This window comes from Euprymna scolopes, chromosome 30 (assembly GCF_053919585.1).
Source record: "Euprymna scolopes isolate OS-2025 chromosome 30, ASM5391958v1, whole genome shotgun sequence".
Lineage (NCBI taxonomy): Eukaryota > Metazoa > Mollusca > Cephalopoda > Sepiida > Sepiolidae > Euprymna > Euprymna scolopes.
In genome coordinates, this window is record NC_136511.1 from 102,601,908 (window position 1) to 102,673,996 (window position 72,089).

Consider the following 72,089-nt stretch of genomic DNA (forward strand, 5'->3'; position numbering starts at 1 on the left):
GTTAAGACCTTGAATACAAATGTGTCTGCAAATCTACTACATTGCCTTTATCCAAAGAAGGATAAAATATGCTGAAATTACAACCATTTAATAAAGGATGACAGGAAAAACATACATGATGCATATCTTAGTTCTACCTTTTAAGGAAAATTTCCATTAAAGTCTTAAGCACAGGTCAAGGATTTGTATTAGGCCATCCATCCAACAGAAAGAACCTGGAAACAAAGCATTATAACTTCAAACATCTAACGACACTCACTGCTGATGCAATTCTCTATCTATATAAGAGCCAGATACGTCCAAGGATGGAATACTGTTGCCACATCTGGGCAGGAGCTGCTAGAAAAGACTTGTCCTGCCTTGATAGGGTTCAAAATAGACTTTGTGGCCTGGTGGGAGATGTCCTTTTCTCTTCCTTGAAACCTCTATCTCACAGAAGAGATGTTGCGAGTTTGTCTCTGCTTTATCGTTATTTTCATGGAAAGTGTTCGACTGAGCTTCAATCTATGGTCCGCCCTCGCCAAACTTTCACAAGAAACACTAGACTAGCTTGAAACATTATCAATAATTTTCCCCACTCTTTATCTGTGCCTAAACCTAAACAGATTCTATGATCAAAGCTTCTTTCTTAGAACTGCACGCCTGTGGAATTGTCTTCCGTTTTCCTGCTTTCCAGCTGTCTATAATATGGTTGTGTTCAAGTCCAACGTGAACAAGTTTCTGATGAGCCGTTCCACTTAAGTTAACAAATTTTACCAAACTTCCATTACTATCGATTACTATATTGTCCTTTTGACTACTCCACACTCTTTAACCCTTATCCTTGAATGGCCTATCGGCCTTGATAAGTGGTGACGCCTATGTAAAAAAAAAAAAAAAGACAAGACAATTGACTTGCTACAGTCAATTTGAGTCTCTAAAGTCATTCAAGAACATTTAAGCACCTCCACAAACTACTGTTCAGTATTATGTGCACAGTGTTTGAGTCAATGTCTAACATCCGACCTTCTTCAGATGTATGTGTAGAATTAAAAAGAAGAGTCTCATTCTAACATGTAATAACAATTTCATTGATTATCTTCATTAGCATGATTTGTATAGAGAAATGGTTGGTCATGGAAAGAGTTAATATGTATGGACGTAGATGAATGATTAGACAGGCCTGGTGGAAGAAAAAATTCATGGATGCGTATTGAAGTTAGGAGCATGCATCCATGTATGGACAGGAACAAAAGATTAGGGACAGTCCTGTAGGAGAAGGAGAGTTCATGTGTGGCGGCAGCCATGTATTCAGATCTTAGTTGACCCCTGGGCTTGGGTGGATTTTGTTGCATCCAAAAAGAGTAGTTTGGGATTAATTCATGCCACATGATGGTTGTTGTTTTATGACATGTCAACCTTTTTTGGGGTTATTTAATGTTGAATCCAGTTATTTTGGGAAAAGTTTTAATGCCTCAAATTCTTTATATCTTCAAATATTTATTCGTAAAGTTTGGTTTGGTTTGGTTTGGTTGTTTTATCATATGGCATATCAACCTTTTTCGGGTTATTTAATGCCGAATTCCGTATAGGGCATCAACCCCTTTGGGTTATTTATGTTGTATTCAGTTATTTTGTAGGTTTTCTATTCCTCAAGCTCTTTGTATCTTCAATCGCTAGTTTGTAATGTTTGGTTTGGTTGTCTTTGAGTGGAGTTTGTTGTTTTTTTTTTACATTGGCATCACCACTTATCAAGCTAGACGAGTGTTTCTTGTGAAAGTTTGGCGAGGGCGGACCATAGATTGAAGCTCAGTCGAACACTTTCCATGAAAATAACAATACATCAGAGACAAACTCGCAACATCTCTTCTGTGAGATAGAGGTTTCAAGGAAGAGAAAAGGACATCTCCTACGAGGCTACGAAGTCTATTTTGAACTTTATCAAGGCAGGACAAGTCCTTTCTAGCAGCTCCTGCCCAGATGTGGCAACAGTATTCCATCCTTGGACGTACCTGGCTCTTATATAGATAGAGAATAGCATCAGCAGTGAGATATCTACTGGATCGATAGAAAGATCCCACCATTTTTCCAGCGGCCTTGGCAACAGATTTGATGTACGTGTTCCATTTAAGATCAGGAGTAATGGTCAAGCCCAGAAGCTTGTCAAAACTTGAGGCCTCCTGAAGACGAGAGCCATTCATTTCAATTGATGCCAGATGTGGATCAGAATGTTGATGATGTAAAGAGAGAAGCTTGGTTTTAGATGCATTAAAAGTAACCAGCCACTCCTTTCCCCATTGTACTACATGCTCAAGATCAGAGGAGAGAGAATTGGAGAGAACTTGGTCATTTACTGTCTTAGATGTGCTACCATAAATGGTAGTGTCGTCAGCATAAATGTCTACGAATGATGTAAGGATGTGATTTGGAAGATCATTAATGTAGATCAGGAAAAGAGTTGGGCCCAGGATGGACCCCTGAGGGACACGGGCATTAATACTGTGAGCTTCTGATTTTTGCCCCTCAACTACTACTCTTATAAACCTATCAGAAAGAAATGATTTAATAATTGAGAAGACATTTCCAGCTATACCATAGCTAGAGATCTTATGAAGTAAACCTTTATGCCATACCCTATCAAAGGCCTTAGATATGTCAAGAGCAATTGCCCTAGAAAGGTTGCCTCCGTCGAGAGATTTGCTAATCCTATGAGATATAACTGTAAGCACATCTGCTGTAGATCTAGCAGAACGGAAACCATATTGAGTGTCACTAGAAGGTTATTTTTGTTGAGATGGTTGATTACTTCTGTATTTAACACAAATTCCAGCAACTTACTCATGACGCACAGGAGACTTATTGGCCTGTACTGAGAGGGGGATGAGCGATCACCTGAATTCTTAAATACAGGGCATACTGATGAAATTTTCCAGGGAGATGGGAAACTATTCTCCTTAAGACAACGTTTAAACAGTTTTGTAAGTATGGGCGCTAGTTCAGGTTGAAGTTTTTTGAGTACTATAATTGGAAAACCGTCAGGGCCAGTTGCTTTACTGGAATCAAGGTTTTTGATTAGCTTGGCAACATCACGTACAGATATACGTATATCAATAAGCGTGTTTTCTGATACAGGAGGAAATATTGGGGTTGGCGGCCTTGGTCGCAAAGGGTAGAATTAGCTGCAAAGTTCTTGACAAAGAGTTTGGCTTTGTCTGATGCTGACGAGATTACCTCAGGTCCATTGATAATAGTTGGGATGGAGCACATGCTTCTGTTCAGGATTCTGTTTGCTATTTGCCAAAACTGGTGGGAACCAAGCCGCTGCTCAGCTACTTTGGACTTAATAGATTGAGCATACAACTCTCTTGCGTTCTTTATTACTTTCTTACAATGGTTGCTGGCAGTCCTAAAAGCGGCTTTAGTTTCCATACATCTATTACGTTGGAAGCAGTGGAAAAAGAGAACCATAGCTAGCTGTTAGGTTTTTGCTGAAACTTTTTCGAGGGTATGAAACAGTCAATACCTACAATTAACCATTCCGTCAGGTCTAATACTATATATGTTTTGTTCTTTGCTCTGCAAAACATGACTGAGTTTTACAATGGGAGAGGGAAAAGTGTTATAGTATTAATGTTTGGCACATTTTAAGCCAGGAAACCAGTTGGGAAGTGGGGGAGGAAGAAAAAGAAAAAGGGGGAACAGTGGGGCTGTTGTTTTTGTAGAACATAATTAAGTTTTGCAAACGGGAATAAAAAAACAAAAAAAAAACAATAAAACATCAGCGTTTCTTGCATTTTATCTCAGGAAGCCAATATCTTCAGACATCCTGATCTGATAGCACCAGCCGTGCCACATGAAGTTGTTGTCGATCCAAGATCTGGGAAGAAAGAAAGGAAATCGTCATTGGTTTAACTTTTTGTCAACTCACCTGAATGACAGCCTTTGATTGGACAAGCCAGAAAGGAAGCTGACTGCTACAACCAATCAGCAATAATGTTATAAAACAAAACATTAAAAGTCTTAAAATGTGACTATATGCTGCTGCTGGTACATATTTTGTCAGACTCAGAAATCTTTATGTTGAACTCACAGAATTTTGAATGGAAACCTTTATTTAATGCATTCTCTCACTTCATCAATCATGACCGGGTAGAAGTCTTGAACAATTCAAAATCGTATTTTTAGTACCACCCACAATGAGGATTGAACCTCCAACCTCCAGAAGCGTGTGCATATGTATGTATGGTGTAATGGATAAAGTAATAAGTAAAAATAATCAGTTCTAAATGACACTCTTTATGATCGTTCATGTACTTTGCATCGATTCTGTCTTTTTAACATAAGTTGATCTAAACTTAGCTGTGACCATATGTAGACCTTGTCACGTCAGCATTTGCATGGGCTTCCCTGGTGAAGTCCCTGACTTTGGCCGTTCCTGAGTTTCAGTCCAAGAAAAAAAAAAAAAAAAAAAAAAAAAAAAAAAAAAGTTGCCTCTCTGATGAAGCTTACAGTTATTGTAGAGTTTCATTCCATCAAATTACAACACACCGCACGTTGTCAAGATCATGAGTACAATTGTCCGGCGTTGGTCATCAGAGTTGTACGGCTGAGGAAAAGAGGTCCATTTTTTAGTAAGAAAAATAAATAACAATTTGACGGTTGTTCTTAGTCATTTCTTTTTTTTGCATGGTGCAGAACTCAAATTTACATATGCATTGTTTGTTCATTTTCACCAGGATTTGACGTTCTCTGCGGACTTTTGCGGCTAGATGGGGGAGGGGGGGGGGAAACAAATGCTGAAATTAGTCATTTTTTTCTTTATGTCTCGTTCACGGTCCACTCACGGGGTATCATGCATGCTTCACTTGTTTATATAAAAATATCAATCCAGAATATCTAATTTTGGAGCGCTTGGGTTGTCAATAAATAATATAACTCGTTTTTGTTATTGTTTTTTTTACTGCTTGCACATGTGAAGCAAAAAAATCATATTTCACATAAAAAAAAAAAAAAACACGGTTTAATTCACCGTTAAAAACTAATGTAAAATCGATAAAAGTGCACACGTTACATGTTTATGTCTTTTCAACCATATTTTTAAAATTTGACCAAAAATAACACCAGACTGGTTGGGATTGCTTTAATTATATATTCTGATAACCGAATAGCTCTAATTAAGCTAATTATTAGTGGTGGGACGATTAATCGGAATCGGAAATCGTAAGAATCGTGTATTTTGGGAGGTATCGGAATCGGAATCGCATCGTTAAAAAATACCTTAATTTTCCGATTCCTTCATTACGATTCTTTTAGTCTGATGTTGAAAAAAAGAAAAAAATGTCCTGATATTTCTAACCACAAGAGACAAATGTAGCATGTTATAAAAAGAAACCAAAGAAATTCATTACTAACAGGGCAATGCTTAGTGCCCCCTCCCTTACAAGATTCATTCATTCAGATCTATTGTAACCAAAACTACAAAAGAGTTAACCTGAAAAGAAGTATGCAGGGCTCTTCATTGCGAGTAAAAATTAAAAAAAATACGCTTATCTTTTTGGCGACTGTTTTTTTTTTTTTACTAACAAATCTTCTAGTAGTGAATGAAAATGCTTTTTCAACTTATATTTTCTTAAAATAAAACGAGCAAAGTCAAATTATTTAAACAGTAAAAAGTTTAATAGAACAATATACTTTTTTTTCTTTTTTTCAAATAAGGCTTTTGAAAGAAATATCTCTAAAATGAAATTGATCACGTATTATTTCGCAAAATTTTGACAGTCGGCTTCTTTTGAAGTTTCAAAAAGAATATCATTGGAATAACATTAGAACTACACATGCTAAGTGGTGGTTTGCGGTTAAGGTCTTCAGAAAATGAAAAAACAAAAACAATTATTTTGCTATCTCTTAAATACAGCTTTATATTTAATTTAAGCTACTACTGGTTAAGTCAATTTTCAAATATTTTTTTTTTTAAATTTACATTCTATTAAAATATTCAGCTCATGAAGCAATTAGATATATTTTTTGGAACTTCTTTTCAGACCCCCCCCCCAAAAAAAATAAAATAAAATATGGCTGAATCCAAGTTGAGCGTTACAAATTTCAGAGAAATATTGGTTTTAATTTAGATTAAATAACATTTTTGGTATGATTTTACTTTAGGGCTCGTCTCACGTTCGTATAGAAAAAAATATTTTTGAAAGTAGATTTAGGTGTGCTGAAAACGCCACTCCATTCTCGAGTAACTCTTTATAAAATACCTATTTCGAATTTTGTTTTTATCCCAAAAAAATAAAACTTATTCTAAAAAAGACATCGGGCTTATGTTTTTTTGTACCCCCCCCCCCAAAAAAAACACCATGAACTTTATAAACAATCAAAAACACGTGTTAGATGCTTCCTTCGATATTTTAAAAACTATTGCCGGCCCCAATTTTGAATGCAATATTTGTTTATAACACACCCGAAATTATATGAAAATTAAGATTTTAAAGGCAAGTCGTGGTAGTGTATTATCGACATTTACAAAAAAAAAAAAAGAATTGCCTTTCCAAAATTATCCGCAATTTTTAAAAATTAATTTCCATCTAATTTTAAATTGTCCGCGAAAGATTTACTACGCTTATGTCACTTTAATACGAGCGTGGGTGCACATATGGCACACGAATAGCCTTAGTGTGCACGCGAGCGTACCGTAACAAAAGCTGTAAAATGCCCGAAAATAGTCTGAGGGTTCAGAGGCTCATACCCACTAGCGTAGCTAGGGGGGGGGGGGCGGTCAGCCCCGGGTGACAGCCATAGATAAAATATTTTTATAGATAAAATTTTTTTCAGCCAAGCTTAGGTGCGAAAATAGAATTTATTTATTATATATTATGGAATTTTTACGTTTTAATTTAAAATCTTTTTTTAGAATATTATAAACTCTTAAGAAAATTGGTCATTGCAAAACCTTTTGTCGATTTTTATTGAAAAATTTTGTACTTATGAAATCAGTTGATGACATTTCATTTTTTTTAACTGGAAAAATGAGAAAGAAACCATATATATATGGTGCTCGGTAAAAATGGCACTGGTAAAAATGGCACAAGTGAATAACTAGGTAAAAATGGCACCAAAAGGTGCTACTGAAGCTATGGGGTCCCAAATTCTAACCTCATTTTGGGTTTTGTAAAAGTTCCTATTTTCTTGCCGTCAACGAGGGCAGAGTTAGACACAAGGCTGATTTTTAATATCCAGCCCCCCCCCCCCAAAAAAAGGGTCAGTTTTCATCGGAACAAAAGATTACAATTACCTCAGTTTAGAAGCATTGTTTGTCTAAAGGTTCTTATTTAATTGCACCCCCACTAGGGCAAAGTTAGACACAAGGTTGGTTTTAAATCTGGGGAATATCCAGCTCCCCAAAAAGGGGCATTTTCGATCTGAACAAAAAATTACAATTGCCTCAGTTTAGAAGCATTGTTTATCTAAAGGTTCTTATTTAATTGCACCCCGCGAGGGCAAAGTTAGACACAAAGTTAGACACAATGTCGGTTTTTAATCTGCAAATTAGCAAAATTACCAACTAGTCACTCAGAGCAGTTTTATTAGTGAGGGTCGAAATCGCAGTGTCTTTTTTTTTTTTTTTTTTGCCTAAGTCACCATCTAGGTGTCACCAATTTTTTTTAACCCTCCTTAACTTCAAAGAGTAAATACAATATATACAACTAAAAAAATAATTGTTAAAAATGCTGATTCTATTCATGAAAAATTCTTTTAACTAGAAATTAAAACTTAGGTAAAGATAGCTGACTGACAGCAACAGGAGCACTGGTTAACTACTGAACCACGTGGAAAGGTGTGAGGGGGAGGAAAAAAGGAAATTAAATGATGATAATAAATTATGATAACCGTCTTTGAAAGGCACTAAACTCCTAAAATTTACTTCTTTAAAATTTTAGGCGGCATTCCCCGGCGATTTTAAAGAACTCTCTCTCAAAAAAAAAAAAAAAAAAAAAAAAAAAAAATTAATTTTTAAGGTTTGGGAAAGATATATTTATTATAACCGAATTCCTGTATGAAGACTGGATCTACTTTATTGGACGTTAATTTGTGAGATAAGTAATTTTTCAATGTTTAATATGTTGTTAAAGTTTCAATTATCAATTAAATTTTTTTAATTGCGTTTTATTTTCAATTTATTTTAAAAAAACAGGGTTTAAAATGTATTTTCAAGGTAACAAGCTTCGAAAGAAGTCTAATTAAAAAAAAAAATCACTTAATTTTTCATTTCGACAACGAGAATTTAATTATTAAAAAAATATTGAAATGTGACATTTTTTTTAACATTTCTATTAGTTCAATTAATTTTCTTTCAATAATTCATTTCACTCAACAAACTTCACCATTTTTTGTTTTGTTTTACTTTTATCTTTTTCTGTAATTTTGGTAATTATTTTTGCTCAATTTTATCTAGTATTTCATTTGTTTTTATAGTGGTATCGTTTTTATATGTGTTCCTTTGATATACCCTATTTCAAAATTAGTTTGGCTAAACTTATTCTTTACGTAAGAACCAACGTGTAAAAGCAATGAAAAAGTAAGAAAAAAACAATAGGTGTTAACTACACTTTGTGAATTATGCACGTTCATTTATAAATTATTAAATTAAATATTTATCTTTTTTTATATTTAATTAGTATATATTTTCTTTCTCTTCCGCAATATTTTTTTTTTTTATTTAATTCATTAAATCTGTTAATTATGAGGACCAAAATAATGAATTGTGTTAATTTATTCTCTAATTTTCTTGTTTTTGTTCTGTTATATAAATTCTATTTTATTTGTTTTTGCTCTGAAGGATTAATTCTATTTTCTTTGTTTTTTTTCTTCTGTATTCCAATTAAGTAAAATAAATTTTCTCTAAAATAAATTTTGCAAATTTTTCCGTTTAGTTTACTATATAATAATTTTATTTAAACCAAAACACGACTGTGTAGGCATAAAATATCTCTTCCAAAGTTAGAGAACATATTTGGGAACTACCCGACCATAAGTATAAAACTACCTGGTATATTTCAAAACAATAATTCCCTAGGAATCGGAATCGTACTTGGTATCGGAATCGTTAATCAATGTTTTCCTGGAATCGGAATCGTATAAAAATTAGGAATCGTCCCAACACTACTAATTATGTTTTGATAATATGAGCACCAGCTAAATATGTAAGAACATTTTTTTTTTTAATATTCATATTTTCATTTTTTAAATTTTTAATTCGTTCTGGAATAAAAACAAGAAAAAAAAAAAAAAAAAAAAAAAATTTGTTTACACAATACTATCGCTGATATTAATGCTGCAGCTGCTTCCACAGAATGTTTTTAGATACTTTTTTTTTTTTAAATAGAAATTTTTTTTTTTTCAGGTATCATGATTTTAAATTGCTCAGTACCACCAGAGAAACGTTACAATTTTATTTTTAACGGATAAATATAGTAAAAAGATTTATTTATTTAACAGTGGGTATCCGAAGAAATTTTTTTTCAAAATTTTCCATACTCGTCATGTTGAATTGTTTTTTTGTTTTTTTTTTTAACACAACAAAATGAGTTATCAAAAGAATTTCGGACACCCGAATCTATTAAAAGGGATATCTTTTAGTTAATTTACAAATTTCATGGCAAAATTCTTAAGAGAAATGCGGTACGACCAGGTGTGTGTGTGTGGGGGGGGGGGGTCATTACAAAAGTGGTAAATATTACCTTACGCTACAACAGAACACCGACCACTCTACTTTGTTTTTTTTATTCGTATTCGAGGTCGCTGATAACGAATCTGATAATCAAACCCATTGCAAATTTACCGTTTGTATGGTATGAACCTCTGGACCTTGGGACTATTTTGCGCCATTTCACCGACTTCAGTAGTGTTTTTCTTACATGATACGTTCGCGTGCGAACGGGCATAGTGAAATGACTTCTCACATCGCGCAGGAATCTTTTTCCATTTGAAATAAGTTTAAATAAAAAAAAAAAAAATGTTTTCCGTTCTTTTTTTGGGGGGTCAATAAGAACTTGTGTAGCTTAATGCAATCTGGACGTGAAGAACGATATGCAATAAAATTTTGTTTTAAAAATGCCACAGAAACATATGGAATGCTTCAGACTGCTTTTGGACCATCTTGCATGAATTGAGTATCAGGTTTTCAGTGGCATAAGAGATTCAAGGAAGGCAGGGTGTCTCTGAGGGATGATGAGCTGTGGAAGGAGTAAGAAAGTCAGAACACCAGAGTTGATTGGTCAAATAAAGAATTTCATGGACATGCCTATAGATACAATGTGCACAGTTTGATGTCAGTGTGGGAACTGTACACAATTATTTGCGAGGAACTGGAGATGCATAAGATTTGTACAAACTTTGTCCAAGGGTGCTCAGAGAAGATCAGAAAGAAAGACATTTTCATGGGCTTCAAAACAGCTCCTCACCCTCCCGATAGTCCAGACTTTGCTTCCTGTGACTTTTGGTTAATCTCCAAGTTCAAGGAAAACCTTAGAGGTTGTCATTATAAGACAATTATATGAAATTGAAAGAGGCTGTGATAAGGGTCATTGACATGCTCACATAAGAGGATTTCCATAAGGCCTTCTAGAAGTTGTTGGAACTATTAAAACAAGTGCATTGCAGCCAAAGGAGATTACTTTGAAGGGGACAAGAATTTCATGTGTGTACTATCAATAAAAGTGCCCATACGAAAAAAGTCTGGAAACTTATTGAAGGCACCTCATAACATACTTCATACCAAATAATACAGAAATGCAATCAGCTTAATTATTGTGAGAATTTACACTCTCAAGGAAAGAACAAACAGATTTTAAAAATTTTTTTCAATAACATAGTTTATTATCTAAAAAGGTGCAAGCCTATTGCTTTTGGAGTTTTTTTCTTTACAAACGGTGAAAGGGCAAATGGAACGAAAGACAAAAGAGAGAAGACCTTCGGATATTTGACCATGTCACCCACAAATCATTGCTTGCTTTGTCCACTTGAAAACAACCTTCCACTGACACAAATTCCACTAGGTGATGTGTGAGGGTGGCAGCTTGCATTACCCAAATGTCCTGGGAAAGAAAAAAAAGTTACAACAGGTTAACAGAATAACAAACTATGAAATCAGCGTACATATATAAATTACATATGTGTATATGTTTATATATTTCTAAGTACAGGATTCATTGCTAAAAATAACCAAACGCTCCATTGTGATACTATCAATGCTTCTCTCCCAAACGTTAGGAAGTAGAAGAGAAAAAAAAAAGGAAATATAACAGAAAATAAGAAATATGATTTATCAGTAGACAATGGATCAGAATTTGTTCCTGAACGCAGACAAAAGAGAGCTAGGTAGGGTCCTAACTAAGGTGTAACTGGCTGTAACAAAAGAACTGAACAATAGATGTAGATATATTTAGAGTTGGTTCGCGGACGCATTGGCGAGTAGCTATGGGTTTGCGAGTCAATGAGCTTTTATGACAGTGGGGGAGTGATTTGCAGACTCTAGCGTTTTGTGACGGTTTTATGACAGTCCAGTTGATGACTGCCTGCTCGACGATGGTTAGGAGAGCAGTTGTGACTGACACAGTTGAAGGTAGATTGTAGCTTGGAATAGATGGAGAAACTTTGAAGAGACCAAGATGAGCTATTGGCAACTGACAAGTATGGCTTGATAGAACATACATATGGATTTTAACATTTAGAAGGTTGGGGAGGTCATACATGCACCCACAGTCCAACCAATATATATGTAAAGTGTCAGAGTTTGTGTTTTCTCTTATTTTTACAATATTTTCTTTTTACACTTGTAAACTCGTGCGTACCCTCTTGCCAACCGCCATTGCGTAAGAGAGGACAAAATCAGAACTAGAATGATAGAAGATGAAGGAAAAATCTATAGCACACAACGTTGACCTCTCTTGAATCGCCACTGCTTGAGTACAATGACAAGGAGAAGTCCAGGACGACCGGAAACAATGCCGAGATAAGTGGAAAGCACCGGGAAGTTCCAAAAAGTCACCGATTTGGTACTTGCCAGGCTTATCATTGCTTAATTTTGGTGATCTGACGGGAACCGGTGTGTTAAACATGATTATGTCATATATGTAGATACATGAAATAAAGTTTATTATATATATATATATATATATATATATATATATATATACACACACACACACACTTCAACCTTACTAGATAATACAATAAGCCTATCATAAAATCCATCTTTTGCATCAAGTCACATTGTAGTGCATAAACTAATATAGCTGTGAAAAAAATTCTCATCAACTTTGCAGTAAGGATTTTAAACAAAGTTAAATATCATTATATATTGATTTTAATCTTTCTAAGAGAATATAGAAGTGGGACAAAACTGTTCTGGGGGATTCACTTTACCAACCCTCTGACAAGTATTCTAATCCGTACACATTAGAAAAGTAACCTTGTCTGCCTGTGGAACAGTTTCTACCAAACTATTGTCAATTTTTTGTCTACAGACTTTAAATTGGATATATGGGCTAGAGCAATTCGGACCTGTGGAAAAAAAATCGATTTGGTTTTTAGCTGGAAAACCCACTGCTAAAGGGTCAAATTGTAAAATTGAAATTTGGTAGGTATAGTTTGACATAATATGCATGTGCAAATATACATTTATTTTTAATTGTGTTAATTTAAGTTCTGATATGCACGTGTCGTTAGCTCAGATGGTAGCAAATACTGCTTGAGAACTAAATGTTTTGGTTTCAATTCTAGCTGATAACACCCAAGTCATTTTTTAAAAAAACTTGAAATCACAACTATATATTGGATACAATATAATAATCAACAGAGAATTGGGTGTATAATAATAAATATTATATTTGCACAAATTAAAATATCATATTTAAGTATATTTTACAACCGGGCAATGCTGGAGGCTTGCTAGCCATTATACATATGCATATATATCATTATATGATTCATCAACATAAAACTATCACCCCAGAGTCTGGTTTTGAATATCACTGGGTTTAGCCACACTGAAAAATCATATGTCAAAACATGCCAGTGGATAATTATATTTTAAAAAATATGTTACTCCCAATCTCGAGGTATCATATTGGTGAGGGAAAAATTATTTCCAATTAGCATTTAGGCAGTGCTTTCCATTCAACTATATCATAGGCAAAATTAACAAATGAAATAGACATGTTTGAATTTTTTCGAGCAAAATATATATTTTATGTAGAGTATGTTTTTTTTTTTTGCTTTTTTTTATAATTTACAAAACTTTTTAGTAAAACTATTTAAACCAAAGAGTATGTTTTTTTTATATATATTTACAAAACTTTAATGAAACTATTTAAATCGAATAAAAGTTAAGCTTTTAATGTAAGAAAAAAAAACATTTAAACCAAAAACATTTAAATACATGGATTTTTTTTTTTTCAAATAAAAATATCAATCCAGGCTGCCTCATTTTGAGGAGCTTGTTCCTTTCAAAAGGGGACACCGTGGATTATAATAGTGGGTTTTTTCTTTATTTAAAAAATAAAATGCCGGTCGTTTAAAAGTTTGGTTCAAATAGTTTTGGATCAAAGTGTGATAGAGTACCCACCAAAGATTTTCCTTTACACAATTGATTCAACTATGTTTTCAATGATAGTTTTATGATATTAAAACCGTTATTATCCAATGTATTCCCTATTGTTTTCACTGGTTGCCATGTTAGTTTTCGTGCATGCATCCAACTTTTTAAAACAAACAGCGACCAGTGAAAACAAACTGCCCTAAAATGAGGCACTCTGGACTCATATTTTTTATTATAAAAAAACCCCCCAAAAAACAAAACATTTATTGAAATGTATTTTGTTTACATGTTTTGTCTTCACTTACTTTGTATTTGCTTTAAATAGTTTTATTTAAATTTCAAAAATAAAAAGAAAAAATGCACTCTACATATTAAGGTTGCAAAAATTCAACATCTTATTTTTTATTTGTTTACAGAGGCCATGTGTGGATATTGTGAATAGTTATAGAGTTATATATTCTGGAATACTTCATGAGCTAATAAAACGGAGAAATGGAATAAAGGCAGCAGCAAAAAGTGCCATTTTGACTCGCTTAATGTACTTTACGAGATGTTCGTCAATATATTGCACTAATCTAGATTGTGTAAAAAAAAAAAAAAAATAAATAAATCAAATCAAATAAAAATAAAAGTTCACTGTTGGGATAATCAGGAAATGGGTTGGTTGGTTGTTTTACGGCATATCGACCCTTTTCGGGTTATTTAATGCCGAATACAAAGATTCTGAAGAAAAAATTTTTAATAGAATATATTTGTTGTTTTCAAGTCAGTTTCTATTTAACCCATAGTTGGAACCCTAACAGGTACTACCACTCTGGGTCAGAGTGGACCTGGGAGCAATGGTAATTAAAGGGTGGCTCCACACTTCCCAAAGCCCGCAAGCTGGGGCCTCACCATATCCAGGACCTCAGGAAATGGGAGATCATCTTACTTTAAATTTATATGTGAAGCTGATCAACCATGCACCAATTGTTTTCTTTTCTTCTTTCTGTCATGTTTTTCAGGGAATTCACACAATTCCAAGAATATGGTATAAAAACTCCACAAACAGAATTTTGATCTAACCCCCCCCCCCTCCTCCTCCATTCATGGTGGCAGATTGTTCTTGTTCTATCAGAGTAGAAGTCTTAGATAATTTTTTTTTTATAAAATATTTTTAGTTAATATCACCTGTAGATTGAACTTCTAACTTCCAGAAGACAATTCAATTATTACTTTATTCTTTATCCGTTGCACCTATGAAGATGCCAGAGTTTGATAGGATGCACATAAAGATGGTCGGAACAACATCCAAGATGCAAATAGTTTTTAAAAATTTTTTTGATGAAATCACTAAAGTATAAAAGGGATTTTACAACTAACCATTCCAAATCACTTACCTACAGATGGTCTAAAATGTCAAAGGTCATTCATAAATGTCATCCTTATCTGCAATATATTGTACAATATCACGAGGCCGCAATAGCCGGTCAGCATCTGCATCAGGAATTTCAAAACCTGAAGGAAATTTTTAAAAAAAATGGAAAAATTAAAGTCAAAATGGCATAAGGCATAAGAAAAAAATAAGGGCAAACAAAATCATAAGTCAGTCATGAGATTGACTACCTCCGTTTGATAATATAAGGATGGGTAGGACCTTATTTTTCCATATTGTATCAAGTACTTTTAAAGTTATGCCATGGAAACGTTGATGAGTAAAAAAAAAATATTTTTCTGATTAGGTTGAAATTGTACATAGTTTTTAAAGAGCATCAGATGAAATTTTGTCAAAATTTTGGCTGACTGAACTTGTCAAGATTATATAAAATACGGAACTTCATTGGCCACATTAAGATTCTTTACAATTAACAGAACCAAAATAATTGCCAAAAGTGCAACTTATGTTTTTTATTACATTGGCATCGCCAAATTAAATCACATGACCAATATTTTGACCAATTAGTTAGCCAATGTAAATGTTAGGTCGTACAAAAAGCAAACAGTGACGATAAATGAAAATGATAATTTCCAAAAATATTTTTACTGATATGAAATTGGTGATCATGTGACAATTTACTTGGTATCTGGAAAAAATTGACAAAAAATACAATTTTATATCAATTGAAAAAATAATTTTTTTAACTATATTTTTGCAAAATTAGTACATCTATAACAAAAATCAATGATTTGTGATACGATAATCTATGTTGAAATTATAAAATAACTTCAAAGATTTAATTAAATAAAATATTAAAAAAATTTTTTTTTTTACATTTTTGAAAAAGATGTAACTGAAGTTCAAATTATTATTTAAAAGTCTGATAATTACCATCTTTGCATCTTAATTTTTTTCATCTTTTGTTCTAGTTGGTGAATTATTTTAGTTGTATTTGTGAAGGTTTTTTGATCTTCAAGTCTTCTGCTTTCTCTGGCTTTTTTGTGTCTTTCAATTTGAAGCATGTAAATAAGTTCTTATTGAGCTGCCCCTCTAAATAATCAATTTCTACCCCGTTTTCCACTACCATTAACTTTTTGCACATGGGAGTCACCACAGTGACTAAGTGATGACTTGACTCCCATATGAAAAGAAAAAAACCCCTTGCATATGCTAAAATCTGAAAACCTGGAACACGATAAGTGCTTTTTTCATATAGGCACTTTTATTGATAGTACACACATGAAACTTTAGTCCCCTTTAAGTAATCTCCTATGGTTGCAATGCATTTGTTCTACCGTTCCAACAACTTCTGGAAGGCTCCATGGAAGTGCTCTTGTGTGAATATGTCAATGACCCTCGTCATAGCCTCTTTCATCTCAAGTGTCTCATAACAACAGCCTCTAAAGTTTTCCTTGAGCTTAGGGAATAACTAAGTTAAAGGGAACAAGGTCTGGACTATAGGGTTAGGGTGAAGAACTGTTTGATGCCCATTTTGGTTAAATAGTCGATGGCAAGAATGGAGCACTCTTGGGACAAACTTTGCGCAAATTTTCCACATTTCAGTTCCCACACTGACATCAAACTGTGCACTTATTGTCTCTATAAACACATGACAGTCCTTATTCATGAAATTCTTTATTTGGCCAATCAACTCTGGTATTCTGACATCCTTACTCCTTCCACACTGCTCATCATTCCTCACACTCTCCCTACTTTATTTGAATCTCCTATGCTACTCAAAACCTGATGCTTGATTCATCATGAAAAATAGTCCAAAAGCAGTCTGAAGCATTCCATACATTTATGTGGCATTTGTTTTTAAGTTCACAACATAATTTTATTGCATATCATTTTTCTAAAGAGTCCTCATGTCCAGATTGCATTTTAAAAATTCACCAGCTTTAGTAGAGTGTATTCCAATTCTTGCTGTAGCTGTTCATTTGAACTTGAAATCATAAAGATTGGTCAGTCATCTCATAAGATGTATAGCAATAACATACTGAATTTTCAAGAGTCTATGACAATTTTAAATGCCTGTACAAAAAAGTCTGGCAGCTTATTGAAGACACCTCATATTTCACAACTAGGATTAATGGCAACCTATCCAGGAAAAAGAAATTTAAGGCTAAAATGATTATCTGTAATCTTGCCTTAGCATGTAAATGGATACACAAGTGCAATTACTAGTTGGTTGAGGGAGGATAACCAGTTTAGATGCAAGAAGTGTAAAACGAAGATGGTTGAGAACAAGATATATTTGGAAGCTTCCCATCAGTAACAATCAGATTAATAAAATATTAACGAAAACGCCTGTGAAAATTTTATAACTTGCTTCAAATTTTGAAAAATTCAGAACCCCAAAATCTGTGGTGTGAAAATGAAAAATTTTGCATAAACTTCATTGATATTGTTAAAAAGTTTAGTTACCTGGAGTACCTTGGAGTACAAGGTGAAACAGTCATGAGTGCGAAAAATGGAAAGAGTAAGTTCAAGGAACTTCTGCCTTAATGAACTAGCAGAGCTTATCACCGGCAACCAAGGGAAAAATCAATCAGGCATGTGCATATAGTGTGATGTATGGATGGAAATGAAACTTAACCAGTGGAGGTTGAGGACATGCATCGCATGATGGAAAAAAATATGAGAATGATATGACTGATGTGTAAAACAAAAAAAAACCACACCTCTGAAGTCACTAATGAGGAAGAGATGATAGTGGAGTAATGCAATAAACATCAAGGTTCTCAGTCAGAATGTTATTCTCACGTTAAACGTTCTGACAGATTTGGAATTAAGATTGTTGATCAACAACTACTTTAATAGACTTAGCAGAGGAAAAATTTTATGGTTGGGAAGAAATTGACAAATATTCAATAATTATGAAGTTTGTGAAGCAAACCTTTGTGCCAGACCCTAATCAAAGGCTTTTTTTTTGCCTATGTTTATTCTGCCATCTTGCATGGCAGTGAGATATGGACCTCAAACACTTCTGACTTGCAATGATTTTAGCGCAATGACCATGTTATAAGGTGAACTTACAACAGTGAATGAATCCCTTCAAACACGCTCTATCAGATGCTTGGTATTGGTGGGATTTAAGATGCCTTACACGTATGGCATATCCGGTGATTTTGGTCATATACAGTATGCAGCACTGGGAAGATCTGGTCCGAATGCATATGAAGCAACTGTTTATAACATGACTGATATCAATCCTATGGATCTGATCGCATGAAGCGCAAGCATGAGAAGTTGCCTACTCTGAAGTCCGGAACATTTGCAGCATCTTAAATACCAAAATCTGATGATGACAATGACATCCACTTTACCATAAAAAGCATAAATAGGGGTACCAGTTTATTTTCCCATAGTCTGACCACGGAACAGGTAGAACTAGTTTACATGGTGCGAATAGTAACTGATCTGAAAGTTTAAAACAGGTGGTGGTGGACAAACTTACCGAATTCATCTTCCATTGCCATGATAACTTCGACTGTATCAAGACTGTCCAATCCAAGGTCATTCATAAAATGAGCATCCAGGCTTAACTGAAAATAGTAAAAGAAACGAGTTAAAAATAATTAAACAAAGACAAAATAGACATTTTTAAATATATATTGCTAACATATTTTCTTCCCTTTAAATATTTTCCATGATGCAACAAGATCCGACAATTCTTATTTGAGATGCATCCATCAGCATCAGTCAAAAGTCCTTACTCCCCTCCTTGCTCCTGTATAATAGCTTGCTTTACTTTCTTCTGTTTTAATTGGGTCATCTTCCTCTGGATTCTCATTAGGGCAAGCTTGTCTTTTCTGTAGAGCCACTCAAGAAATTTAATTCTGCTTATACTTTCCTTTGTCAACATAACCATAATGCTGTTAGTATACAAATCAAAGGGATGTAATCCATTCTAACCAGAGTCAGTATTAATATAGTACAGATTTTTTTTCTTTTTTAACCAAACTAATTACAAAGGTTTTGGCTAAAAAATATATTAAACAAAAGAAAAATGTGTCAAGTTAAACGCTAAGTAACTAACTATAGTCATAGGTAACTCAAAGGCTCCCTTTTCATTAACTGCTACATAGAGGTTTAAGGGAGGGTGTCACTCCATTTTGAGGATTACTCCACTTGACCTTGACCCTTCTCTCATAATACTAAGTGTTTTAATAAGTGGATATCAAGTAGGATTTTTTTAAAGTCTTTGGTATGACTCTACCAAGGATTGAACCCTGGTCTTCCAGCCCATTAGCAAACGTGCCATTATGCCAAATGGGCCAGTCAAATGTCAAAATAAAACTAAAAATGAATATTCTATTTATACTTTTACTAGAAAAGTAGACTATTCTTTTAAATTCTTACGTTTCATGAATTTTTATCTCAATGAAGAAAATGTGAAATTTCAAAAGATTCCCATCAGTAACAATCAGATTAATAAAATATTAACGAAAACGCCTGTGAAAATTTTATAACTTGCTTCAAATTTTGAAAAATTCAGAACCCCAAAATCTGTGGTGTGAAAATGAAAAATTTTGCATAAACTTCATTGAAATTGACTAGAAACATTGAACAACTTTAGATGGAAAAAGAACCGTATCGCATAAGTTCAGTTGATCAATTGGGAAAACTAATCTAGGGCTTTTGAAGTTGTTTTATTTGCGACATTGATTCCAGAATAAAAAGAAAAATACAGCAACAATAAAGAGTCAATACAAGGTATGAAGGAACTAAATTAAGAATAAGAATAAATTTTAATAATAAGAATCTATATAAAAGCCAAGTACGGCCAAGGATGGAATACTGCTGCCATATCTGGGCAGGAGCTGCTAAAAACAGCCTATCTTGCCTTGACAGAGTACAAAATAGACTTTGTGGCTTAGTGGGGGATGCCTTTTTCTCTACCCTGCAACCTCTCCCCACAGAAGAGACGTTGCTAGTCTATCCTTGTCTTATCGTTATTTCCATGGAAGGTGCTCCAATCTCTGGTCCCCCCTCGCCAATCTTTCACGAAAAACACCCGTCTAGCTGAATCCACTGTGAAAAATTTCCCCCACTCTTTATCTGTACATGAATTAAAACGTGGATTCCATGAACAAAGCTTCTTTCTTAGAACTGCACGCCTGTGGAACTCTGTTCCATCTGCCTGCTTCCCACCTGACTACAACTTGGATGTCTTCAAGTCCAACGTAAACAAATTCCTAATGAACCGCCCCCTTAAGTAAACACTTCATCAAATCTCCACACTAACATACTGTACTTGCAATAACCCTTATCCCTTAGTGGCTTCCGGGCCTTGATAAGTGGTGACCACCGTGTAAAAAAAAAAGTCCATACCTATTGACTAGGAAGATTTTCTCTTACTGATTTAGGACAGAAAAGATACAACTATAAACTTCAATTTCAGCCCAAAGACTGAGGAAAAAAAAATAATACATAAAACTGAATGTATGCCCGGCTCGTTTCAATAATCACAAAAGCAAATTTGATTTTCAGAAGTGGAGAAGAAAAGGTATAATCTTAATAACTGATAGAATGACAGGAGAGAACAATCACATGTAAATTTAATTTTTATGAGCAAAGAAATGGAGGCATCATTTTAACTGTTAATATAAAAGGAGAAAATGTTTTTCACGTTTAATATTTGACAAAAATTATCGGAAAGAGAATGAGATATCATCTCACTTGATTACCAGTTTTTATTCAAGGGAAAAAGATTCAAATTTAAAATAAAAATTATCTTATTGATTAATTTTGTTTCACTTATTTGAAATTCTAAATTTACCTTGTTAATGATAAAAAAACACTTAAATTGATTTTGATTCACGCCATACCAACTGTCTATGGGTATTTTAATGCTAAATAAAGTAGTCAAATGGAATTTTATAAGTAAAAACATTGCTTTTAGAAAGCAGTTTTAGAACATTACTCTTCTGAATAGGTAATCTTTGTTCTCAACATGATTGACCGTCAGTCGCAACCTTCTTGCATCTGTTTGGGGAGAAAAATAAAGAGGTTTTGATTTTTAGAAGAATAAGATTGAATATGGTTGGAATGAATTTATAAATACTAAGACATGACCAAATGATTGATTGGATCGGGCCGCTCTGATTTCTCATCTAGCTGAATTAAGGGTCAAAGTAGAGCGTTGTAAGTCACGTGACAATTTACACAGAATCTTCTCAGAATTTTAAATGGAATCCTGAATTTAATCCGCAGGATATATATAGTGATGTATAGTAATAAGTAGTAAAATTGTAAATCTAAAATCAAGAATAGGTTTAAAGCTCCTAAAATTAATACCAAAATTGTCCGCAAGCACCTGTTCCTAATTGATAAAGTATTTGGTAAAATTCCGTTTTAAGTGACACTCTTCTGAAGGTTGAAGAGTCAATCCTCAGTGTGGGTGATACTCAAAATATAATTGCGAATGACTTAGGAATCCTTTCTACCTGGTCATGACTGACAGAATGAAAGCATGCTAACCTTATGGATTAAATAAAGAATTTCATTCGAAACTGTGCAAAATCCGAAAAAGGTTGAAAGTTTGATAAATTGAAACACTGAAAATAGCACTCAATAGTCCGATTAATCCAAATATTAGACATTTGAGAAATGGTAATAATTTTATGAATATACAGATTACAAGTACAACTTTCTGGTTGGTGTCGGGGGCAGGGGGCATTAGAAGGAATGAAAAGACACCAAAGTTAAGTACCTTGTTAGGATCAATTTTGTCATAAAGATTGAGAACGAGCAGAACCCTCTTTTCAACGTTCTCAAGAGTGAGCGTAGGCCTGTGTCCATATGACCTGGCGGGGTTAATCACGCTTGTGAGGGATGGCTGCTAGAATGGCAGAAGGAAAAAAAAAAAAATAACATGAATTAGGGGAAAAAAAAAGGTGCAAAAAGATATTAAAAAACATAAAAATACCTTATCTGCAGAGATTTTATCATATTCCTTGCAGATTTTGAGAACTCTTTCTTCAATTTGGACAACTTTGGCTTGACTGGCTAGGAGACGGATCTGAGGTTCAAACCCACAAAGGGGCTGACAGCAACAACAAAGAATGAATAGAGAAATATACAATCTTAACAGATAAAAAAAAAATAGAAATGTCAATCAAAATGAAAAGTAACATTTTTAAAACAGTTTTCCTTAACAGTACATTAACCCATCTGTTTTTCATTAGTTTTTTTTTTCATGTCACATTCTCATGAATACACATTTTTTAAAACTTTAATTCACCCAAAGCAAGATAGAGTATGATTGAGACATAAGGGGTTACTATTAATTAGGATGCCCTTTAAGTGGAGACCTGTGCAACAATGTTTATTCACATTATATTTAAATTTCTGCATGTTGGTACAGTCAGGGGAAACAGTAGGAAGGAAATGCCAAAGACTAGTAGTTTGAGGAAAGGAACTATTAGAGTAGAAAGCTCTCCAGCATCAGGGAATCTCCACAGTGAATAGTAGGGATTTAGCTGATTATTTGATTGGTAGAGTGTTTTTATGTTGCAGAGCACATTTCATTGAAGAGACACAACACTGCAGTGATGGGACAGAGGTTGAAGCTTGGTCGACTGCAGGATCTATTAGATTATAGATTCTTTTTTTAATCCTGTTTAAGAGGTAGAGACTAGTGGTTGGTGCACCAGCTTAGATGTGGCAACAGTATTCCATGCATGTGCAAATGGTGGTTTTGTAGATGTACATGATACTAGCAGATGTAAGTTTTCTAGCACAGTAGAGGGAACCCACTTTCCGTGAGGTAGCCTTGGTGGCATCTTGAATGCGTTTGTTTTTAATTCATGTTATGTATGAGTGTTAGACAGGAGTTTGAATGTTTGACTCTTGGGTAGAATGCTATGAGTCCTGACAATCAGTGATTGAAAAGATTTCTTGTAATTGTTAAAAGAAAGGATTTTTGTCTTAAAATTAAATGTCCTGACCCAACTATAGATTGGAGGCAATTTTCTAAAGATTCTGCCACTGCCTTGGGATATGTGCACCTTTGTTTTACTCACATATTGAGAATAAAGCATTCTAGTGCCATCAGCAAATATACCCATCTCTGACACGATTTCATCAGAGAGGTTGTTTATGAAAATAAGGAATAATAAAGATCCCCTGGACAACACTCACATTAATGTCATGCTGTTTGAATGAACGTCCATCAAACCCTAACCCGACGGATCTTCTTTTGACTAGGAAGTCTAATTATATTAAATATTAATCCTGTAATACTATATAATTAACTCTCATGAGAAGACCCTCATGCCAGACTTCATCCAAGGTTTTAGATATATCACGTGCTGCCGCCTTAGTTTAACCTTCCTTGCTTATTGTATGGTATGTATGTTCTGAGATGATTGTTAAGATTTCTGTAATAGATGGTTTACGCTTAAATCTATACTGATGGTCAGAAACAAGGTCAGCATTAATGAAGTGGTGGATTCTTGCTAGAGTGGTTAAAGGTTTTTAGTGAAGAGCAAGAATAGACTTACGAGGCGATAATTTTAACAGAATTCTTAAATACTGGTACTACAGCTACAAGGGAAGCAAGATTTGGCAAAGCATTTGTTGAAGAATTTCAAAAGGACAGGGACCAGCACAGCACTTCTTTATTGCTATAACAGAGATAAGATCAAACCCACATACTTTGACGTTGTCAAGATCTTTTTATTATGGTTGAATATGAATGTTCATTGGCCACTATTCACCAAACTATTATAGACTTTCAAGAAATCACTAGTTCCTAATTCCTATGACTCAATGCTCTTTCTGGTCATCTCAGTATACCTACTTCTAGTAGCATCTATTACACTCTTACAATAATTTCTCAATGCTATAAATTTTTGTCTATTTGTAGTTGACTTATGGCAGTTAAATTAGCAGAATGCTTGCTTCTGAGCAATAGCAGCTCACAGGTTGAAATGACCAACTGGGGACAGTGGGGGTTTGCTATAGAATGTCCACATGGGGACATTTGCTTCAATGCTGACCAATTCATTTACCTCATTTGCGCACTGATCAGCAAAACAAAGATTTCCAGTCTGCCTGTTATTTCGTCATTTGGAGTAATGGATGTTTGGCTTTGAGTCAATACTTTAAGGTGATATCAACCATTATTATAAGATGATCAGGGTTTTTGAGTGGACTATATGTATCAGCCACAAGTCTCAGGCAAAGTGCTCAAGAATAGGTTGAAAAGTGAGGCTTGCTGATCCTCACGATCTGGGGAGCAAGTTTAGAAAGAGTCTGTGAAAGGGAATGCACAATAGAGAAACTATGCAAGCTCTTACTAACTGCCTCTGTATAACTCGAGAAACCATGCCAATTACTGTGGTGATCATTAAAATCTCCAAATACATTTGGGTGTTCAGATCTAAAAAGTGCTGCATCTATACTATCACAGTCTTTGAAAATACAACCCTGGGTCTAAAGATAATGGAGTGGGAGATATACGTTAATGTAGAATGTATCAATGTTAATGCAACAGGTTATGGGTAGTCTTGGAGGGTTTAAGGTTCAATTTTAACAAGATACGCTTGGGCAGACACACACTTTAGCTCAATATAATAAATCAATATCCAGGGCAACAAATATAATTTTGAATTGCAAGTAGAGCAGCTCATTGTTTTTATGGCATTCAACCTGGTTGGGCAGAGTCAGTGACCCATATATAACTGTCTTGAGAAAGGTCACTCAGTGAATCAAGATTCCACCATGAAAGGCAGACTATAGACATAAGAACATGAAAATATTATAACCCTGTTTAAAGAGTTACAAGGAAAACAGAACACTAGAATAGAGCAGTAAAATGCATTAAGAAGAACATACAAAAGTGAGGGTTGTTCATCTAGCCGACAATTAACCTTGGTTGGTCCACTGGATATTGACTCCTGCTTCACGGCCTTGTCTTCCGATACTTGTGTAGGACTCAGTTCATTTGTAGGTAACACAGGTAGTTCCGCCAAAACAAAAAATAATGAATGGAACGAATAAAATTTTACAACTTTCGTGGAGGGTTTATAAATTTCCATTATCAATAGTAGATCTGTAGATGACCATATTGTAGCCCTCATGGAAACAATACTTATTTTTGTTTTTATTCAAGAGAGTGTGATGCATTTATTTTTGCATTTGTTGCATTTTGCTGCATTTTCATCTAACAAAAAAAAAGAAAAGTTTCATTGATTTTTCTTTATACGATACATCTAAAATTTGGTGATAATTAGTGTTGGGAAAATAGGTTATCATCAAACAACAAAAATAAGACTGATCCTTTTTTTTTTTTTTTTAAATTATTTATGGGAAGTCATTCACATTCAAGTGAAGGTCACCAAGAACTTAACAAAAATGATAAGGATTGATACTGCAGTGTTAAAGACAGAGTCATGAAGTTTGAGTTGAATAGTTAGAAAATTCTTTGCCTAAGAAGTCTCAACTTTGTAAAATGCCAGGATGTGTGATGGATGTTGAGTGTTTGAGTTACAAATTCAATTCATTAGATTTTATTATTTGGACTACTGTTATTATCTTGGTTGTTATTCTCACGTTTCGGCCAGTGTAACCTCCGACTTTCTTAGGTGTATCTTAATAATGTCTTTGATTAGTTAACGGTGGAAAGAAGGTTTCGTTCTTTTTTCCCAACGAACCATGATTATTAAAATTAAAAATGTGATGTATTTATGAAATGAAAAGAGCATAAAGTTTTCATTTTCATATTAATTCAGGTTTGTACCAACTATACGTTTCCAAATTTTTGAGACAAAGATAATGCATTATTTAGACTACAGTTCTATGGACAATGAGAAACTTAATTAAATTTTGCATGCACACATTTTCCAAGGATCTGTGTCTCTCTCTTATATATATATATATATATATATATATATATATATATATATATATATATATATATACATACATACATACACACACACTAGTAGGCTGCCCAACGTTGTCCAGTCATAAAATATGTTTAAATATATTTAAATTTATGCAGATTTGGAATTTGTCATTATAGAGCCAATTCTCTATTGATTATTCTATTTTGCCCAACATGTAGTCGTGATTTCAAAAGTTAAAAAAAAATATGACTTGGGTGCCATCAGCTAGAATCGAAACCAAAACATTTAGTTCTCAAGCAGTATTCGCTACCATCTGAGCTAATGACACGTGCATGTCAAAACTTGACAAATTAACACAAATGCTTATTTGTGCATGCACAGAGTATATACATTACGCCAAACTGTCTGCTAAGTTCCAATTTTTTTTCAATTTTGACCTCTTAGCAGCTATTTTTACCAGTTGAAAACAAAATCAAATTTGTTCCATAGATCCAAATACACCTACATATCAAGCTTTAAGTCTGTAGAACAAAACTGAACAGTAGTTTGGTAGAGACCATTCTTTACAGACAGACAGTTTTATATTTACATAAGAGAGCCTTGAAAAACATATCAGTCTTCAAACTCAAAACACTATAAAAAGATACTATATATAAATAAAAAATTACAGATATTAGAAAAAAGGTTTACATTAACAGATCCATCAACAATGTTATTTGAAAAGAGATTAACATGGTTTCAATGTTTAATCATGGCTACCAGCCTCCAGCTATGTGAAGTAGTCATAATAAATATTGAAGAAAGATCAAGGACAACCACCAAGGAGATGGACCAACCAGAAAAGAGATGAGATTGGTGTGCCACTCCCAACGGTGCTAAGTAGCCAAATTTTGTTCTCAAGCATGTGGCGAAGTTCACTGGCATATGTATACAAGTCAATATATACATTATGACTAGCGGAAGATGGAGTTTCTTAAACGGAATCTAGATATTTAAATTTCACAAGTCAAAGTCAGGCGTTTGTTATCTGTATATTGATCTGTTTCTAGGAAATATTGACTTCACCAGCAATCCTCAGTTGCATGTATATCCCCGTCAGGAGAAAGTGGTACTGTTAGTTTTTGCTGGGCAGTGTCACAGTTCTTGCACATAGGGCATCTGGTATTTCTAAATAGTCACATATTTATGTTATTAATTCTGAAGCCATAAAAGCAGATATCAAAATGCACCCCGTACAACCCTAATACAATGGAGAGATGCCCAATTTCAGTTGAAAATCAGTTGCAGCAGATAAAAATCCTATAAATATACAATGACAAGATACTAAATAACACTAAATATGAGAACAGTAGTCCAAATAAAAAATTCACAAACATTCATTTTACTTATATTTTCACAAAATCTGACACGAAGACCATTTCAATTTTGGAAAACATCTTCATTTTAATATTCAAAATTGAAATTATTTTAATGTCTGAGTTTGTGAAAAAAAATTAAAAAATTGAGTTATCTCCCTTACATTTGTTACCATCATGTAGAGTTGTGCCGGTTTATTTATCTGCCTTTTACAATGGGGCAAGGTTAGACATAGAATCAGTTTATAATGAGAATACAGTCCCTTCCCCATGGTTGTAATGTTGACATCCACTCCCACCCAATAGGAGACGGTAATGCTTAAGAAGGATGAACTACCAAGATGACAAGTATAAATCTGCCCTTATCAAATAATAGCTGTTGTTCTGTCAAAAGAAATCCTCGTAGATGGAGGGAAATATTTTTACTTTATCCCCATCCAGAGCCCCCACCACCACCACACACCCCTCTCAAAAAGGTTGGAGGGGGGCTGTTTTTTTCCTACACACACACAAAAAAAAAAATTCATGGGAAGACACGTAAATAGGGACAAATAAACACCTATGGAAAGTCATTTATAAAGTGTCTATTTTAAAATCAATATTTGATATTACAAAGTAACTATCCCCTTTTGAACGAGTCATTGTCTAGGACTTATTTCTCTTTATGTTTATAACTGAGTGCAGGTTAGGTTCTGCTCACTCGCTTATTAAGTCAAACCATTAACATCAGAGCGTGAGAATCTCATGCATGACAACACTTAAGAAGGAGGTCATGGTTATATAAAAAAATGAAGAATGGTTATATAAGAAAATGGAGAATGGTTACTTTCCATGGTAACTGCGCAGAATAGCACACTAAAGAATTTAGCGTAGATTCCATCACCTTCAAACACCCCGTAACCCCATCACTAACCCTAAGTAGAGAACCAAGATCAAAGTGTAGTATCTGTTCTTCAGATGCTGCACTTCAATTTCTTGTTCAGTCAGTGAAGGAGAAATCCTTCACGACTAAGACAATTTTTATTTTTGTTCCTTTTCTCCACATTAAAAATCGACCCTGGTGTCTAACTGTTCCATGGAGAGGCATTGTAAATAGGAACCCTAAGTAGAGGATCTCCATAACCACCAACATTCATTGGCGAATTTAGTTAGCACAAGTAATTGAACACTCACCTTAAAATCAACGAATTTTATAGATTTTCAGATCTGCTGAGAATGAATATCATATCCCAAACTGGCGCTGACAAATAGTTTTCCTGATATTAAGACTTTAGTTTTTCCAGTGTAATACATTATGATCTTCCTTCAGTGATTGCCATGTTTTTTTTTTTTTAACTTCAAATACTTAGATAAACAATGCGCAGACGTGTGAATTTTTTTTAAAGCAAAATGGCGACCAATGAAAACCATTAACAGTACATGCAGCTATGTTGTTGCCCTGCTGAAATAACGTTATTAGTTAGAAAGTAATCCTTAAAACTGGGAGGGGAGTGTGTTTTGTACGCATTTTGTACTTTCACCTAACAATTTAATAAAGATATTGTAAAACTTGAATTTAACTTAAAATACTATTTAAAAAAAAAGCACGATAACATAAGTGCATACCTCATTAATACAATAGAAAAAAAATGCCTTAATATACAAATAAAAATATTTATCAGCGCCAGTTTTAAATGTGATATTCATTTTCAGCATACCCGAAAACCTATACAAGTCGTCATTTTAAAGGTGAGTATTCAGTTAGAAATAAACAGTAAATTGACAAAGCACACTTTCCACATTGTAAATTATTTTTGAAGAAACTAAAATAATTCAAATAGGGAATGAGTTCAAAATGACGGAACTATTTTTTTTTTTTTTTTTAATTCAGTTTTGTGAGGGACATTATGCGTTATAAAAGGACCACCACCACCACCACCACCACCACTAACCTAAGCATAAAATTAACTATATCAGGCTTAAATTTTACCAGGGAATAGTTTTGATTTTACCAAAAAAATTACAAGCGTCCACATGTACTTGCCTCCTAAGAAGAAGCAGAATTTGACACAAGATAAGCACAGAGAATTTACAAAAAAAAAAAAAAAACTAAAAGTATATTTATGTTAAATGTTAGTGTTCCCGAATGTCTCAATACACCCCTAAAGCTCTTGACTTTAAATAAATTTCAACTACTAATACAGGAATTCAAAGTTTTCTAACATTTCAACTTCTGACGGAGCTCAAAAAACTGAACGGTAAAATTTGTGACAGTCGACAAATGCTGCGAAATCCATCATCTACCGGCGTTATTTAAGTTCTGCAAATCTGTGTTTACTTCCGTTTTGTGCTGATAGTTCTGCTTCACGATGTTTGCCATGAAAAAGTCTTCTGATTAATGTTTATCAGTCAAAAAATATTTTGTTCTGAAAAACAGCCAAGTTCGTTTGCTTATTTAAAAACTGGTAAACATCAGAAGAGAATTTTTTTTCAGAGGATTCATCGTGAAGTAGACCGGTTTACACAAAATGGAAGTGAAGACAAAAATGCTGAACCGCCCCCCCCCCTTAATTATAATTGTTTAGACTATTTTTCTTTTTATTTAAAAATCAACAAGAATGGAAAACAATTTTATTTAAGTTATTGTTTAACTCTTTAAGTTAAATTGGTAAATTGTTACTTTAACTACAACACTCACCTTTTAAATTGACGACTTTCATAGCCTTTCGGGTCTACTGAAAACGAATATAACATTCAAATTTGAGGTAGACAAGTAGTTTTCTGGATATTAAGACATTTTTTCCAATGTATTACTTAAACTTCAGTAGCCGTCGCCATTCTTAACATGAGGCAAGTATTTTGTAACACGCATGCGCATTTTGTTCAGTTGGAAAAACATGGCCACCAGTGAAAACACTGGATACATTGGATAATAAAGGTCTTACTAACCGGAAAACATCATGTCTACCCCAAATTTAAATGTGATATTCATTTTCAGTATACCCTAAAACCTTTAAACGTCATCAATTTAACGGTGAATGTAGACTTGGTGTAAAAAAAAAAAAAAAAAAACATTGAAACTTTCGATAGATTTCCAATGATTTAAAATAAAATGGCATTTAATTCGATTAGACTTTAAATATCTGTGCATTAATATAATCAAACATTTTCCAATCGATTTTGAATGAATGAAAATTTAAAGAAAAATTGTCTGAAAAATTATAATTAATGAAGAAATAAACGCAGAGATTTTACCGCTCTAACGTTAATAAATAACGTTATTTAGAAAGCCATTCTTAAACATGAGGAGGGCGTTTTGTAATTATTCTGTACTTTCACCTAACAATTTAATAAACAAAAACACCGTAAAAATTGAATTTAGCTTGAAAATACTATTTAAAAAATAGCACGGTAACAGATGCAAGAACAGTAACGCCAATAAAAAGGTAGATCGTGAATTTCAGCGTCCCAAATTCACCTTGGTACCGTGTTACTATAAGACCTTATCTACGAGGAGTTCACACACACGTAATATAGTACAGTTTTAAATAGTTTAAATTCAATTTTAAGATTAAATTAAATACTTTTGCAGTTTACGGGTCATGCTGAAATAACATTATTTAAAAATCGATTCTTACTGGAGCCTTGTTAACTATTCTGTACTTTAACCTAACAATTTCATAAACAAGAAGTACCGTAAAAAGAATGAATTTAAGTCAGAGATCCTGTTTAAAAATAGCACGATCTATAAACTGCAAAAAATACCTAAATTAAATCTTAATAAATATAATTTGACGTGAAATAAATAAACAAACATGAATTTAAAAAAAAAAAAAAAAAAAAAAATCAACCATTATCAATATAACGATGACCTTGGAGTGGGAATATAAGTTCGTGGATCTTCAGCAATATTAATTATTATTGAACATAGCAAGCACATTTTTACAAGTTTAGAAAATATTCTTTCCTTTTCAACAGAAAAAAAAAAAATTTGAAATGCATTAAAAAATATGAAATTCATTAGAATAAAAATATTTTCTATGATAAAGACAAGTCCGAGTTTTATTTGAAAAAAAAAGTGAATAAAAATAGAAAGCATTATTGATTACTTAAATACAATATTAATTATAACATTGACTTTATAATTATTTTAATTAAATAAGATTTTTAATAAAATAACTTCAGTAATAAACTTATTCGCTTCGTCAAGCGGAGCATACATTCATGAAAGAATAACAAGATAAAATCAAGTAAAGTTAAACACCCCCCTCTTAGAAAATGCATAAATATATTTATTTTCACAGAATTAAAAAATACATAAAAGACAATTCGAATCAAGTAGATATTATTTTATGTTCATAACAGCAAAGTTTTGCAGTAATAATTAGACATTTTAAAATAGGAATGAAACCGACTGAGGGTCACCTCTAGAAATAACCCAAAAAGACATGTGCTGAAAATGTAGCATTATTTAACAGGAGAGTTCCAATTATAAATTAAAAATGTCTCCCTTTTTTTATTATTTACCTGAGACTTCGACGATGTTGACAACAAGGATGGGTTGTTGTGTTTGGTTTGCGGGTATCCAAATGCGACATGATTACTGCAGCCAGCTCTAACAGCCAAGGACCGACTTAAATGCAGGCGAAGGCCTGTAGAGGAGCAAAGAAGCTTCGCACTCCTGGAAGAGAGAGATGCCATTTTCTTTCGCTTGGCAGCCTAGCGAGTAACGGCTTCCCACAATACACCAGATTGGATAGATCAACTTCCGGCTGTTGCATATGTCGTAAACCATGAGGCCGCTTACGTCCTTTGCCTCTCTGTGTGTGTGTGTGTGTGTGTGTGTATATATATATATATATATATATATATATATATATATATATATATATATATATATATATATATATATATATATATATATATATATATATATATATATATATATATATATATATATATATATATATATATATATATATATATATATATATATATATATATATATATATATATACACACGCGTGCGCACGTTTGGGTGGGTGGGTGGTTGTGGTTAATAATCATTCCAAAACCAGAAAATGTATTTATTTCACAATCATGTTACTTTATTCATATCTTAGAAGCCATCATGTCATCCAACTCTGACATCCAAGATGAAGTTCAATACCACTTAAAATGCACTGACGTTGGAATTTTTTTTTGTACCAATAATGGTGCATCCCCCTGTTTACATTTATTATTGTTTATCTGGTTCTTATATATGATTTTTTTGTATTTTGTATCCATTATGATTTTTAGTTTCGTATATTTTCGGTTTGTATGAAACTCCCTTTAATTTGGAGAAAAGGGAAATGCTAGCTCTGTAATGACGTCACGAGCCCGGCGCGTATTTCGTCCTCTTTTGAAATTCTGCTGACGTGGAGAATGAACGTGTTCATTGCCCGGCGCTGAAAATGGAATTTTGAAGAGCCTCCTTCAAAGAAGTAAACCCGGCAAGAAATTAATACTCGGCTGTGACGAGACAGACTTCTGGAAATTAACTACGTGGCTGCGGTTTTGCACATATTTTACAAGGAGTTAAATTGTTTTAAAGATAATACCTTTTTACGTGACAAGGAATTTTGGAATTTCCTATCCGGACAAGCGACGAGGACTTGCTCCTGAAATTCATGTGTGTCTCTACGGTTTGCACACGAACATGGAGGGAAGAAAAATTCTAAAAGAACTTTAAACAAAAAAAAGAAAAAGGCATGTTCCTAACTGGCTTTCAATTGTGAGTACGCTCCTAAAATTAATTTCATATGCGAGTGTGATTAGGAGATACCATTTTGTATTTTAGTATTGTATTTGTTAATGGGTACACACACATCTTTATAAGAACCAGTGCTGTTTTTTTTCATTACATGTTACTTTTTTCATAATATGTTACTTTGGCGTTCTTAAGTTAAATGCCCGCAAAGGGAAAAATTTGCAACTTATTGTAAATAAAATTTCTTCTTCATTTCAAAGCAAGACATTTATATTTTATTCTTTACCCCCTCCCCCTATTTTGTTTCATGCTTTTTTTTTCAGCTTAGTTATTTTAGCGTTGAATTTATCTGGAAGCAGGATAAATTCCGACATCTTCTAACCTGTGTGTTTCATGACAGCAAAATGACAAAGCTGTCGTGCTTTCAACATTTCTCTTCAACTAAGAGACCTGCACAACGTATCCCTGATATCGCAAGGCGCTGGAGAAGTTCCACCAACGCTGCTAGTGGAGTATTCCGGATATCTCTTGGAAGGACTATTGTATCAAAGTCAGCGTTCTCCGGGAGGCTAATACTGGCAGCGTCAAAGCCATTGTCATTAGGAACCAGCTGAGGTGGTCGGACTATGACATCAGGATGTCAGATTCCTGGCTGATGAAACAACTATTCTATAAGCAGCTAAAAGCAGGAAAGTGCAGTCAGGGAAGCCAGAAGAAGCAATAAAAGGATCTTCTGAAAACTGAAAGCAAACTTGAAGAAATGTAGCATCAATACATATGTATAGGAGACCCAGACCAAGAACAGGCAAACCTGGAGGCAGACCATCGCCGAAAGTACAGCCACCTTCGAGGCCAACTGATGTACGAACCTTGAGGAGAAAAGAAAGATAAGGAGGGAGGAAGAAGAACGCCCTCGAGCCAACCCTCTAAATGGAAATGGAACTATCTGTCTTCAATGTGAAAAGCAGTTCAAGGCCAGGATTTCGCATACATCAAAACCTAGAACACAACCACCATCCTCATTGCTGAGAAGGTAGCCAAGAGGATTTTATTCATATGTTAATATAACACGTCTTACACATGTTTTCGTTGACTAGCAGAAATTCATAAAACAACTCATCAGAGACAGATATGTGTTTCTTGGAAAAAAACAGTTGGAGAATTTTTTTTTTTTTTGTACTTTTTGCTTAAAATAAAATATGGTGAAGGAAAAATGATGATAAAAGGAAATGGAACTTCACAAAGTCATAAAATACACTTATTTATTACAGAATATATAGGCACCTTTCAAAAAAAAAAAAGATTGGATTCACAGCCCATGAGCAGACATTATTTTATAGTGCCATATATATAGGATCTTCAAGTAATATAACGTTGCTTTATTTTTATTGCTTTTCCCCATTTTTCTTCTTTTTTTTTTTTGTCCTACACAAAACATAACGCAACGTGATTTTATTTTAAATTGTACATATTTTCGACCCTTCTCCTTTTTTTTAAACAAAAATTGCTCAATACCGCTTTGAGAAAGCGAGAGAAAAACCAGTCAACTGATCCCCCCCACTTTTTCTCTTCTGCTTTTCATCCCGTTTACTATATTTCAAAACGTTTTTAATCATGAATCATAAAAGTCTTCTCTTCATGATTGCAATATTTAAATTCTATACCCGCCCCCAAAGAATCATTAAATAGCAAGGATAGTTCCTGTTTGTTTCTCTTGAGATCCATCTTTTCCATTTGGCGGGCCAATGTTCAAACGTTCTGTTCAAGTGTAAAAAGAAATTAGCCATGGCCACAAATTTCTTTTTAAAACTTATACAGAACATTTGAACATTGGCCCACCAAATGGAAAAGATAAATCTCAAGAGAAACAAACAGGAATTATCACTGCTATTCAATGAAACATGCATAAGAGAAAAAATGTTGGACAAATATACGAATATATATATATATATATATATATATATATATATATATATATATATATACAGCCTTTGAGATTTTACACTACCGGTCGCCACAGTCGATTGAAAATTTCTTGGGGCGACTAAAAGTCGTAAATCACTCGCCTGCCAGTCGATAAAATTTCTTTAAATAAAGAAATGGGGAAAACTCATTTATTTTACGACTCTCAAATATGCGGTGACTTAGAATGACCTATGTCTCATCATTTGTGAATTCTTTCATCTCTGGCTGTGAGACCGTTGGAATATCGTATTGAAAAAAGAGTGGTCACGCTAAAGGTCAACCAGAGGTCAAATTTACACAATAGGCGTGTAGTCAAAATGTCGCCTTCATTTAGCTCTCAGATTTTGAAATTCATTTGGGAAAAAAAAATCTTCAATGCTACAACTACATACACTTCATGCTTACAAAAGTAAAGACGAACATTTGAAAGAGGGAAAAAACGCATCGTTCCGTCAAGCACGCACTGAAAATTAAATTATACAACAAGTAAGTAATCAGTTTTCGCTTCAGTTTTGTTTCTTCATAAACAAACATTATTTATTCCAGGGACGATAGAAATGTATCAGGATATAAACAAATCTGGACATGAATTATAAAAATGTAAACATAAAAATATCAAGACGGCTGATTATTAGTAACATGTTATACATGATATAATATTTCGACTTAAAACCTAAAAATATAGAATAAATGTATAAAAAAAACCTTTATTGTTTCATTAACAAAGCTATTTAATTACTAGGTTAATCTATATAAATTTCGCTGAAATGTTCAATGTATATGATGCTAAATGTCCATTTTTATTATGATATCGCTTCGAGTTTTGTTCAGTAATTATTGTAAGTAACTATTTCTGATTTTTTTGAGCTGCTGGAGTGCTGGGATGATTGCGTGTTTCAGAAAATTTTTCAATTAGAGACTTCATATTGAAATGTTTTAATAAAAAAATGAATCTGTAATATTTGTTTTGCATTTTAAAATATATTTATTTCAAGGGTGTGATTTTAAATTATGCTTTCTTTGTGTATAAAGTTATATATATTCGTTTTCTAACGGTACCAATAAACACAGTCTTGAATTCTTTATATTTCAATTATCATTTTGATACTACGTATCAGCATCCGAAGAAATGATTCTTATTTCTATGGAACAATAATACGAATGATGCTATATAAAGAAACTGGTGTTGTATTTTAACGTTTTGTTGAATATTTATTGAAATAATAGTTGATTTACAAGAGTTAAACAAATATTTTCTTATTAGATTATACACACGGTAATTTCTTGAATTGTTGTAAAATATTTACTATTATTGACTGAAACAAAGACATAAAGTCGGACGAATAAAAATATTTTGGGTCGAGTAAATTTTCCCTCACACTCGACCAGTGGTCGAGTGATTTGTTTTTCAAATCTCAAAGGCTATATATATATATATACTTGGAAGTTTTTAACCTTTAAAACTATACAAAAAAAAATATTTTTAGCATTCGTTAGAAAACCATTTAGTCAATAAGTCATTCAATCACCTGCAATCACTGCATAAACTTGCTCTCTCGAATTCACTATAGTACCAATAATAATTTATTTTTAAGGGATCATCAGTTGTTTACCATGAAATATATATATATATATATATATATATATATATATATATATATATATATATATATATATATATTGTTAAGTTTTGAGACATTGTGTTGAACAAAGATGGCGGCGTAGTTCAGATCAGTAACCAAGATGGTGACCAAGAATCAAATGCGGTCCGTCGCGTAGTTAACCTCTTAAGTTCTGAGATATTATGTTGAACAAAGATGGCGGCGTAGTTCAGATCGGTAACCAAGATGGCGGCGTATTTCAGATCAGTAACCAAGATGGCGGAAAAGAATTAAATGCGGTCTGTGACGTAGCAAATGGCGAACTGATTGAATCCAAAATTCGACGATTTTTATAATAATTTTGTGACGTTTTGATTGGTTGTTTAGCAGAGCCGTTGGTTATAAAAATGATTGGCGAATCCATTCGTCTCATACCCCCCATCGCTGCGTCTTTTTGGCTTGATGAAGATCACTGTTTCGACCTCTTCTGGCTAGGATCGAGGTGTTGTGTCTGTTATCAGTGCTTGCTCCGGTCTGCATCGGTGACTTCCAGTTGTTTTTGCCACTGCAAGGACCAGCCCCTCCTTTGGGGATTGGACCCGCAAGGACTGTTTTCTTTTTATTTTTGTTATTTGCTGGATTGTTTTCGTTATTGCCCTCGGGCAACTTAACTGTTTCTTTCCTTCTTTTTTGCAGATAGTCCGGGGTCCAGCTAGTGCTTAAGCAGCCGACGTGCCTTTTTAGGCAAAGGTCCCCTTGGTTTCTGAATCGGTGGGCTCTAGTTGGGCTCAGGACCATCAAAGGAGATGGAGCAGGCTGCTGCTCCTGCCACCTTGGGGGACGCCCCAGGTGTAGGTATCTTGAAGGGTTCGGGGGGTGCCGTCCCGAAAGGCACCCCCAGTACGAGAAAGGTTCCGGAGGTTACCATCCCAGAAGGCACCCCTAGTGCAGTGGTGTCCGGCAGGGTTGTGGACGCGGGGATTGCCACCCAGGAAGGTACCCCCAGTACGGGCAAGCCCAGTTCGAGAGACGAAGTAGTCTTCACCGGAGTCGCCGTGGTGGATGCCCCCCTGGATAGCACCAGCAGCGGTTGTGGCAAAGTCGAAGGGAGAGATGGTGGAGGCCTGGAGAAGGTACGTCCAGCAGACTCCAGGAGGCAACAATGAAGAACTGTGGAAGGCGACAGCAGCAAAATAGAGGCGGCCTGTAAAGCGTTGGTGGTTGCTGGAGGGGGAGGAATCAGCATCATCATCAACACCATTCCGCCAATGCAAACCAGATCGGAGAAAAGCAGCCCCCAGAAGCCAGCAGAGGATAGTCTGCGCAGAACAAAATCACTTGATGTGTTCGTAATAGATGGGTGCTCCCCGGGGGTGGGGGGATCAGCAAATGTGGAGCCGGCGAAAGAAGAGGAATGGCCAGCCCTCGCATTTGCAGATTCCCCAATTCCAGCAGCTCAAAAGACTTCGGCGGTAGCGGCAGTAGCAGCAGCACCAGCCAAAGAAAAGTCGGCCGAGGAACAACAGGCCTGGGGTCCGAAACATAAAGCGACAACAAAATCCCTGGATTTCTACAGGCGACTGTTCGAAGAAAAATATAAAAACAGCGTCAAGGGGAATAACATAGAGGTAGTTCCATAAATGCTGGAGAAGATTAAGGAGAGGTCAGTTTCCCTGCTCACCCTGGACGCAACTGGAAAAGAGCTGGTGGGCGTGCCCAAGGAAAAGATGATGGAGCTGCTGGGGGAACTGAAGATCCCCGTCTAGTACGCTGTAAAGAAGTTTAATGCCATGTGGGAGGTCCTCTTGCCGACAAAGGAAGAGGGGACCTCACATGGCGCAACATACAGATCCGGCCAGAATACTTGTCAAAGAGAAGGTCCTCGGTTACGGTGTCAGGTGTCCCGTGCTTCCTGATCGAGGAGCAACTTGGGGCCATCATGTCGAGGTGGAGGGAATCGAGGCAATGAAGGGCCCCCGCAACATAATGACCGGGGACTACAAGTTCCGGATGAGATTATCAAGAAAGGAATTCTATGGGATCCCCACACAGCTGACTTGCGAGGGCTGGTCAATGGCCATCATAGTGGAGGGGAGAAGGCCACTATGTTGGCAATGCCAAAAGATGGGCCACGTCGCAAGATTCTGCTCCTTGAGGAAAACGGTGGCGGAGGCGAAGAAGCCTGAGGAAAAAGCAGGGCAAAAAGTGGCAAATGAGACCAGAATTGAGGAGAAAGAAGTCGAGGAGAATAAGTGGAGCAAGGTGATGAAAAAGGGAAAAAAGACGGAATCGGCTCCACAGGCAACAACAAGGGGAGTGGCAACAGCCACAAAAAGGAAGCTAAGGATCAGTTCGTCCGGCTCAGAGAGCGATGGAGCTGAAGAGAAACAAAAAGAGAAACGGGAAAAAAAGGACCAGGACCCTGAGCTTCCGGAATCACAACCCCCCCAGGAGGAAGCTCAGCTAACCCCTCCCCTATTCACTACACCCAATATGGAGGCTGCAGTGGAGACTGAAACTCCAGCAGAGATTAAAACTTCTGAAGTAGAAACGAAAGAACCGGAACAACAGATAGCTCAGGAAAAGTCGGCAGCACCAAGGGAAGGGAAAACCAGGAAGTTCCCATTCTGGCCCGGGGATCAAATTTGCAAAGCCGACCTGAGCCACATGCTCCATCGATAATAACCTTCGTCCGGGTAAATAGGGGAGGAAGGGCGAAGGCCCTATGGAGGATGATAGAGGCCGGAAAGTCAGCCTTTAAAGGACTCAGAATAATAGACGGGAAGCACCCATCACTAGCCAATCAGTGCAAAGGGAGGGTCCCACTTTATGTTCACCCCTCCTTTTATAGGGCGCTAAAGATGACGTTCCCCTTGGACGTGGGGGGCCTGGCTCGAGACGGACGGCTTACGTCTGACCTGCTCACAGGCAGTTTCGACCAGGCTTTCAACGTACTGACTCCCGAGGACTTCAGACCCCTAGTCGACGAATACTACTAGTTAGAGAAACATGGCCACGGGCTTGAACCTAGCTAGTTTGAATGCAAGGGGCATGAGATCTCGAAGCAAGGCTGCTCGCGTGCTGAGGGATGTCGTGGCCCTTGAGGTAGATGTAGCTTTCATACAGGAAACCCACTTTGTTGGGGCAGGGGACTGCAATGTGCTGGTAAACGATTTTGATGTTTACTCAGCATATGGCAGCCTCCTGAGCCGGGGGGTTTCTGTGCTAGTGAGTCGCACCCTGTCTGCGACGGTTACCGTTATCCACGCGGACGCTCATGGGAGGCTGGTCGTGGTCGATGTTGCCGTTAAAAGCGGCACGTTCCGGATTGTGCCAGTTTATGCGCCCAACATCCACAGTGAGAGGGTTTCCTTTTTTTCGGCGGGTGGAGGTGTTTCTCTCTTCGGGTCCGAAGCGGGTAGTCTTAATGGGGGACTGGAATGCCGTCCTGGACCCCAAGATAGATAAGGTCGGGGGGGTTAGAGGGTCGGGGTGGGGTGACAACATCCTGTCTGACTTGATGGCCTTGTGCAATCTGGTTGACAGGTTCCGTCTGGATCACCCCGGAGAGGGAGATGTGGACGTGACATGCTAGTTCGGCCGCCTGTTCGAGTACATACTTGGACAGGATGTTAATTAGAAGGGGCGACATAGATTTCCTATCTTGTCCCACGTTCCACTGGCTAGGTTATTTGGACCACAAACTCGTGTTGGCCCGTCTGAAATTAGGTAATAGGCCTAGGTTGGCTGGCTACTGGAAGTTGAACGTCTCCTTGTGGGAGTCGAACGACTTCCGGGAGCAGCTAACATCACTAATTGAGAGGGAGTTAGTGGGGGCGGTTACCGGGAGTAGCTGGTGGGTTAGGCTTAAGGTCACCATTAGGCACTTTTGCGTTCAATACAGCCAAAGTCTCGCATTAACTAGGGCTCGGACCAAAAGGCACTTAGATGATAGACTGACCCGGGCGGTGGCAGGGGGGGGATTCCCTAGAACTAGCTCTAGTTAAGGGGGATCTGGATCACTTGGCTAGCGAGTGATACGCAGGTCAGGTAGTTAGAGCTAGGTTAGACAGAGTCTCCAACGAAGCCGTGAACGTTGACGCTGGTGAGCGTAAGGCCGCCCTAAGACGCAGCTCGGATGGGTACATTCGGGAGGTGAAAAACCTGGAAGGGCGCTCTCTCGTGTCGGCACGGGAGACGGGAGATCTGCAATGGGTTTCGGCAACATTTGGAGGAGCGCTTCACCCAACTACCCAGACTCTGCGGCCAGGAGTTTGGCAGCTATTTAGCTGGCTCGCCCCGCCTTACTGCGGCCTGAGCGGCTAGCTGCGAGGGGATGGTTACGGAGCGTGAGGTCATTACTGCGTTGAAGCAGGTTGGCCGCAACAAATCTCCGGGGCTCGATGGTTTGCCCTACGAACTGTTCTTGAGGCTGTCGCCCATGTTTGTGCCCCTTCTGATGGACTGGTTTGCCCAGGGCTCGATCCCGAGGCAGGTTACCAAAGGAGTCACGCTTCTGAAGAAGGGGGACCAACATGGAGGGGGAATCTAGACGACTATAGGCCCATCACTCTGCTTAACGCAGATTTCAAGATTTTGTCCCGCGTTCTTGCGAACCGACTGCAGGTCGTTATCGGTGACTTGATCGAACCAGATCAGAAGTATGCTGTGAAGGGTCGATCGATTCAGAACAATTTGCACTTGGTTCGCACGATCATAGAGGGTTTAGAAGACGACACTAAAGCCGCGCTGATCAATTTAGATCAGTCCAAGGCGTTCGATAGGGTGGACCATGGGTTCCTGAGGTCTGTTGTGGAAACCGCCGGCTTTGGTCCGGACTTCCGCAAGTGGGTCTCTGCCCTGTATCGTGATCCCACGGTAGTGGTGCAAGTAAACGGTAGGTTGTCGAAGTCCTTTGGGGTCTCCCGGTCGGTGCGGCAGGGTTGCCCGCTGCCACCTCTGTTGTATGTCCTGGCGTTGGAACCCTTCCTTTGCAAATTAAGGGACGAGGCGGCAAGACCAGTCCTGCGTGGCATAGCTCTACCTGGCGGCAAATTTGCCAGGGTGTCTGTGTACGCTGATGACGTCACCGTGTTCGCTACAAGCATAGCGATGTAAGAGCGGTGATAGAGGCGATCGCTGAGTACGAAGTTGTCACAGGGGCCTGTGGTTGGGTGCCTGGACCGGGGTAAACTCGCTTCCAGGTGCGTTTGGCTAGACTGATGGCCCGGTAAAGATCCTTGGAGTGTGGTTCGGGCCGGACCTCCAGCTGGACAAGAATTGGTCGGAAGTACAGACGAAGATCGAGTCGTCAGTAGGGACTTGGATTCGTAGGAGATTGTCCTTGAAGGGTCGCGCGGAGGCATGTGCTCCATACGTGTTTCCGTTGATCCTTTACCGCTTGTCTGTACTTCCCCTGCCTGCGGATCGCTGTAAGGCTTTAGAGTGCCTTCTTTTCAAACTTCTTTGGAAGGGAGAAAAGCCGTATGTCCGCAGACAGGTCTGTATGCAGAAGCTTAGCGAGGGAGGCTTGGGAATGCCGGACTTGAAAAGTCACAAGCACGCAGAAAGACTGGCGTTCCTGAGTCGGACACTGATGGAGGAAACGCACTGGGTACCAGTCGTGGAATGAGCTTTTCCACGGCTCATATCCACCCCTGCCGCTGAATGTCACAGAAGACCGGTGGGGGAATGGTGTTTCCTGACTGAATGCCGAGCCGCCCTTAGGGCATTGCTGGGGTCCAGGGACCTTGCTCGGCCTAGGAGGAGACTATATAAGGAGTTAGTGGTGGGTACCGCAAAAGATCCGCTGGTGGAGCGGCTGCATCTGTTGAGGGGGGGGGGGGAGTTCTCTCGCTGTGGAGTTGGGCACCTGCCAGTAGCTACATTAATAATGCGGAATTTTCCATAACATAGAGGCTAGTCCGGGACGTGCTGCCACTCTTTGGCACGCTAGCCAGGGATGGTAGGAATAGTGAATATTATTATCCCCCGTGCCCACGCTGCAATGACGAAAAGGAGGAGGAGACGAGAGAACACGCATTCTTTCTTTGCAGCGGGGTGCAGCGTCTCTGGGAGTATGTCGGAGAAGTAACGGCTCGCATCGACCCCGAGCGGTCGGTGCGACTTGATTTAGCGTACATTGTTGACAATGTAGACCCGCCGTTTGCCAGGGAGTAACGGGCGGTGTTTCTTGCGATCCTAGCGGTAGCTAGATTAGTGACGTGGGTTTCACATCTGGACATTGTCTATGAGGGGCGATCTGTTTCGGATCAGGATCTGGTCGTTTATTTTAAGTATCAACTTAAAATAAAGATCAAATGTTATTGGGAAAGATTGCACCGCATAGACTTTGATAGGAGATGGGTGCACAACACTAGCTTGTGCATCCGACAAGGCGCTAGGTTCGAGCTCGTGTTCCCACCTTAGTGGTATTGGTCCTAAGGTGTTGGGGTTTTGTCTTTTACTTGGAACCCAGCCCTTCGGATAATACAAGGTTCACCTTGTAATATGGGTAGAGAGTTAGGCTAGTTAGGATGCGTAACCACCCAGAGTGGAAAGTATGTACTTTATTAGGGCCTAGACTAGGGTAAGTATGTGTGTCGATCCTCTTCCCGAGTTTGTTTATTTATTTGTTAGTCGGCACTAGGAGAGCTTCCAAAGATGGCCAGCCCACTTGTTTGTTTTGTCCCCGGCCTGTTTTGCCCATTACGCATTTTATGTTGGAAGACGCCATCTATCCCTGTTGTCCCCAACCCCAAGTTATTTTTGCACGCAAAAGTGCTGTCGTTTAGGTCCTCCACTCCCCACTAGGGAACGACCTGCGGGGTAGAGGACCGGAAGACAGTGGGCGTTTCATATGACAAACAAACCAGTTGCTAGGAAGGGAGGGTCCCCTTACTAACCCGCCCCCATAGGCATTTTGTTTATTTGTTTTCTTTTTCTTTCTTTTTTGGATGTTTTCTAACTCACCCCCATTATATAATTTAAAAAAAAAAAAATACTTGTGTTTTTTGTAAATAGATTTTTGTTTTTATTTTCTGTAAATATGCTTTTTTCTTCAGCGTGAATGTCGTCCGCCATCCCATAAGCTGGGGAGCTGTTATTTTAAGTAGGTCCTGGTAAGAATGTAGGCGGTTGTGTATAGTATGATAGAAATTCTAGTGTAGGTTCTCGAATAGAGTACTTGCTATCCAACGCAAGTCTAGCCTAGAAACATTAGCAAAGACCCCTATTTCTCCCCCACTCCCCCCTTACTGGCCCTGGTGCCTAAGTTGTTTCGGACCCCAAATGAGGCCTTGGCATTATCTACTGCCAAGGCCGGGGCCGGGGCCGAAACAGCTAAATATACATCACAAGTCCATTGTGATGGGATGTGTCTCCTAGTGACTTCGGCTGCAGGGAGACAGGGTAGTACACGTCAAGAATTCGTCACTTGACACTCAGCCCGACAGGTGAGGGGCTGGGAACCGGCCCAGCACCTGTCGGATTGAGGTACACCGCCTGGGTAATACTTAGGAGGTCCACCCTCCCAGGCCTAGCCACTGGGCTTTCCGGAGGGGCAAGTTTATTGCTTGCTGCCTGAGGCGCCCCAACCGGGGAATGCCAACAGGGCTACTCAGTCAATTTTTAAAATTGCAGGAGTGCCCTTTCTTTAGAGGAGCCTGCGGAGTTCCCACTTTCCGGCCTTGTGCCACATATTGTGGGCAGCAATTAAATATATACCCCCCATCACAAGTCAAAAACATTTTACACACCCCCTTTTTTTATATAATGGAAAAATCCTTTCGGATTCAATTTTGGTTTCACTTGAGAAAAGGAAAGAAAAATAAATAAAGAAAAATAAACCAATAAAATAATTGGGGTTTTTTTTTTGTATTTTTTTTTCTTTTTCTTCTGATTTTATGGGAATATGTCTTTATTCTCATCGGTCAAAAAGAATTAATATATTGGTATAATGTGTGCAAAAAGATACCATTTTTTTTTTTTTGGATACATATAAAAATAAACACTTTTTTGATATATATAAACATATGCTTGTATATATATAAACATATGCTATACTTTTCAAATACATATAAACATATGCACAAAAATTCACAAATATACATTTTTGTTTTGTTTTAACAAATGTTTGCCAAAAAGAAAGATACAAAAGGAACTATTTGACAAAATAGGAAGTTTACAAAAGGGTTTTAACAAGTGGCTTTTTTTTTTCTTTTTTTTTTTTTGTAACAAAAACTGGAAACATTATGTTAGGTATTAATTGGTTAATTTGGTTAGTACGGTAGAAATGGTCGCAGTTTAACGCCGTGCCCGGGACAATTTACAATTTTTTTTTTTTGGTGTGATTTTAACTGTTCATGCTTCTCCTTTTGGGTTTCTGAAAAGAGATATATTCATAATTAGATTCCAGAAAGTTCGGTTATAAAATGTCTTAATTTTATTCTTTTTATAGGTTTAGTGAAAATGTCGGCTATATTATTCTCAGACGTAACATAAGTAAGAGTAATAGATTTTTTTCTTATTTCATCCCTTATAAAATGATATCTGATATCAATATGCTTCGACCTTTGATGAATCATAGTATTATTTGCTAATAAGATACTGCTCTGATTATCACAATGAATTACTATAGGTTTTTTACTTAGGTCTGGTTTTAAAATAGATTTTAGAAGGGTGTTCAGAAAAATTGCCCCCTGCGCGGAATGAGTAAGAGCTATGTATTCTGCTTCACAAGTAGAAAGTGCAACAATTTGTTGCTTTTAGTTTTTCAAAAGATCATAGGTCCAGTCTTTGACAGTCTAAAACAATACCCCAGTATACTCTTTCTATCCTCAGAGTTAGCCCAATCTGAATCCGAGAAGCCTTCTAAATTTAGAGGATATGTGGATTTTTTAAATCTTAAAGATTGTTCTAAAAAACAAATCCGACACTATCCTCGCCACTAAGAAATATTTAGCTGATGTTGACCCGTACGGTTCAGTAAAATGTATTCGCTCAGACAATGGGACTGAATTTACTAGTAAAGACTTTGAACTTCTATTAATTAACCACCGTATTAAACACGAGAAATCGGCACCGTACTCCCCCTTCCAAAATGGCACAGCTGAAAGGGCATGGCAAACCCTTTTTGAGATGACAAGATGCCTACTTATCGAATCGAAATCAGCGCATTGTTTATGGACATACGCTTTAATGGCAGCAGCATATATCAGAAATAGATCGTTCAATAAGAGGCTAGGAAAAACGCCATATGAAGCGTTTTGCAGTGTAAAATCTAAAATGAATAGAATGCATCTATTTGGTTCTGATTATTTTGCATTTATAGAAAACACCAGTAAACTAAATACTAAAAACGAAAAAGGTACTTTCATAGGTTACGATAAAAATAGTCCGGCATACTTAATCTACTTTGCAGCTCAAAATGCCATAAAAATTACTTTTGGAGAATACGTTGCAGTGAGTTGCATAATTTGGTGGTGTCTGCTTTCGAGAAGCATTTTTGAACTTCATAATATTGCTGGAGTTATTATTGTCCACGAGCATACGATTAGTCTCTTCGTAACTGTGCAATGCCACTTTAAATTTGCTGAAATTTATGGGTTTGTCTTTCTGAGTTATAACAGTTGTAAATGGTTTAAAATCGGCTGGAAGTCCCTTGAGGGTCATTGATATCAACAAGCTATCGCTTATTATTTCACCTGAGAGTTTTAAGGCATTGACGCTTGTTTCTGCCCTTATGACGTAGTCGGTAATCGTTTCATCCTCGTTACGTTTCAAAGAGGTTAATTCTGTATATAGGGATATTATTTTCGGTTTCCCTTTTGATAAATAATGTTCTCGTAATATGTTCAATGCTTTCCTCCCATCATCCAATGCGTCTCTTATAATCAGAGACAGACTTCTATCGTTTAAACATTGAATCAGTTCTGCAAAAACAGTTGTGTTTTTTTCGAGAAATTCAGGGTCGTTTTGGATTCTCTGTTGTAGATTGTATGACTTTGTGTAGTTTTCGAATCCTTAGATATCCCAGAAATTTTACCTGCCACAATTCGAATTTAGATTCCGATCCGTCAAAGAAAAGACGGTGGCTGGGCACATAACCTGTTAAGTTGTGAGGCATTGTGTTGAATAAAGATGGTGGCGTAGTTCAGATCAGTAACCAAGATGGCGACCAAGAATCAAATGCGGTCCGTCGCGTAGTTAATCTCTTAAGTTCTGAGATATTATGTTGAACAAAGATGGCGGCGTAGTTCAGATCAGTAACCAAGATGGCGGCGTAGTTCAGATCAGTAATCAAGATGGTGGCGAAGAATTAAATGCGGTTCGTGACGTAGCAAATGGCGAACTGATTGAATCCAAAATTCGACGATTTTTATAATAATTTTGTGATGTTTTGATTGGTTGTTTAGCACAGCCGTTGGTTATAAAAATGATTGGCGAATCCATTCGTCTCATACCCCCCATCACAAGTCAAAAACATTTTACATATATATATATATATATATATATATATATATATATATATATATTAGTGATGGGACGATTGCAATATTTTTCCTGATTCCGATACAATTACCGATTCCTTACTAAATTCGATGTTCCGATTCCGATTCTTTATAAATCTCTAAATATTTAACTATGAAGTAGTTGTTTTTCCCAATCATAGTAAATTTACACGTGAAATATGCAGATGTTTTCTTAAGCGTAAAAAATATGTAAGTGATGATCTTTAGATTTTAGTTTAACTCTTACTTAAAATCAATAAATATTTATTATTTTATTATTACTACCAACAGTGGAAGACTTTGCTTTTAACAAAAATAAATAGAAAAAGACAATTAAAAGAATCGTTATTGGCATTGGAAAATTCATACTAATTTTTCTGATTCTGATACAGATTCTGATACCACTATAAGTTCCGATTTTTTTGATTCCCGATTCCGATTCTGATTAATCGTCCCAACACAAATATTTATTTATTTAAAAATTTTATAGACCTTCTGTAAGAGTTTTAAATTGTAAAATTTTAAAATAAACAAGCCACGCATGCGTGGTCCTCCTCTTGTGCTGCATGTGAGATGACGCCACAAAAAATAGTGAAGAAATGATGAATGTGAGAAGTGTGAAAGGCCAATGTTGTCTTCACATTTTCGCCAAGTTTCAGAAAAATCTAATGGATGGACCAAAAGTTATGGGGTAAAAAGTGTCATTTTTTTGCAATTTTGGGGCATTTGTGACCCCTTCTGAGCCCCTGGGAATGTTGAATCCCAGTGAAAATAGACAAACGATGCAATTTCATGCCTTAAGATATGTATATTTGAATTTAGCACCATGAAAACTACTATATAGGTATACATATCAAGTTCTTGAGTAATATGAAAAAAGAGCTCCAAAAAGGCATGTGTTGTGGGGCCGGTCATCTGGAGACAATCGACCCAACAACTACCAAGGTAGACATCCGGTGACAATCGACCCAACAACTACCAAGGTAGACATCCGGTGACAATCGACCCAACAACTACCAAGGTAGACATGGGCAAAAAGTAAACAGCAAAAAAGGCAAAGAAGAATGACAGACACAGGTTGTGTGGTTAAAGACGAGGGTTCGCCTTTTATTTGCAAAGAAAGCGTATGATATGGATGCTGGTTGTCTGGAAGGTTGCATGTCACCGGAGGCTAAGGTCTGGAGGTCTGGAACAGGTACTCTAGACATAGGATGGTTCAGGGTTGCTCGCTGGGTCTGGAACGATTGGCTGGACATCAGGGTGATCCGGAACGGACTATGAACACTGAGAACACAGGGGTCAGTGTTAAGGAATAGATGACACTGAGAACGGAGGGTCAGTGTTAAGGAACAGACGGTCGGTAGGGAGCCAGGTGGAAATGAGGTTGCAGATCGAAGGAACAAGGTGTGAGCGAGGTAGCAGGTTGGAGGAGCAAGGTGCAAGCAAGGTTGCAGACTAGAGGTGCGAGGTGCAAGAGAGGTTGCAGGCTGGAGGAGTGAGGTTGCAGGCCGGAGGAGCGAGGTGCAGGTGAGGTTGCAGGAAAGCTACAGAAGGAAGCTGGAGGCGCTGGAGCGAGCTGGAGGCACCAAGGGCTGGAAGGCTGCGAGAATGAGCAGAAGCCACTGGAGTGAGCTGGAAGCGCTGGAGACTGGGAGTGAAGTTCGCTGTTGGTGAGTCTCAGGAGGCAAGGAGTAGTGAATCGCATTAGTGAAAAAACTTATTAGTCCTGATAAGGGATCGTTGTTTAGCCCTGATAAGGGTTGTTTGAACTGCTGCTGAGACGGCTACTGTCGCTGCTGCTGCTGGAATCCTTCGGTGCTGGTGGATTCGGTCAACATGGCTGGTAGCGTCAGTTGTCACTTTGGGAGTCTCCTCCTACTCCCCGGCCGAGATGCCATACTGGGCCGAAATGAGCTGTATTCATTTAACCAGTGTGATGTTAGTGGTGTCGCTCCCAATAAGACAAACAAACGACTCTAATTAATTCTAGAACGAAATTTATGCAATCAAAAGTAGCTTGGGGGTTTGATGATTCCATTTTAATTAATTTTGTCTAAAAGTAGAAGGTCAATTGCCTATTTTGTTTGATATATACGAATTCCGACCTGCATAGCGAAGTCAATGATAAAAAGAAAGGGAAGGTGAATGTATTCATTGAACCTGGATATGTTCATACGTTTAGCTCGTGTTAGCCAATTGCGTCCTTTGTCTAAGGTAAGGGAAGGCAAAGAGAACAGCAGGAGTGAAGAAAGAAAGAAAAAAATGGAGGCGGTGATTTTGAAACTGCGACACATGTTTTTTAACCCTAAAAGTCCCAGAGGGATGCAAACCAGAATTTTACCAGGGTCAGCCATACTTAATTTATATTAAGAACAATAGCCTCCACATTTTGGCCAAGTTTCAGGAAAATCTAATGGATGGATCAAACGCTATGGGGCAAAAAGTGTCAGTTTTGGCCATTTTGGGGAATTTTTAACCTATTTTGAGCCCCTGAGGACGCCGAATCCCAGTGTAAGTGGATAACGGTGCAGTTTCAGGCCTTAACAGATGTATATTTGAGTTGACCACCGTGAAAAATCACTATATAGTCAGACATATCAAGTTTTTGTTGAGAAATATGAATAAAGAGACACAAAAACAGGCGTATTTAGCATTGAAAGTCCCCGGGGACATGAACCAGAATTTTCCCAGGGGCACCCATACTGGATTCATATTAAGAACAATGGGCTCCACATTTTGGCCAAGTTTCAAAAAAATCTAATGGATGGATCAAAAGTTATAGGGCAAAATGTGTCATTTTTGGCCATTTCGGGGCATTTTTGACCTCTTTTGAGCCCCCGGGAACACAACGGGAATTTTTATAAAAGAAATTTTTTTATTGCGCACATCTATTTAATGAAATATAATTTGTGGCAAATTTTCAGGAAAACTCATGGACGGTTACCTAGCAATAGTTCGGACTAACGAACGCATGGAAGCATGGATGCCACTGAAAACATAGGTCCCTCTCTGATAAATCGGGGGACCAATATTGCACTCTCATATTGAATTTTTCTTTATAATTGAGAACTTTGATGGGGTTCTTTCCTATAAACACCACATATATATATATATATATATATATATATATATATATATTTGTGTGTGTGTACTTAGCTTTAGCATTTACTGTAGATTCAGTTTTATCCGATCACCAGAAGTGAAACATGTTGTGTGTGTTTGGCATCTAGATGAAACTGAAGGAAATGAGTTGCCCTCTAGGGGAGGTAAGTGTAGCAGCCGAAACTTGCTACAGTCACAGGCAGGAGCTAATTCTCATGGCTTGAGATTTGAAATCATTTTCTCCTTGGCTTGTCCAATCAGAAGCCAACTCTCAAACATGTGTAAACTGAACTATTCTCTCCTTCAACCAGCCGGCATGATATTAATTCTATCTCTACACAAGAACACTTCCACCTACTAACCCGTTTCTCTCTTCTACTAACGCTACTAATGAAGATGACAAATAAAGTTGTTTATTAAACATTAATATGAGACTTTCTCTTTTCTTCATTATAAGTAAATAGAATAATAATTTTTTTAATGTAGGAAAATCCAGCTCCCAAAAATGGGCACTCTGAATTGGAATAAAAGATAAAATTGCCTCAGTCTGGAAGAATTTAACAGTGAATAAAATTGGTTTGAATTGTAGAAGTTTGCCCTTATAACATAAACTGGGTAACCCAGTTTTCTTCATGTCTAACAAGGGCAGAAGGATGGATATTTATGCAGCAACCTCTACTACAAAATGTTGATCCTGACATTTCTCTCTCTCTCTCTCTCTCTCTCTCTCTCTTTCTCTCTCTCTCTCTCTCTCTCTCTCTCTAGTGATTGTTAAGTTGATATGGAAGAAGAAAGTCATTTGGTACCATTAGTCATGTCTGGAACTATCTGACTGGAATTGAATATCAAATAAGAAAAGGGTCACCTTCCAAGAAAAACAATAATATCTATATTAAAGAATAAATCAACTTTATTAAAAGGGACAACTGGAACATAAAGAAAGTTGTTTAGTAGGCTGACTTTTGTCGAAAACAGAATGTGGTATTCTTGAGTTTCATTTCACCTGGTTGCTTCTGGCACAAGATGAGAATAAGATAGAACATCTTGACCCAAGAAAATCTCTTCAGGAACTGAATAAACTTTTATGTCAACTTACATAGTGCACATTGATTTGTTGTATCTGTGCAGAGGTGTCCTCATGACCATACAGTTATGTAAGTCCAGTCATCATCGCGCATGTGTCAAGCCTAATCACAACTTGATATAATGCAAAATATTGTATATACATATAAACAAAATAGATCTGTTATACAACTGCTACATTAACTCCTGCTCAGATTCTTCTTCTATATAAATAAAACAGTAGATGTATGTGTGTCTGTCTGTGTGTAAATATTCAACCGATTAACTCTTAAACTACTGACATCTGAAATTAACTGAAATTAACAGGAAATACTAATCACACACACCAAGGATGGTTTATAACAAGTAAAATCTTTGTTTGGATGGATGAATAATGCGTACAGACATATCGGTAAGTTGAAATGTTCAACTTAGCAGCATATTTTTTATTTCTTTCTGCGCATTCAATTCATTTCTTCAAGTTGTTTAATACCAAATCTTTCTTATCTCAAGAGAAGTAGGAGACGCGGCTGGAGCACCCAATGTTTGGATTTCTGGCATCCAAGTCATCTTTTTTCAAGTTTTTGAAATTACTATTATATACTAGGTGCAATATAATACTAAATAGAGAATTGCCTCTGTAATAATAAATACGAAATCTGCATGAATTAAAATATATTTAAGTGTATTTTGCAATCAATCCGGCAAGCCTCCCCGCCCCTGATAAAAACAAGAGATAGTTCATTGATTGTAATAACTTATAAGAATACGCATGAATTAATATGCAAATTGCAACAATGTACAGTAAATAACTGTTCAGTGTGGTCAAACATGTCTTCATTTTGTTTCAAAGTAAAAAAAAAAATTATTTTATTGAATAGCGATAAACATTCTGAATAGGATTGGCTGGTCGGGTCTTATGTGGATGTGATCAAAGCCAAGTCTAACCATAGCTATACAATGCAAGATATTGCACGTATATAGAGGACTATACGGCAAAATCACGTTGACACACCAGTTCTCATCAAATCACCGAAGTTAAGCAACATTAAGCTTGGCCAGTACCAGATGGGTGACCATTTGGGAAGGCGAGGCGCTGTAAGTACTGTGAGGTAAAATACTAGGTTGAGAAACTGGCATAGTCTATCTTTCTCTTGACGGTAGATGGTACTCTCTTAAGCCGTGGTAGGCACCCCATCTAGTGATGACGTCACGATAAAAAATACCCTTGATAACTCTGGTGAAGCATCAAGTATTCAGTTACCGACAAGATTTGAATTACACTACAAACTCATGTAGTGAGTTCAATCTTGGCTGTGGCCGCCCTGGATGGATTGGAGAGGACTATTATTCATTTTGTCGTAATAAATGGTCGGAGAGAAGCAAAGTGTGCGCTGAGAAAGATGGACATTTAAAGATGAAGCATGAGGTCGGGAAAAAGAAAACGTATGCTGGGTGAGATGGATGTGTGGCCCCATGGTAGCAGTGAGAGACTTTTAAGCTGGTGTCAAGATGACAGGGTTTTTTTAATCTCATGGCAGATGAAATGAACAGTAAAAAGACAAAAACAAGAAGCAGAAATTGTTTGGAAAGTAATAATAATAAAGTCCTTTTGCTAAAACAGGAAAAAAAGTCAAATCAGATTTATTTATTTTTGTTATTTTGTTCCTTTGCGGTGGTACCAGATGGTATGGGGGCTCAAGAGAGATTTGAACTGTAATGAACACAGTTTAAGCGTAACGGCCACGTTACAATGCAACTATTACAACACAAACTGGAAACCCTGACATGATACAAGCACGCAACCTTCTGATTACAACAGGACTGATTTCTCTGCACTCCACGCATTGAATTCTCACTTCATCTGATCATCGTTATGTACTTATAAAAACAAAGTTAATATGCACCTGATCATTCTTTATTTATCGTACTATTATAAATATTACTCTGCACCTCCTTACCTAAGTTGCCCCATCTAGGCTGGTGCCTCCCTCTTAGACAGGGTCCAACAAAAGACACTCAAATCTAATCGGTCGCACTGTCAATTGAGCTCCAGCCTCTGTCCCATCACTGCAATGTCACATCCCTGTTCCTGTTTTACAAGTAATGCACTCTGATGAACTTATAGCACTTGTGCCCCTTCAACGTACATACTCCTGACTAACCTAGCAAAAAGCAAAATCCCACTCCTTCACTGTTGAGGTCCCTAAATACCAGAAAGCTTTCTACTCTAATAGTTTCTTTTTTTTTCCTCGAACTGCTAAGTATTGAACTTCCCTTCCTTGACTATACTAACCTGCAGAAGTTCAGAGGTAATGTGAACAGATATGTTGCTGCTCAACCCCTCACAGCCACCTGTTAAACACAATCCATATTTTTTTTTTTTACAAAGGAATAACCATTTATCAAGGCCCAGAGACCACTCGAGGATAAGGCTTAAAGAGTGTACAGTGGTTAAAAGGACAATATCATAGTAATCATTAGAAGTGTAAAAGAGGTAAATTGGATTACTTAAGAGGAACGGCTCATAAAGAACTTGTTTACATTGGTCTTGAAGATGGCCATATTGTAGTCAGCTAGAAAGCAGGTAAACAGAAGAGAATTCCACAGGTGTGCAGTTCTAAGAAAGAAGCTTTGTTCATGGAATCTACATCTAGGTTTAGGCATAGATAAAGAGTGGGGAAAATATTGATAATGTTTAGAGCCAAATGAGTGTTTCTTGTGAATGTTTGGCGATGGGGAGGCCATAGATTGGAGCTCAGATGAGCACTTGCCATGAAAATAATGATAAAACAGAGACAGGCTCATAACGTCTCTTCTGTGAAAAAGAGGGATGCAGGCATCTCCCACTTGGCTACGAAGTCTATTCTGAACTCTGTCAAGGTAGGATAAGGTCTTATAGTAGCCCCTTACATTCCAAGTGGCAATTTGAGGTGAAAAAGAGTAAAATAAAATAATCATGGGTAAAATTCCAGTGTGAGTTAGTTCTTACAAAGAAGAAGTTCTAACAAAGAAGAAGTTCTTACAAAGAAGAATAGTCAGTTTTGCAAGGAGCTTTTGGAATGAAGGGGTGAGATGAATTTGAAGTAATCTCGTAGAAACTGTGCATCACAGTAGTGATAGGAATCTAGTTATTTGTAGATAGCAAATTTTGGAACTGACAGATTAAAAGTATTCATCGATTGCTGATCTAAAGCCATTTTGTAATGTGGTCATTAATTTTCCTCAATGGTGTTGTTACATTTTAACACCCGAACCCAACATGTTGCGTCTGAGGCAGTCACAAGGAAACAAACAAAAGGAAGAAATTTGACTCAGCTTTTTTTTTTCAGTTTTAACAAAAGTCATTTATTACTGGTACTTTCCAACAACAAAAGTCTCTTACTCTGTTGTGTCAAATACGTGCTTTAAAGTCTTTTGTTGCCACATGTCCATCTCATGCTGGCATATGCTTTTTCCAGTCCTCTCCCACCCATTTGTGTTCCTGTCACTTTCCATCCACGTATGTTCTTTTTTCTGTTTATTTTTCTTTCTCTTCTCTTCCTCTGTGGCGTCATTTCGTGCAATGGCTTGGTAATTTGCATATGTGTCATGTGGCGGCTACTGCTGCTCCAAGCGTTAGCAGCTCTGTTACAATTTGACAAGGGTTATTATCCTCAGATAAATAACACTGAAATACATTCAACAGGACTTCATATCCCAACACATCATTGCTGCAAATGCTAAAAGATAAGACAGAAAGACGATTTTGCGTATCTAATGATCAAAACGAGTTTTGGTTTTAAAATCTTCGGAAGTAAATGATTTTAGTTAATTTGAAGACAATACCAAAAATGTAGGTCAAAACATAAGAATATCCGTAAACTGATGTTTACATAAATAATTAATACTGAAAGTAATTTTTTTTTATATAATAAATAAAACTATCCACAAATTTGTTTTAAAAATAAATATACTTTTTTTTTTTTTTTTTTTTTACACAGTGATCATCAGTTATCAAGGCCCGGAAGCCACTCAGGGATAAGGGTTATTGCAAGTACAGTACGTTAGTGTGGAGATTTGATGAAGTGTTTACTTAAGGGGGCGGTTCATTAAGAATTTGTTAACATTGGACTTGAAGACATCCAAGTTGTAGTCCGGTGGGAAGCAGGCAGACGGAACAGAGTTCCACAGGCGTGCAGTTCTAAGAAAGAAGCTTTGTTCATGGAATCCGCGTTTTGATTTAGGCACAGATATAGAGTGGGGGAAATTTTTCACAGTGGATTCAGCTAGACGGGTGTTTTTCATGAAAGATTGGCGAGGGGGGACCAGAGATTGGAGTTCAGACGAGCACCTGCCATGGAAATAACGATAAAACAAGGATAGGCTCGCAACGTCTCTTCTGTGGGAGAGAGGTTGCAGGGTAGAGAAAAGGGCATCCCCCACTAAGCCACAAAGTCTATTTTGTACTCTGTCAAGGCAGAATAGGCTGTTTTTAGCAGCTCCTGCCCAGATATGGCAACATTTGTATATAAACCTTGCAAGAGAACATCTCATTAATTATTTTTATTTATTATTTTCTAATAAACTAATTTTTTTTCATGAAAATCATTTCCCTTCAATCAACAATAACTGAGCTAACCAAAGATAAATGCAACTGGTTAGTCGGTCTTATCTGAATGACTAAATGGGAAAGTTAGGCTCATTTCTCACACTAGATGTGATGTTCAAAAAACCTTATTTCAATTTCTCAATTTTTGAGATGAGGATTTATAATTTGTGTTATTTGGACTACTGTTCTCATCTTGAACGTTTCAGCTGATGTAATCTCTGTATCTTGTCAAATTCTGAATCTTTCTGTCAAACTCGGGAACCTGTACGGAATTTCAAACAGAATCCTTTTGGAGTGCAGATGATACAAAAAAAATTCAACCATGAATTACTTAAAACTTTTACTCAGTCATGACTGATGTGTATGAGAGTAAGCTACTCTCGTGGATTAAATAAAGAGTTTAGTTCAAAATTCCCTACAGATTCCCAAGCTCAACACGATACATCTGACGAGGATCAGAGATCCATCTCTGACTTTCACAAGAAGGCCAGAGATGGATCTCTGACCTTCTTGTGAGAACGTTGTGATAATAACTCAAGATAAGGAACGTAGTTTGAATAATCCAAATAATATGCTTTATTTCAAGTTTACCCAATAGCAGAACCATATCTGTTTTATATATTTCTTTATGTACATATGGTCTCAGTAGTTAACTAATTTACACATTGTATATTTTATTAATTTATTAACTATTTGCAGAGAACCCGAAGTTAACCGGGATTGAATGAGACTCAAATATTCCACACTTCCAATACTTTTATATGTCATCAAAATCAGTGAAATTGCCCATTTTTCTACCAAATCAATTAATTGCCTTCTCTAGTCAGGGACCCACCTTAGTGCACCAAGAGATAGCTCCTCATGCCTCCCGTAGTGACTTAGTCCACAATATATTATAGTATAGATTACACTGTAGTGAATCTACTGTTGATTTTATAAATTTTTTTATAATTTGAATTAACATCACAGTTTGAATTATATTTCAAATGCAAAAACCAAGTATCATGATTCAATTGTGCTCTAATCAGAAATATTCATTTCGGACGTGCCCATGTCTTATGTTTGTTTATTTTATACACTGGGCCCTTCCGATTGTGCAGTGATAAAAATTTCTAAGATACACTTGTGATGTTAGGCTGCATAAGGGTAGTAATTTTGGTCAAAATTGAACCGCTCATTCTTTAATCAGATTTTTTTGATTATCAATACTTATCGGAGGTATTCTGATACAAAACCTATCTAAGAACACTCCCTAACACAAAGTACATTTGTATGAAATATATAAAAAAAAACAGCACAGTTGTTTTGGAGTTCATGGGGAACAAACTCGCACACAAAATGCCTTTTATATATAAATATAGATACTTTTTATTTTGTTTTATTTTTTTTAATTCAATAATTGTTTTGATTTTAATATAACAAATAGTTTTGTTCAGGAATATTGTTTTATTTTGTGGACAAATGTTTAGCAAATCAAAAGAATTATAGTTTTTTTTTAATATGTTTATTCACATAAACATTTAAAAAAAAATTAATATTGAAAGTAAAATATTTCTTCTTAAATGTAATAAATCAAAAGTAGATTAAATAAATGGAAAAGAAATTGAATGGGAAGGATCGTAACAGATTACATAAAGAAACGTTATATTTTTATGCCTTTAAATTAAGTAACACCATTTACTTCCAAGGACTTCTAAAACCCCCCAAAACAGAGATATACCGAGGGATTGATAACCTAGCTTGTGAATTTACCAAATTACATCTACACTTAGGAAAAGTAGGGATATTAACAGCAAGGAATAGTGTGATATTATTCACGTGTGATCCCCCCTCCCAAATGTTAACAAGTGAAAAAGGGGGAAAATGCAACAAAAATACGGAGGAAATAAGTTTATCATTAGAACAATGAAAGAAAGTTGTTCACCAAGATATACAAAAGAAGCTAAATAGGATTGTTAATCAAGGTGCACCAGTGAGTTGAGACAAAATGACCGACAATATATTTAGAGTTGGTTTTTACCAGTTGCAATGAGTTCTGTGACAGTTTATGACAGACAGTTGAAGGATAGTCTTGGGTTTGTGACAGTTGAGGTCAGAGTCCAGTTTGGAACAGTTGGCAGCTTGGAAGTCTCCCGAGAGAGATTGAAGTCAGCGAGAGTAGATTTGACCAACAGGAAAATCACTGGGACTGATACAACTGGCCAATTTGCAATGGACAACATTTGGGATTTCTCCTTCTACACTTCGTGATGGTATCACACACACACACACACACACACACACACACACACACAGCTTAACTGATTTACATCACATACTCCTTGTATGTTGTTTTATTGTGATGTGATCACAAAGATGATCAAGTCATAATATTAAGTATTGAAGAGTGGTTTAAAGACTAAGGTTGAAGTGACATAGTGATTACGCACTACTGCAAGCCATGAGACACAGATCAATCTGTACTGTTACAAGAATGGAGAAGTAGAAATCAGTCACTACTGTTGCATATGAAGAGAAATGCATATGTGAACATGCATTGTGTTAACTAATAAGTGCATTTGTAAATATGCAGTGTTGCATGTAAGAACTGCATGTGTAAATATGAACTGCTACATTATGAAATGCGTGTTTATATATGTACTGTTGCATGTAAGAACTGCATATGTGAATATGTACTGTTGCATGTATTAACAACTGTCCGATTATGCATTCTCGTATGTTAGAACAGCATGTGTGAGTATTAGCTATTGTATGTAAGAACTGGATGTGTTAAGATTTACTGCTGTATTAAGAACTCTATGTGTGAATATACACTGTTATGTTAAGAACTGCATGTTTGAATATGTACTGTCATTAAGAATTGCATGTGCAAATATGCATTGTCGTACATGAGAACTTCATGGTATGAATATGCATTGCCGTATGGAGGAACTTCATGTGGAAATATTCATTTTTGTATTAAGAACTGCATGTGTGAGCATGCATTGTCATATGTAAGAACTGCACATGATAATATGCAGTATCATATTAAGAACTGCATGTGTGTATATGCACTGTTGCATGTGAGTTCTTTATCTCCACATCTGGTAATTTGCTTAATAGTTTTTTTAATTTGTAATAAGATGTTTAGTTAACTCAGCAGTAAAAGGAAAGGTAATGCTATCTATAATATAAATCTCACCTGTCTGTTTAAATGTATGTATGTATGTATGCCTAAAACTTTTGACAGAGGCTACGGATTTTCACGAGATTGATATCATTTTGAAGCCGGACATCTCGGATGACAAATATAAAAAAATTGGCCAAAAACATTAATTCTTTCACCCTCAACTGGGAAGTTTTTTTACAAGGTGGGGTCGGTTTTTTGCAAGCCATTATTGCAAGTCATCATATCGGTTGGATTGACTTTGTCTAATTTTAACGTTCTGAACTTCCGGTCGCATCATGGAGTAGCGGTAAGACGTCAGATTTTTTTCACTTTCTTTTCTACCTTCACATCACGGGTTCGAGCCTGCCTGCCTACTACCACTTTTTTTTATTTTTGCTCAACACACACCACACCTTCAAACACCCGGGCAACACCGGGCACCCAGTCTAGTAGTATGAGAAACCATCATTTTGATAAAAATTTCGCAATAAGATTCATATTAAATAAAGGATTTGCAAAAACTGTTCAATCGATACCTACAGGAGTAATGTTTCCTAAAAACTTGGAAAACCTCATTATTCTGCCCTGTACTTAGTAAAACTACTGGAGATCGGTCTTCTGCATCTCAGTACAAACCAATTAGTATTCTGCGTCATGAGTAAGTTGCTTGAAGCCGTGTTAAATAGAGAAATTGCTAACCACGTAAGCAAAAACAACCTACTCAGTGACAAGCAATTTGGTTTCCATCCTGCATGATCTATAGGTGATGCACTGACTGTAATTTCATATTAGATAAGTGAATCTGTTGATGGGGATTTCCTCTCAAGAGCAATAGCTCTTTACGCATCAAATGCATTTTATAGGGTTTGGCATAAAGAGATTGTTCACGAGATTTCCAGCTATGGAATATCTGGAAATGTCTTCTCAATCATCAAATCTTTTCTCTCTGATAGGTTAGTAGTAGCTGATGGGCAGAAGTCCAAGCTCAAAGTATCAATGCTGATATGCCTCAAGGATCCATTCTGGGTCGAACACTCTTCCTTATCTTCATCAGTGATCTCCCAATCACATTCTAATTTCATTCGTCGACATATATGCAGATGACACTACCATCTATGGCAACACGTCAAAAGCCACCAACAGCCAAGATCTTTCTGTGTCCCTCAACTCTGACCTTGAGCGCATGGTGCAATGGGGCAAAAGATGGATGATTCATTTTAATGCATCTAAAACCAAGTTTCTATTTTTTATCATAAATGCTCTCATCCCCACTTGACTCCATTTGATATGAACGGCTCTCATCTTCAAGAAGCTCTTTGCTTCAATCCTGACTTGAAATGGAAAACTTACATAAAATCTGTTGCCAAGGTTACTGAAAAAATAGTTGCATCATTCTATCGCTCCAAAAGGTATTTCACTCCCGACGCAATCCTCTACCTATATAAGAGCCAAATTCATTCTAAAATTGAGTACTGTTGCTATATTTATGGAGAAGCTGTTCGAAACAACCTATCCTGCCTTGACAGAGTTCAAAACCGGCTTTGAAACCTAATAGATGATGCCCTTTTTTCCCCTGCAACCTCTTCCCACAGAAGAGACATTGTGAACCTTTCTCTGCTCTATCACTATTTTCATGGCAAGTACTCATTTGAGTTTCACTATTTGGTTCATCCCCGGTCAAACTTACACAAAAAGCACTCATCTAGCTACCACTACTATCAATAATTTTCCACACTCTCTGTGCCTAAATCTAAATGCAAATTCCATAAATAAAACTTCTTTTCTAGAACTGCCCGCCTGTGGAACTCTGTCCCGATGGCTTACATTTCAGCTAGCTAGAATATGGTCATCTTCAAGTCAGATGTAAACAAGTTCTTGTGAGCAGTCCCTTTAAGCTATCAAATTCTTCCCAATTTCCACAACTAACAATCACTACGTTGCTGTATCAATGACCACCATTCACCTATTAATCCTAATCTTTGAGTGGTCTTCGGGCCTTGATAAGGGATGACTCCTTAGTAAACAAAAAAAAAGAAATTCTGTCATAGAAAAAATATATGTATAAATTTTCACCAAAATATTTCACGATGCATGAAAAATGTTTAAATGACAGGAAAAAAGGTTAAAATGAATTGCAAGGCCATTTACTCGTCACATTGTGTGTGTGTGTATGTGTTTGTGAAGTAGAGGTTTGCACAAAATCAAATGTTTCCATCTTTGCTTTGAACGCTGAGCATATTACAAGGGAGAACTGGAATCGACTGACTGCCCATATTTGCTCACAATAAAGAATGTGCCACGATCATTGCACACAGAAATAACCATTTCCATTGCTTAGATGTTCTGAAACTAAAGCTACCTTCAGAACTACAAGCAACCACTGCAAAAGGGTAATAAAGAATGTGAGAGAGTTGTATGCTCAGTTCATCAAGTCTAAAGTCTAAAGTAGCTGAGCAGTGTTTTGGTTCCCACAAGTTTTGGTGAATAGCAGAGTCCTGAACAGATGCATGTCCTCCATCCCAATCATCATCAATTGACTTGAGGTGGTAATTTCGTCAGCATCTGACAAAGCCCAAATTCTACCTTTTGTGATCAGGGTCTTCTACCTTCTGTTGTATTTCCTTCTATCACTGAAAATATGCTGCGCTACATCCATATATCAGTCTGTGATGCTGCCAAACTTATCAAAAACCTTAAGTCCAGTAAGACAATCTTATTGCTTAAAAAGTTTCTACCAGAATTAGTTCCCATTCTTGCAAATCTGTTTAAACATTGCTTTAAGGAGAAATGCTTCCCAACATCTTAAAAAAACTTTCTCAGTCTGCTGTATATTTAAAAATTCTGGAGATCGGTCATCTACCTATCAGTACAGATCAACGAGTCTCCTGTGTATCATAAGTTGCTTGAATCTATATATATTATTCCTTAATTGGAATTAATTTTTGAGATGAGCTTTATATATATTAATTTATCTTTATTTCGGACTACTAGTCTCATCTTTATTAGTTGTTGGTTTTTTTTTTTGTTTTTCTTCATCTTTTATTGGATTGTTTATTCACAACGTCTCAGCCAACTAATTCCTCTGGCCTTCGTCAGGTGGTAACCGCGACGGATAGGAACTTCGAATCTCCTAACTGCATTCTCAGCCATCACTGCCATCCATAGTTGTTGTCGTCTCACCACATTTTTGGCCAATTAACCTCTGGCACGCTTTGGGTGGGATTGAAACCGCTATCTTCAGACAATGTTCATCTGGAACTGTAGAGATTCAACGTCTCTATCAACTGTGCCACGGGCCCCGAAGGGCGATTAAGGTTGGATTCTTTGATCTTATAAATCCACGTTTATTTATTATCTGATCTTCCATAGTCCGTACCGATTGGTATATATATATTATTCCTTAATTGGAATTCATTTTTGAGATGAGCATTATATATATTAATTTATTTTTATTTCGGACTACTAGTCTCATCTTTATTAGTTGTTGTTTTTTTGTTTTGTTTTTCTTCATCTTTTATTGAATTGTTTATTCACAACGTTTCGGCCAACTAATTCCTCTGGCCTTCGTCAATAAAAGATGAAGAAAAACAAAAAAAGAAACAACAACTAATAAAGATGAGACTAGTAGTCCGAAATAAAAATAAATTAATATTGCTTGAATCTGTTATAAATAGAGAATAGTCAACCACCTCAGCAAAAACAACTTAATGAAATGCAATGTTTTTATCTTGCTAGATCTATAGCTGATGTGCTAACTAAAATATCACACAAAATTAGTGAATCTCTTGATGAGGGCTTCATTTCTACAGCAATTGCCCTTGACATATTAAAGGCTTTTGATAGGGTATGGCATAAAGGTCTACTTCACAAGATTTCCAGCTCCAGAATAGCTAGAAATGTCCTCTCAACTATTAAATCTTTTTTTTTTCTTTTGAGTAGTCATCGATGGGCCAGAAGCTCATAGTATCAACACTGGCATCTCTTAGGGTTCATTTCTGAGCCCAACTCTCTTCCTGATCTTTATCAATGATCTCTCAACATTTATATAAACAACATTACTATCTATGACAACACCGTAAAGGCCATCAATGATCAAAATCTTCCTGATTCTCTCTCATCTGACTATGAGCACATGGTGCAATGGGGTGAAAGACGACTGGGTAATTTCACTTCATCTAAAACCAAGCTTCTCTTTCCATCACTAATGCTCTGATCCCCATTTGGTCCCAATTGAAATGAATGGCTCGTCTTTAAGAAGAATTATGCTTTGACAAGAATCTTCAATTCTGATCTGGAATAGAATGCATACATCAAATCTGTTGCCAAGGTCGCTAGGAAAATGGTTGGATCATTCTACTGTTCCAGTAGATATCATGCAATCTTCTACATGTATAAGAGTCAAATATGTTCTAAAATTGAGTACTGTTGCCAAATCTGTATGTTACAGGAAAAATGGCTGTCCCTTTCCATTTAAATAAGAACATTAGATAAATGAAAATGAGATTAGGATAAGCCAAGACTCGAACCTTGTAAGCCAGGTTCAGAAATAGAATGTTAGAAATCGGAATATTAAAAAGGTCTATTGTTAAATTCTATTATAAATAGTTTGATATTGTGTATGTTGTAAAAAGAATGGATTGTTTATTCTTTTATAAAAATGAATATTAAAAATGTCAGCTAAAAAGAATGAACAATACAAATTAAAAGTAGATTGTTAAAAAATAGGTTAGTTGAGAATTCTTTGTTGTCAAAAGTGTGTTTGGAAAAACGTGTGCATAGCCACGTGAATTGGTCACGTTTTGGAAACACACTTCTGATGTCATAGCAAAAGGGAGAATCTCAGTATAGGAGCTAGAGTTAGTCAGATCGCAGAGTTGAGGCAGAACAGTTGAGTCTGCTAGTCAGCAGAGATTGGGAGAGTCAGTCAGTGGTCAGCTGCCCCTTTGGAAGCGAAGGGTAGAAATATTAAACTATGTAGAACAAATGTGAATTCCTGACGTCATCATCATTCGACCGGTCCAATGAAATAAAGAATCACCATCGATATTTGTAACTGCTGTCTTCGTGTTGTCATTCAACAAATTGAAAGGTAAATGTGTTAAACATCTTATTATGAACATTGCGTAACTCTTCCAAGAATATGTATCTCTCGTCCTCCTCGTCCTCCTCTCTATATGTGTTATAAGAAATATAAGAACCGTGCATCTATCACCCTATCACCCTCAGCATACATATGAAGTCCCAAGCATCCCCATCCCCAGAACTGTAATATGTATAAATGTTCTCTCCGTTTCTCCTTAAATGTATCCCTATGCAACATGTAGAGAAGCTGCTCAGAGGACCCTTGCTTGGATAGGGTACAAAATTGACTTTGAAATCTGGTAAGCAATGCCCTTTTTGCCTCTCTGCTACCTCTTTCTCATAGAAAAGAGGTTATGAGCCTATCTCTGCTCTATTGTTATTTTCATTGTAGGTGCTCAACTGAGTTTTACTCAGTCGTTTGTTCTTGTAAGGCATTTGCGGCAAACACCCACTATCAGCAGTTTCCCTTACTCTCTCTGTGCCTAAAAGTAAGCAAAAATTCCAGATCAGAGTTTTTTCTCCCTAGAATTGCTCGTCTATGGAAGAAAATACTTCTTCTTGGCTGACTTGGCGCTGTTTTACAATTTGTCATTGTTCTAATAGAGACAACAACTCTCTTTTACTAAGAGATTCGTTCATTTTTCATCTGATAATTTTGGACACTAATACTGCTATTAGTAAGTTTACACGAGCGGTTTACAAAAATATACTTTTATGTTTTTCGTTCTTTTTTTGGAGGGAGGTATTCAATTATAGAATTTGTATAGTTTTTAACAGGTGCTTATGCAGTTTAATTAGCCGTTTTTCCGTAAGTAACGTGCCAACATTAACCGAGCAGAAGCACCGTTTACATTATTGGGGAGTGGAGGGGTAGGTGTATCAGAATTTTTGGGGAATTTTTGACACTCCTAACACAAAACTGCAAATAAAATATAAAAAAAACTCGTAATTTCTCTTTTTAAAGTGGGTTGTTTATTTTCTTTATGGAATATACTTCCGAAATAAACTATTAAAGTTGTTTAAAAAATAATAGAAATATTATTTTTATTTAAAAAAAAAACAGTATTTACAAAGTGCCGGCGCGCCTTCATGCAGCCAATTTTATTAATGTAATGAAATCAATTGAATTTGACAAGTTAAATATTTTTCAATTTTTAAACTTTAAAAATCTATCAAAATTTTTCTATTGGTTCAATTTTTACAATATTTTCAGGGTGAATGTGAAATTTTATGCTCTTTCCAATAAACCAAATATAATATTTTAGACAGACGTTTTTGCTAAATTCACCACCCCATTTTGAAATGTCTATTAAAATTTAAATAATTAATTTACTCACCAAAGTTTTATATATCACAAATTGAAGATAAAAGATCAATAAATAAAATATTCTAATTTAAAACAAAAAAAGAAGTGTTTTTTTGAAATTTACCTGTAAAGTCCTAAGTGTAAAACCTTTTTTTTTAAAAACCATGTTGATTTCTTTTTTTTTTTTTAAGTGGAAGCTTATGTTATGCTTAGATTGTCTTTTAGATATTTAAAAAAATAAAATTCACTCGATAAAGAAGAGTTAAAATATATTAAATCAAAAATTCATGTATTTCTTTGAGAAAAGAAAAAAAAATTCATCGACTGTTTTTTTTTAAAGGCAAAAACTTATAAGTAAAATGTAACTATTTTGTAACTATGAGGACACATATTTCTTCACGCACAAGGCTAGATGGCTAACGCGAACGAGTGGTTTTTACATCCTTCTTTCCACCCGTAGTTCAAAACAAAAACAAACACCGATTCGCCGTTTCGCTAACACTGTAAAAATGCTTACGTAATGGCAGCCTTTTCAAATAGTTGTTTAAAAAATACATGAAATTTAAAATATAAATATGGATAAATTCTTAACAATGAAGAATGGAAGTACCCATTGAATAGTATTTTTTATAGGTAAGTGATTTTTTTGAATTTATATATTTTTTATAATCGAAGTAAGCAAAATTTTGTTGATTTTCTTCAAATCATTTTTAAAGAAAACCGATAAAAAAAAAAACACAAATATTGCATAATTTGCTATTAAACCTGTTAGTTTTTTTAAAAATTTGGTCTTTGCTCCTTTAATTGAAAAAAAAAAATAGGGTTTGAATTCCATTTTTCAAGTAGTTATAAGCTTGAAAAGATAGGAGTTCGAATTATTCAATTTTTTATCACACATTTTTAATGTCGGTTTCTGACACTGCTAGTGGAGGGGTGTTCGGCCGCCACCATCACCATTAACTCTTATCCTGGAATGGCCTCCGAACCTTGATTGCCTATGTGGAAAAAAAAAATATAATGAAATATATAGCAAAACAAAACAAAAAACAAACACCTATTAGGTGCGAGCTAAGGGAAGGAATCCTTGCTCGAGAAATGTGGAGTTGTCTGCCCCTGCGTTAGAGAGACTTGCAAACAAGTTTGTTTGTTCAATAGTGTTCTTTCTTTTATCCCTCAACCGTGTTCCTTGTTAAATATTTATAAAATAGATTTACGAGTCAAAGAACTTTAAATACTGCAATATCACACGAACTAAATAATGTCCGTTTTATAGAAAATATTTTCTTACCATTTTCTAAATGAATAAATGAAAAAGCTTTTTTTCATTTACCACCATCAAATTTAAATCAATAATACACTTGAAAATAATTCTTTTGAAATACTGTATATATAGTAAGGAGCAAATGCCTAAACACATGTATTTGTTTACCCCATTGACTTTTTTCAAACAGCTTATAATAAATTAATGCATGGTATTATTCGGATATGATTTTATTATATTATTTTGTCCAATATATTTGGAATAGTTTTCTCTATTAAATTATTTATTATTTCTTTATTGTATATTAAAAAAAAAAATCAATAAATTACCAAGATATAGATAAAGATATTAAATGTTTGTTGTCAAAATTATTGTTTACAATATTCAAAGCTAAATTCCAATTTGCCATTATTTCCTTGTAGTAGAACCTGCTGCTTTAAAAAAACGTTTTTTTTTTTTTTGTTAAAAATTTTCCAATTTCTAATTTGTTTGTGTTATTACATTTTCATTTAAAAATAGATTTTTTTCTTTAAAATGAACTGATAAAATACCATTTTTTCAAGCGTAAATAAAAATATGGTACTAGGGCACTTATTGATCCGTGCTGAAATAATAACGTTATTATTTAAAAAGCCATTCTTAACATGGGGAGGGGAGGGTGTTTTGTAACTATTCTATACTTTAACCTTACAATTGAATAAAAAACAAAACTTTAATTAAACTTGGAAATACGATTTAAAAAATAGCACGGATCAGTAAGTGCACTAGCACCAAAATATTAAGTTTGTCATTGAAATTTGTATTTAAAATTCAAAACTAAATCAAGGAATCTAATTCTACCCTATGCGACGAAGGCCATCAACTCCCCATATTTCCTCCTATAACACAGAACAAGCTAGGTAACATACAAATATCCGTGCATGAGGTCGCCAAGCTAATAAAAAACCTAGATTCCAGTAAAGCAACTGGCCCTGATGGCATCCCAATTATAGTGTTAAAAAAGCTTCAACCAGAACTTGCTCCCATACTTACGAAACTATTTAAGCGCTGCCTTAAGGAGAAGTGCTTTCCGACCCCCTGGAAGACCTCATCAGTTTGCCCTGTATTTAAGAATTCAGGTGATAAGTCATCTCCCTCTCAATACAGACCAATAAGTCTTCTCTGTGTTATGAGTAAGTTACTGGAATCAATATTAAATAGAGAAATAGTCAACCACCTCAGCAGGAATAACCTTCTTAGTGACACACAATATGGTTTCCGCTCTGCAAGATCTACCGCAGATGTGCTGACGGTTATATCCCACAGGATTAGTGAATCTCTTGACAAAGGCTTCCTCTCTAGGGCAATTGCTCTTGACATATCAAAGGCCTTTGATAAGATATGGCATAAAGGCCTACTTCATAAGATTTCCAGCTACAGTATCACTGGAAATGTTTTCTCAATCATTAAATCATTTCTCTCCGATAGGTTCATAAGAGTAGTAGTTGATGGGCAGAAATCAGAAGCCCACAGTATTAATGCTGGAGTCCCTTAGAGGTCCATCCTGGGTCCAACTCTCTTCCTGATCTACATCAATGATCTCCCAAAACACATACTTAAATCATTCGTTGACATCTACGCTGATGATGCGACCATCTATAGCAACACATCAACGGCTGTAAATGACAGTTCTCTCTAATTCTCTCTCCTCTGATCTTGAGCACGTGGTACAGTGGGGGAAGAGGTGGCTGGTCACTTTTAATGCATCCAAAACCAAGCTTCTATCTTTACATCATCAACGCTCTGATCCCAATCTGGCATTAATTGAAATGGATTGCTCTCGTCTTGGGGAGGCTCCATGTTTTGACAAGCTTTTGGGTTTGACCTTTACTCCTGATCTAAAATGGAACATGTACATCAGGTCTGTTGCCAAGGTCGCAGGAAAGATGGTGGGATCCTTCTACCGCTCCAGAAGATATCTTACTACTGATGCAATTCTCTATCTATATAAAAGCCAAGTACGGCCAAGGATGGAATACTGTTGCCATATCTGGGCAGGAGCTGCCAAAAACAGCCTATCATGCCTTGACAGAGTACAAAATAGACTTCGTGGTTTAGTGGGGGATGCCCTTTTCTCTACCCTGCAACCCCTCTCCCACAGAAGAGACGTTGCGAGCCTATCCTTGTTTTATCGTTATTTTCATGGCAGGTGCTCGTCTGAACTCCAATCCCTGGTCCCCCCTCGCCAATCTTTCATGAAAAACACCCGTCTAGCTGAATCCACTGTGAAAAATTTCCCCCACTCTATATCTGTGCCTAAATCAAAACGCGGATTTCATGAGCAAAGCTTCTTTCTTAGAACTGCACGCCTGTGGAACTCTGTTCCGTCTGCCTGCTTCCCTCTGGACTACAACTTGGATGTCTTCAAGTCTAATGTTAACAAATTCCTAATGAACCGCCCCCCCTAATTAAACACTTCATAAAATCTCCTCACTAACGTGATGTACTTGCAATAACCCTTATCCCTGAGTGGCTTCCGGGCCTTGATAAGTGGTGATCACTGTGTAAAAAATAAAAAAAATAAAAAAAAATCTCTATTTCACCATTTTCACTGAAAAATAAAATAAAGGTAAAAAAATTTAATTGATTTAGTGTTTACATTTTTCATAAAAATATAAAAATCCAATTTTATTTGTAAAGTGAAATATAAATGAATAAGTGGGAAAGTTGTTTTTGATTTAGTTGAAACTATACTTATACTAACAGACAGACCCGACGTTGCTTGGGATTTAATGAGGATTAATGAATGTTTAATACTTTCATATCATATTGCCAGTGAAATCGCCCATTTATCAATCAAATCGATTAATTATCTGCTCTAGCTGGGGACCCACCATGGTGCACTGGGAGTAAGCTTCACATGCCTCCCCTGTAATGACTTAGTTCACAATACATTGTAGTCTACATTACACTGTAGAGAACTTACTGTTGATTTTATAAAATTATTTTTTATATAATGGTTTGAATTAAAATTTAAAATGAAAAAGTCAAGCATCATGGTTCAATTGTGCTCTAAACAGAAACATTCATTTCAAACACGCCCCTGTCATATCAAAGAACTTACTGTTGATTATATATGCTGAGCCTTTTTGCTTGTGTGGTAATGAAACTTCCGAAATGTACTTGTGATGTTAAGCTGTATAAGGTGCTAACTTTAGTCAAAATCGCCTGTTCCTTCTTTCATTGGATCTTTTTAATTATCAATACTTATCAAAGACATTCCGATACAAAACCTATCTAAGAACACTGCCAGGCACATAAAGTACATTTGTGTGAAATTAAAAAAAAAAAAAAAAAAAAAAAAAAAAAATCGGCCAGCTGTTTAGGAGTCCACAGAGAACAAACTCGCATGCACACACAAAGTTCAGTTTATGCAATAGTAGATATAGAAATAGATATCAAAACACCTTAGGCTTATTTAATTCAATGTCACAAAATATTTTTAACATGCTAAATATACTGATCAGAAAATTTACAAAACACAGTCAAAGCTATACTTCATATTAATCTTATAAAATAAAAAAATTTCCAATAAAATTTTGAATAAATAGACAAAATGCTTTTGAAACCACATTCAAGATGAAAATATTTTATTGAAAGCCATTAAATAAAAAAATAAAAAAAATTTTAAGAGTAAAATATCAGAGAAAGTATTTTTTGTTTGTAATTAGAAATGTCCTTGACTTGTGTTGTTATTAAGATGGTGGTCAGTGTGCAACAACATCTGACCACTACCTTAATAACATGAACCAAGGACATTTCTAACTGTAATAATAATTTTAAAAAAAAAAACACTTTCTCTGATAATAGATATTTTACTATCCGAAATTAATAAGAAAAAAAGTAAAGTTTAAAAAATGTGATTTTTAACAAAATAGTTGCATCTTAAACGCGGTTTCAAAAGTATTTGTCTGTTTATTAACAAATTTAAATTTCTTAACAAATGCTTCTAAGAGCTTTTTTTTGCCAAATCTTATTAGTTCCTAATAAATTAGTATTCTGCAGGATTCGTTTCTAATTTCGTTCTCCTATTTTTCATATATATATATATATATATACAGGGTGTCCCAATAAGATGTATACACTTTTTAAATGATCATAAAACCAACATTTATTATAAGAAAGAAAAGTTTCATACATTAATACATCATTCATACTGTGAACAAATATAGAAACCAGCTAATTATCGAAAGTTTTCAAATTATTAGCCATTGTGGTCCATGGACAGCTGACAATGCTCACTGATTGAATCCAAAACGTTCCTAATCAGTTCAATTGGTATGTTGACACATCTTTCAATGGTTGCTTTCAACTCATTCATTGTAGCTCGTTTGTGGTGTAGACTGTGTTCAGCCCCCCCCCCCCCCCGTTCCAAAAAAAGAGAAAAATCCATTGAGGTCAAATCCAGTGAATGTGGACAGTACTCTATACTTTCTCTTCATCCAAACTATCTGTTTTGCAGGTGACTACCAAGATATGCTCTTACGTCATGATGATAGTTGGGAAGTGCTCCAGCCTGCTGGAAGTTCAATTCTTTATTCCTAAACGTCTCTTGGGAATGCGGCATAGCGTATTCATGTAGCAAGTTGAGATAATTTAAAGAGTGTATTTTATTAGGACACCCTATATATAATAGTTTCTCTACATTATTATTATTATCAGTAGTAATATTAAAGTGATTTAATTTAAAAAGTTTAAAATTTGAAATAACTTCCGCTTGATTATTTTTAAATTCAAATGACAACTTCCGGTTAAGTTTATGCATATTTGCACACACCAAAAACCTTACATTAACTTGGAATAATTTTAGAAAATAAACTGCACTTATTAATGAATTATAATAGTATTTTAAATACTTTATGGTGATGACAACAATTACATTTGCTATGAAAAAGAAAAACCTAAACTTATAAATAACTTTACCAAGAATTTCTTATAAAAAAATAGATAACTTAAGTGCCATCAGCTATAATCGAAACTGAAACTAAAACTTACGAAGAATTCTTGGTAAAATTATTTATTTACAAGAAGTGGAAGTACATAACAATTAAACGACCCGGATGTAAGTGTGACACAGAAAATAACACACACACTATCGTATTAATATATAGACTAGCAAGACCCGTGGAAATTTTGTGAAATGAGAACTATATTTAATCACCAAATGATACAATGGATAACGCAAAAAGTTAGTTTTTTGGACAGAAAAAACAATATCATTCAGCAAATATGAGTTTATTAACATTCATATGAAAATAGTACATTGTATTTTAAATGGTGTACCATGGATGACGTCACCAAATTTGTCTGTTCTGGGTTTTAGTTGTTCAATTGATACATGGCAGTTACTCTGGCGAATGCCTTGGATGTTGAAAGGTCCTGGTCCAAGAGCCACCACTCTTCCCACATTGTATAAGATCAAAAGGACAAATTGTCCAGCACTGGTCACCAATGTCTGTATCAATGGAGAGCAAAGGTCT

At 36.1% G+C, this 72,089-nt stretch overlaps 2 protein-coding genes across 9 annotated transcripts in view; both read right to left on the minus strand.

Moving 5' to 3' along the window:
* Positions 1-10,835: 10,835 nt before the first annotated feature.
* Positions 10,836-31,991, minus strand: LOC145254921 (acyl carrier protein, mitochondrial-like). 4 transcript variants are annotated; one of them, XM_080113892.1, is made up of 6 exons: positions 31,717-31,970; positions 21,931-22,047; positions 21,715-21,840; positions 18,457-18,544; positions 14,959-15,076; positions 10,836-11,075 (listed from the first exon to the last, which is right to left on the minus strand). In XM_080113892.1, the coding sequence occupies exons 1-5, from the start codon at positions 31,888-31,890 to the stop codon at positions 14,985-14,987; spliced, it is 597 nt and encodes a 198-aa protein (XP_079970018.1). In that variant the 5' UTR covers positions 31,891-31,970; the 3' UTR covers positions 10,836-11,075; positions 14,959-14,984. The 4 variants fall into 4 exon arrangements, with proteins under 4 accessions (XP_079970018.1, XP_079970015.1, XP_079970017.1 ...); XM_080113889.1 differs by lacking the exon at positions 21,931-22,047 and having other exon boundaries at positions 21,715-21,843; positions 31,717-31,991; XM_080113891.1 differs by lacking the exon at positions 21,715-21,840 and having other exon boundaries at positions 31,717-31,968.
* Positions 31,992-64,969: 32,978 nt separating this feature from the next.
* The window catches only part of LOC145254923 (glucose-induced degradation protein 4 homolog), a 72,966-nt gene continuing 65,846 nt past the window's right edge, over positions 64,970-72,089 (minus strand). For 2 of the 5 annotated variants that reach the window (XM_080113895.1, XM_080113894.1), the window contains exon 7: positions 71,829-72,089. This exon is cut by the window's right edge and continues 5,377 nt beyond it. The gene's annotated coding sequence lies outside the window, so the exon portion shown is untranslated. Of the gene's footprint in view, positions 66,305-71,828 lie in introns of those variants that run through there. The other 3 variants (XM_080113897.1, XR_013863843.1, XR_013863842.1) reach the window with 3 other exon arrangements.

Bases quoted from the DNA above. Each gene is read 5' to 3' on its own strand.
- LOC145254921 (XM_080113892.1), bottom strand. From the start codon at position 31,890: ATGGCATCTCTCTCTTCCAGGAGTGCGAAGCTTCTTTGCTCCTCTACA. The intron at 22,048-31,716 runs GTAAATAATAAA...TGTTGCTGTCAG, and splicing joins CAACATCGTCGAAGTCTCAG to CCCCTTTGTGGGTTTGAACC. The intron at 18,545-21,714 runs GTACTTAACTTT...TACTATTTTCAG, and splicing joins ACAAAATTGATCCTAACAAG to TTAAGCCTGGATGCTCATTT.